Consider the following 56,494-nt stretch of genomic DNA (forward strand, 5'->3'; position numbering starts at 1 on the left):
GCGGCAATCCGGCGTTTGGAGATCGTACACACACGACTAATTTGCCTAGGTACGAGGGAAACGCATCAAGAACTCTTAAAGTGTTAAAAGTTATCTTCAGATCAGGCAAGTTAAACACAGGAAAAGTAATATGAAATGAAGGGTATAGATTGGTTTATAAATTGTTAAAGCTAGCATTAGTTTTACCTATTGCAACTGCCACAGTACAGAGATATTTCTCAGCTACGAAGATTGTTAAAAACATATTTGTGCAATCGTATGGGTGACATGCAAGCACTTATATAAGTGGTAGTCTTATGTGTTATGTGGAGAAAGGTGAAATGAAAAATGGTCACCAATGATATCGTAATCAAGCGCTTCCAATATTACAGAACTCGAACAATTGAAGAATAAAATGTAATATATTTACTTTCATGCACTTAACCATTACTACTATACATGGTATACTCACTAATCATATGCATCGTCATTTTACAGGGTTTGAAGGCTATTATTGTTAGACGATGTGTTTTGTTGCTTCTGGCAATGGCCATCTTTTGTATGAAGTTTGCTACATCCATATGTCAACTCTTCCTACAATATTCATAAGTGAAAAACTGAAATCTAAGAGCAGATATAATAGCAGGCTATAAGCCAGCTATAAATATATTTTAAAAAGACAAGAGAGTAAAAGGAAAAGCAGTGTGCTACAGATTTGTAGTCCGTTGTAGCACGGACTCCAAGACGAAATGTGTGTATGACAGGTTGAACTAGATATTAATAGATAATATATGTTTTGTGGGTAACTATTGAATGAATTGGCTATTAGATTGACTACAGATAAATAGCTAGTAGTTGGATATACTATTAAACTTGCTCTAATATTTTGGTAAGCCTATTACTTCTACAAGTTGCAATTAATTATAAAGTTGACAAGTTAATATTTCGGTGCTTCTCTGATTCTTTGGTGGAAAAAAAAGCCTAAGGTATCAATACTATGAAGTCATTTTCGTGTGCAACGGAGCAACCACCGGCCAGGGTGCTTTGTTGTTCTCGTTATGGTTTGCGGTCAATACAAGTGATGCTGCTAGTCTTTGATTGTGGTTGGATCCATGACAACGTGTTTAGACCTAATCAAGTTGCAATATGGCCTGCATTTAGTTACATGTCTCTATTAACATGTTACCACCTGAGAAACAAAGTCTGCAAAAGTGGCCACCTCCAACCTTTCTCTCCACAACCGGTACATAACATGCATAAGTATGAAAAAAAAAAAGAAATGGTGGAACATGGTGTAAAAAACAGTGATGGGGTTTAACATATTGAAGCTTACATAAACATGTTTTCATTCGTATATGGCACTAATATGAAAATAATAAACAAATGGTATTGAGTGATGGTCATTTCTCTCACACTTTTTGGTGATTATACCGAAGATGTTATACATACACACGTCACTACACAAGCACACCACACTTACACATCTGTGAATACACCTATTGGTGAAGTAAGAAACAAGGGTGACTAAATCAACGACTAAGAACTAAGGGTATTTCACATTGAACATGGATGGCTTTAGGGTGGACAACCCGAGTTGGTTATCTGTTAACGCCAGATTTTGGCAAATAATTGTTATGAATTAATGTGTGATTGGAGACCGAATCAGAAAGGAAAAGGGTAATCGGATGGAAGACCAAGCAGGATACAACTCGAGTTCAGCCAATAGAGTCTGGATCGGATAAGAGCTGGAGTCTGATTGGGCCCAGATGGTTAGAGATATATTCGGAACTAATCACAGTCCGTGTAATTTAGTTTTATCTGTATCTTAGAGTTTGTTTAGGATTTTATCTCTAATTGGAGTCTATGTGTAATAGGTTAGTTGTTAGTACGGATCCGTATCCGGTTAGGTTAGTTAGTTTCTGGGATATAAATAGGGTATCGTGTAACTTTGTGAAAAAACAATTAGTTTAATCAAAATACTTTCGGCCCGTCGCCAACTTTCGACAAGAGCGAGCTCTCAGCGTGAGGTTTGTCAGCTTCGCAATGTATTTCGTATCTGTCAACGCGTCGATCGGCTAAAACATGACTGTCTTGATTTTGTTCGATCTCCTGTCTAGTCGGTCGACGGTCTATATGAGGCTTGTTATTGCTTTGATCTGTTCTTGGTTTGAAGTAGTGATAGGTTCTCGGCCAAGTCATCGCGAGTTCTTTATTCAGCCCGTTGATATGAGTCTATTCAACTTGATTCTGCCTCAGTTTAGTGCGATCAATCTAGTTGGTCGGGTTTGTATCGCTAGATTGGATCGAGTACTCATGAGGGCTTATCGCTGAAGTTCTAGCTAGCATTATCTCAGGTAATTCATTGGCTTATTTATTAAGCTTGTAGATCTTCATGTTTTCGATAGTTATATCAAGCCTGACTACATATTGTCTCAGTTGGGTCCAATGTATGTAAATTTGGTCTGATATGCCTATAGGAGCTTGTTCAATCTACTAAGTTTAGTAGGCAAGTTGATGAATTACGCTGGTTTGGTATTTAACGTAATATCACGTTGATTTTGAGCATGGTTATGTTTAGATCTGAACTGTCTTGGTTTAGTCGATATTCTAGTTCTAGCGTGAGCATGTATGTGTTTAGTTATTATTGTTTGAGTGAAGTGCACCAGCGGTCCCTAAACTTGTGTGCACGTGTCATCTAGGTCCCTGAACTCTCAAAATGTATTTTTAGGTCCCCGAACTTGTTCGGGGATGTCATATAGGTCCAAACGAGCTCCGATCCTCTCCATCCGCTGACGTGGTATGCCACGGTGGCGCCTACGAGAAGGGAGAGAAAATAATAAGGAGGAGAGAGATACTAACATGTGGGACCCACATGGCCCCACCAACACATAGGCGCCACCGTGGCATGCCACGTCAGCGGATGGAGCGAGTCGGAGCCGGTTTGGACCTATATGACACCCCCGGACAAGTTCGGGGGACCTAAAAATGCATTTTGAGAGTTCGGGGACCTAGATGACACATGCACACAAGTTTAGGGACCGTTGATGCACTTCACTCTTATTGTTTTGTACTTGTAATTAGCATAGCAATCAAGTTTTACTTTGAATTACACGCTTAGTGTCCTATCGACTGTTGATTGCAAATGCGATAAGTGCTAGATCGGTCCGATCATCTGATTAATCTTAAAACTATCTTAGTTAAGTCCAATTTTTAAGATAAGTTAGTTGATTAAGCTATTTGGTGATTATCCATAATTCAGCCGACAAAGCATATTTTTACACATTATCGTGAAATTCCTTTAAAGCCAATTATCGGGCGCATCGGCTATGGTTCTGAAGCGGTATCGGTTGTCCAGCCGATAGCGGTTTGGGTTTAACTATTTTCCATGTTTATATCTTGTCAGTTACATGATCAAACTAACTAGCATGCCTGGTTTTTTGAGAATTTAGTTCCTACACTGGAACGTTCTGAGAAGTGATTCTTAGGCCTTCGTGCGTGACACGTCAACATTATCTTAGACTATACATCTCAAGATGTTCGTCATAAACACTTACTCCCGATCATGTTTTCTTCCTCTAGAGATAGGATCTAGATGAGTTTGAGGCTCAAGTTGCCTCAATTTCCACACCACCACATTCGCTATTCGCTATGGTAGGTAGAACGCCTCCCACTATGTAATGTTTATGTGCATAAGCTACAAGGGAGACATGACGGATGGTACTCTTGATTGTCCGAAGAAATGGGACAAGATACGTACCTGTTCCTACGTGTGTGGGTGGATGGGTCATTGTGCCTAATTGTAGCCACTTTCCTTACTTCTTTTGTCATCGAGCTAGCCAACAAAACCTACATCGGAGGTGTCATTGTTGCACACCGTACATTGGTGTACTCTTTGTCTAGATTCGTAGTATTATCATATACCTAATTTATCACCATATTGTTATATTTTGGATACAAAATATTTTATATACGATAGTTATATATTGTGGACAATGTTTATCATTTAGTTCTTTTACATATCCTTGTACACTCAGTTGTCGGAAACAAATGGCACAAACATCCTACCCAATCTAGTTTGAAAATAATTGTCGGTTAGGATAAAGACAAAAGCACCTAAAAAGCAATCTAATGATTACTGTTATTACAATATACCTAAGAATATCAATAAATAAATTATATAAATAAAGTTCTTTCATATTAACTTATGCACATTATCTCCATATTTCTTGATTAAATATTTTAAAAGTTCCTTGTAGTCAAAAGTTTAACTTCACTATTGTCCGGACATAGTCATTTGTACGATAAAATTTCATAAAATACGAGCTCGTCAATAATATTTTTTAGAGCTAGACGTTTGTCAATAATATTTCTTAGATTTTCTCTATTTTTAAACCAGAGAAAATAATTTCCAAGCTAAAAAAGCAATGTACAAAATATGAAACTAAATAATGGGGAAGACAATTTCTCAAACTCTAGAGGCTACAATACAATACAACATCCAGGTTGGAGCCATGCTAGCTGCACCCTATTTTGGACTCATCAGACAAACCACAACTTGACGATGGTTACATACGGGGTGCATTTTCCATAAAACTAGTGGGCAATATGCGCACAGTTGGCCTCGCCAAATCGTAAAAGCACCGTTGAAAAATCCAAGTCAAAAAATAGAAAAGAAAAAAAATATCGCCGAGTTAGAAAACGCAAACCCACCAGCCCGACCCGTCCACTCGCTATTGGCTGGAGAAGATCGCTATCGGCTCGGGCTCCGGCTCGGCTCGGCTCGTGTCTCGCGGACGCGAAACCTTCCCGGTCGCGGACTTGAAGCGCAGCGGATAGCGGACTTAACAATCGAAATTTAAATCGGGAAATTAAATAGAAACTGGAAAAGGGCGACGCGCCCGTGACGGATGGCCCCAGAATCCCGATCTCCACGCTCCTGCCACCTTTTGCGCTTAACCTCCTCCCAAGATTTATTATCCCACGGCTCCCGCGAATAAAAGTATTTGCAAAAGCACCCTCTCTTCTGGTGCATTAATGGGAGGCACATTTACGTTTAACTCCCTAGGAGTTTTGGATTTTAGAGAGTGGTACGGCGGTTGGGGTCACATGCTTTGCGCTCGGCTGGGTTGGGTTGGGAGCGCGGTTTTTGCCCGGATAAAGGTGGTTGGTTGGGTACTTGGGTTGGGTGGTCCATTGCGTACGGTGCAGCCGGGTCTCCTCCGTTTAGGTGTTGTTTAGTTAAAAAAGTTTTTTTAAAAACATCACATTGAATTTTTGAATATCTAAATAAAGTATTAAATATAGATGAACCAAAAAACTAATTGAACAATTATGGAAGAAATCTTGAGACGAATCTTTTGAGCCTAATTAGCCATAAGTGCTACAGTAACCAACATGTGCTACTGATAGATTAATTAGTCTCAAAAGATTCGTCTCGCGGTTTTTAGCCTAGCCGTAAAATTCGTTTTTTCATTCGTGTCTGAAAATCCCTTCCGACATCCAGCCAAATATTTAACGTGACATTTAAAAAAAATTTCTCAATCTAAACACCCCCTATTTGTCTGGCCATCTGGGCAACAAAGAAACCGTGCTTGAATACTGTTTTTTTTCCTTCCTTCTTTTCTGCCAGGACTGCTTTTATGTTTTTGGGTGTTGGTCAGATCCTCGCACTGTTCGCTGATAGCTGCCGGCACTAATATATGATCGATAGTATGCGTGTAGCATCTTTTTGGAACTCTAAATTTGTCATTATCGGTCCAAAATAATTCCTAGTGAAGCTTCTTATTCAAAATATTTTTTAACAAACCAGGTGTAATATAAATACCTATTTTTTTAGGAAAACATAAATACATCCAGATGAGACGGATAGAAGTTGTTTTGGTTTTTAAAAGAAAAGAAACGTCAAGATCTGCATGGGCAAAATATAGCCGGTCCTATTTTCCTCCCACTAAAAAGAGACCCGTTAAAACAGCACCAAATTACCCGCCCACGAGGCAGATGACTTTACAGCGAATCCAAACAAATATCAGCAGGAAGGCGTCGCCGTTCAAACACCCCACGCCACACCACAATGGCTGGCTGGCCGGCCCCTTCCCAAATCCACACATCTAGACGCACGACCATACATGCATGCAGGCACAGCCATAGAAGAAGAGAGGAAGAGATCAAGAAAACCTCACTTGCTGGCCGCTGGTCTCTCCACATGGCACACCACACACGCACACGCACCCCGACCAAAACCAAATAAAGAAATCACACGAGAGAGAGACGAGCCAAGCGCCAACCAAGAGCCAACCCAACCCAACCCAACCCCGGTCGCGCCGCGCCGCACCGCATTTTTGCCGCTCCCACACGCACGAATGAACATGTTTTTTGCGCAAAACCCCCGCGAGAGCGCGCGTATCCGAGCGCACCCGCCCCGCGGCCAACGCTATATATTTCGCGGCCCCCCGACTCGGCGTCGCACAGCAAAGCAACCCCCCATCTCTCTTTTTTTTTTGTACTCTTCCATTTCCGCGCTACGCTTACGCGGCAAACCACCACGCCTCTTCCCTTCCCTCCCGTTGCCGTCCGCCATGGACACCGTCTCTTCCTCCTCTCCTTTGGTGCTCAGTTCGAACAACACTAAGAGGGCGCGTGACGCCGCCGAGGATGAGGCGGAGGCCGCCAAGAGGCTGCGGCCGGAGGACCTGCTCGACATGCTCGACGATGACACCGACGCCCAGGGCGCGGCCGGCGACCTCGCGTCCGTCATGCGGAGCTTCGAGGAGGAGATAGCGGCCGGGGATGTCTCCGATGCTGTCGCCCCCACGCAGCCGGAGCTCGGGTTCCTTCTGGAGGCTTCCGACGACGAGCTCGGCCTGCCGCCCGCCACCGCCTCCTCGTCGGAGGAGGAGGCCGGGGCAGGGGAGCCCGAGGATGCCATCGGGTTCGGCGGACAGATCTGGGGGTTCGAGGACGAGATGGGAGGAGGATACGCCGGTTACACCCTCACCTCGCCGGAGGCGGCGGCCGCCGCCGCCGCCGCGGCAGAGTGGGACGACGACGGCTTCGACGCCGGGCTGTTTGGGTACGCCGACGAGGCATGCGGGCCGTCGGATCTCGCGGCGCTCCGTCACGAGACCATGCCTGCCGTCTGATTAGGCCCCCCAAGTCAAAGTGGATTAGTTTTTTTTTACTTGTTTTTTTACCTTTGGCTAACCTTAGCACTACCCTTGTTTAACCTTGGATGTAAAGTTTCTAGTAGAAGGTTAAAAACAGAGGGGAGGAAACTTGGAAAAAAGTTTCATGGATGGAGAGTAAGAAAAACAGAGAGGCAGGCACGGCTTTAAAAAAAAATCAGATGACATGCCTCCCAAACAAATGAGATGAATGGCTTCATACTAGTACTACGACCTTACATTATTTTATTGCAAGCAAACAAAAGATTTAATTTTCATCAATCTCCACAATAAGTAAGCAAGCTGGAGCGGTTCAAAGGACTGTGTCGATGGAAGAGCAAAAACCATTTCAATTTCATGGTGGCTGAACTGTCGACGTTGACCTGCACACATGACGAACCCAGATGGAAGAAAAGATCCGCAATGAACTGTACAGCGACGGAAATTTGGAAATCCGAAGCTTCCAGGCCTCGTTGGATTGCATGAAAAAGGTGAAGCAGGAAATTTTGAACGTTTAATTGAATACTCTTAAGAGAAGAGATAATTGAGGCCGGCACGGTTGACCTAAAAAACGAAAACTTTATGCAATTTCGTGGAGCGAGATAAAAAGCCCACAGGAAGCCACAGGAAAAGATGGTGAGCCAACGTATTTGCTTTCACGTCGGTTTCCCGTTTGCCGTCGTCTCGAGGTAAATGGCAACACCGGAAAAGAATTCACGGAACTCCCGTGGAATCATTCATTCTTTACTAAACAAAAAGAAAAAGAAATTATCTATCCTGTGGATGCATAAGGACATCTTTAGTGTATATTTTCTTAATAGGTTATTTTCTTAATAGGTTTTAAAGATGGATATGTTATAAGGTGTTAGCTTAAGTATATCCTAATGCTTAGATTTATATAGCTTAGGCTAAGGTGGGACCCACTGAGATAAAAAGATACTATCCTTCTTAGCTTAAGTATTTTTTAATCTAAATACTAGTTGTCTAAATAAACAATTTTTGCTCACCCTTATTTCTCTTCTTCATACATCTTAAAACATACATTGGGGCTGGTGTAAGACGTCAAAGCCTCTGGGTCGTATGTGCAAAACCCAGGCACTAATCTTATTCTGAAAAACAACTGCTCCTTGCTGTGCCTTCATAATTGGACGGCACTTCAGATGACATAACCAAATCGATTATTTATTTAATTTTCTCTGTCTGTGTGTTCCGTCTTTGGTTGACAACGTCCGCTTATTCCCTAATTAGCCGTAACTAAAGTTCAAAACTTAAAACATAATTTTCGAGTCGAATTCGGGTTTTTTGAGCAGTTATTTCTCACCCTTTGTTTTTAAACAGTGAATAATGCATTTTTTATAGAACAATTATATTTAGTTGCTATGTTTCTTTTTTTTGGCTTATCAAATATTGCTGAATCACTCTAGCCCCATACACGCTGGATCTCGAGAAAAAGAAGGGGAGAAAGAAGAATAGAGAGGGCTAGAGCAAGAAAAAGATAACCAATCTCTAAACTTCGGATCTTGTATCTGTCCCTGAGCTGAACGGATACAGCATGCTATCATGGACAGCCATGGTTGAATTAATTACAAAATGCTTATCAGCAATGGTGGATCTTAAAAAATATTAAGAGGGGCTGGATGAAAAATAATTGTTTTTGGCTCTTTCTTCTCTTCAGTAATAACAGATTTTTTTACTGCGGGGGCTAAGAAAGGGCTTCAATAACGTTGAGAGGCTAATGGGCTGAAAGCCCCCTGTTCCCGGATGGTAGATCCGTCCAGGCTTGTCAGGCAAGTATGGCGTTGTTTAGATGGGGCTAAACTTTTTAGCCCCATGTCACATCGGATGTTTGGACACTAATTTAAAATATTAAACATTATCTAATAAAAAAACTAATTTCATAAATGAGTGCTAATCCACGAGACGAATTTTTTAAGTCTAATTAATCCATAATTAGCAAATGTTTACTGTAGCATCACATAGGCTAATCATGGATTAATTAGACTCATTAGATTCGTCTCGCGAATTAGCCCAAGATTATAGATAGGTTTAATTAATAGACTACGTTTACTATTTATAATAAATATCCAAACATCCGATATGAGTAGGGGCTAAACTTTAGCCCCAGAAACAAACACCCCTTATATTTCTGTTCATAGATACAGCTTCGTTATCACGCCCTCTGCAAACTCTTGGGGAAATATTTATTTTGTGAGCATGATAGTTGGGTGGTGTTTAGATTAAAAATTTTTTTTGGGAGAAGTGTCACATTAAATATTTGATCGGACGTCGGAAGGGGTTTTCGGATACGAATGAAAAAATGAATTTCACGGCTAGGCTAGAAACTGCGAGACAAATCTTTTAATCCTAATTAATCTGTCATTAGCACATGTTGGTTACTGTAGCACTTATGGCTAATCATGGACTAATTAGGCTCAAAAGATTCGTCTCAAGATTTCTTACATAACTGTGCAATTAATTTTTTGGTTCATCTATGTTTAATGTTTTATTTAGGTGTCCAAAAATTCGATGTGATATTTTAGAACAAAAAATTTTGGGAAGCCTTGGATTGGGAGATGGGGAAAGCTGACAGGACCATTTACCAGGACAAATTAAATTGCCGTGACCGCATCGCACACGTCGTGTGTTTGGCCCCGGATAGCAAAACTAGTACACAAAAAGGCTGTGTTCAAACCGAGCACGCTAAGCCACGGCCCTGTGCTTGTTTAGGAATAATCGGTGCTTTGATTTCTTCCTCCCGTCCCGAGACGTCGTTTTCTCGTATCAAGAAGCCCGGTTTCAGATGGAGCCGGTGGTGGGTTTCCGTTTCATTTCCAGCGTACGTACGTGATATTACATCTCCGCGCATGTGGTTTGCTCGGCACCAACTACTGCACCCAACCCATCCAAGCTCATCAAGTAGACGAAACGCCGAACCACACACCCCCGCGGTTTGGCTGTTTCCTCGTCATCTCTCCGATGAAACCCACTAAAATTAAAACTCGTCAGTACTATACAACAGTATTATTCAGAAGCATCAAGTTGCACCGCATTTTCTCGGTCAGGCGTGCCAGTTTTTTCGCTGGAGTTTTGCATGGCGTCACGGCGGATGGGGGGAGTCGTACGTACGATCGAGTAATACACGGTCGGTTGGGGAGGTGGGTGGATCGCGCGAGAGGACGGCACTGCAATTTTGGCCTTCAAGTTTCTCCAAAAATATCATATCGAATTTTTAGATATTTAAATAAAGCATTAAATATGGAAGAAACAAAATCTAATTACACAGTTATGGAAGAAATCTTGAGACGGATCTTTTGAGCCTAATTATAACATGATTAGCCATAAGTGCTACAGTAACCAATATGTGCTAATGACGGCTTAATTAGGCTCAAAAAATTCGTCTCGCGATTTTCAGCCAAGCTGTAAAATTCTTTTTTCATTTATGTTCAAAAACTTATTCCGACATTCGATCAAACGTTTGACGTGATATTTCCTCCTAAACATGCCTTTGCAGCTGCATCTGCATATGCACGCGGCGATCGGTTACGTACGCGGGGGGCACATGGTGGTGCAGTGGCGGTGGCGACCGACCGGCGGTTTGCAACGGAAGCAACAGTGGGGGAGCTGAGAGGGGGCGGCAATAATGGCGGAGGAGAGGCGGAATTGAAAAGGTGGGGGTGGAGTGGGACGATCCGTCGTCGGGCACAGGCCGGCATCTGCATCTGCGAGCGAATGTGGATGATGATATCTTTATTGCCGGTACAGCGTTGTAAACTCGGCCCATGCAGGCAGCAGCGTGCAATGAGCATGCCTGCCGCTGCAGATCGCGCACATGGACTGGTGCCGGTGGTTGGATCCGGATCTAAACCGACTTTGTGCTGCTCAACTAATTGCACCCGCTGCTGCCCTCTCCTCAGGTGCTGGCTGGTCTGATCTTGATGTGAGTTCTCCCAAGGTAGCTCTCTCTTTCTTTCTTTCTTTCTTTCTTTTCTTTCTTTCTTTCTTTCTTTCTTTTTTTCTTTCTTTCTTTACTGGTTGAAAGGTGGGTGGTTCATCAGCAAAACAGCCTGAACCGGATCATGATGGTGACAGAACGATATGTGCAGTGGGTAATTCTGTGGCTGATGCGATGCTGCCCATGTAATAGTATCGAGCAGTAAGTGCAAACGGTGCGACCTGTTGCAATGCAGTCACCGAACTACCACCACTCTAGCACTACTCACACATGCACACGCAGATACGCCCTTGAAAGAAGAGACACGCTTTCTGGGCTGAAGGCCCAATCTTGCCATGAGTCCATGACCAAGGAAAATCGGTTCTCGTCCAACTCTGTGATGTGCTGGAATCTTGACGTAGATGTCGTACGGCCCGTTAGCCCACCTCCCCGGATCTTGATTCCTATGGGCCAAAACAACAATACGACCAAGCCTCTCTCTATGATACCTGTTCATACCATTCATTCGACGAAATTTCAGTAGCCACCTAAGATAATGAGATTTACCGTTACTGTAAAGTCGAGCTGCGAAGGTAAAACAACACATGGACCTTTTGGCGACGGTAAATCTGCACCGGCGCATGCGCGCTACCTCCGCGCCTCCGGTTACCCTTTGGCACGCACCGTCCACTGGCTTTTTTTACTCGTATCCCCAGCCTTTCTACGCCTACTCCGCGTGCAACGGTGCAACTGCCGCACGCTGATGACCGGTCCGTCCGTCCAGCCGTGGCGAGTTCAGTGTTCGCTTTGTGCTGCAATGGAACGGATCGGATCGGTCACACGCCGCAGCCCGCACGGCTCCGCGACAAAGCGGGGAATCCACCGCTGCATAAAAATATTTCGGCCAGTATGAAGAGGCAATACGACTACGTCCAAGTGGGTGGCGACCGAACCGCGCGTCACGTGGCGCGCATGCCGGCCGCCGGCCGCCGGCCCCACCCAACCGTACCTGCGTAGCATACGTGTGACTCATCGGATCCGCTCGTGGCACACACGCATGACCAGCATATGGTCTACTCGACCATGCGAGCTGATAGTGTAGTAGTGTATGTTATCTTGTCTGGAAAGAGGAAAAAATTGGAGCACGCAGCTCGCACGTGCTGGGGCATGAGGAAGGCAGCTGCACGCACAGTCACAGCACAGCTTGCACGTCTCGAAAAGTGAGAAAAGAAAAGAGGAGAAGAAAGGAAAAGGATGCAGCAGTAGCGAGAAAGAATAGTCAAGCTGCGCGCGCACACCAACCGACAAGGGCTTCCATCTGGGACCCACGCCGGGCCGGACCCGTCCGGCTCGCTTCGGGTCTTCGGGCCGGGCCCCGTGAGCGCCTGGGTCGGTCTCCGCGTGGCCGGGCGTGCCAGCTGCAAAAGCGAGCCGAGGCCCATCGCCTACAAAATTGTTCACGTTGATCTCGCCCGCCACGATGAGAAATTCCTTTCGCTTTTTCTGGCGACGCACCGATTCCTTCCCGAATATATATCTCCCCCTTTTCCGTCCCGTCTAAATATATTCGTCGTATTCCGGATATATAGCATATTCAGGTTTAAATGCTTGTACTGGGTTCGTTCTCGTAAACGTGAATATTTTGGTCGAGTGAATCCATTTGACTGAAAGAAAAAACATTCTTGCCCCCATTATGTTTATTGAGTAAATACAATTTTCGACAAAATTTTTTGGTAGTTTCACTATTGTAGCACTGCCCATAACCATATTTAAAAATTACTAACCGATCATATTTGAGATTATAGGCTGCTTCAACATTTTGAATTCTATAGCTTGAAATTTTAGCTAATTTGGGCTTTTTTTTTCCTAATCTTTGTTTTCTAATACTAGCTTTTAAACTGCTAAGAGCGTGTACGTCAAAAAATATTGATAAGATATTACACCCTCTGTTCTAACATGTTGTAAGGGGGATTAGGCATATTTGTCCCTCTAATCTCTTACCGCATTATCAATTGGCTTTTCCGTAAAAAGAAGAAACAACATATTTGCAAATGAAAAGTAATTTGAGAATAAAACATATATGCTTGTGTTTTTAGTAATATAAAATCATAGAATACCAAAATCAACTTCAATTTTAAAGTTAAAAATCAAAATTTAGTCTATAAGCATAAATAGAAGAAAAAATACAAAGATATTAAATATAGGGAGGTACTGCATCTTTACCATCAGCTACTACATGCCAAGTACGCAAAGTACGCTAAAGGAGGAATTGTCATATATTGGACTTTGTCTGTAACATCGTCTATTTCAATATATGTCCAAAATTAGAGTCTAAAAATTAATGTATTATAAATACTACAAAGCTAGCTAAATACCCATATTTTACAACGGATAGGTATGAATTGTATGCATATTATTATTGTTTGACACAAATCACTTGTGAGGTTTACAAAACAATTTGACACTATAGATGTGTAATGTGTTTACATAATAAACTTGTATTTTGTTGATGAAATAGAGACAATATTGAGGACTATTTTGTAATATTAAAGTATATGAAGTAGTTGTTAAAAAAATATTCAACTGAGCTTGGTGGGTGATAGATTCATTGTCGCCACCATTGTCTACTTTTAGAATAGTATAGATATATTAGGCTAAAAAATCTCCCATGTATCCAAGAGTTGCCTAAAAATAAATTAAAAAACTTAAAAAACGGTTACATAAACAATGTGGACCCTTCTCAACTAATTTTTAAGGGAAACCGATTGAGACCTTTCTGTTTAGTCCCTACTTATTAGTCCCTTTTAGTCTCTAAAATAGGAAGGACTAGTAAGTCTCTATTTGAAGTGCTAAAACAAGTCCCTAAAGGAAGTCCTAATTTGGGACTAAAGGGACTAATCGTGGGGTCCACCAGAGCAAATCCACCTTTAGTACCTATTTTAACAGCTCATTAGTCAACCTTTTAGTCCATTGAACCAAACACCATAGACTAAAGTAGGGACTAAACTTTAGTACTGTGACTAAAATTTAGTCATAGGACTAAAGGAACCAAACAGGTTTGAGTCTACAATTTTTTCATACCATAAACTCTGGAACCAGGCACGAATTACCAGATTTCGGGCAAAACTTCAGCATGAGCACTACGCCATGTTCGGTAGTATTGCTAATATAGATTTCTCTTTTTTTTACACGCTTACCAAAATGCTAATGTTTTTATAAGATTTTTCTACTTTAAGCTGTTTTCAAAAATTATATTAATATATTTTTATAACAGATAATTAATTATTCAGATATTAATCCGTCATCACGTTTTCTACGCGGTAGTCTAACCATATGCCAAACACAGGCTAAGACTAGGGGTGGACAGAAAAGCTCGTGGCTCGGTAGCTCGCTCGACTCGTGACAAACTCGACTCTGCTCGGCTCGTTTCATTTTTCTAACGAGCCAAGCTAGTGTTTTAGCTCGTTAGAGATGACGAGCCAGCTCGAGCTGGCTCGTGAGCTGCTCGCGAGCCTAACGAGCTAGACCAAAGACACACGATTCGTCGGCGTTCATTGATTCCACCCCGAAATGCATGTGTTCAGTACTTTATAGGTTCACTATGTGATTTATTGGTTCAAACTTTAATATTTAGATATAATTTTATATGATTTGCATGTTTAAAATAAAAATTTGTTTATATAATCTATTGAAAAATTATATAGATTAACTTTTCATACATAGCTCACGAGCCTAACGAGCCAGTTCGAGCTTTATAACAAGCCGAGCCGAACTGGGTTTTTAGCTCGTTAAAATAAAAAGCCGAGCCGAGCCAGCTCGTTATCTTAACGAGCTAGACCGAGCCGAGTCGACCTGACTCGTTATCCAGCCCTAGCTAAGACCAAGAACATTTCCAATGGTTCAAAGAGGAAATTGTTTGGTTCAAGCTCAAATTTTTTACGAATATTATGAAAGGTTTCAACCAAATTCATCAAAAATGTCAAAAGTACGAATGTGAGATTAGGAACCCTTACGAAGGACAAAATTTAGCGCAAAGAATACTGTTCTTTCGGAATGCTAAAGAAATATACTACCTCCGTTTCATAGTATAAGATGTTTGACTTTTTTATCGTAACGTTTGACCATTCGTCTTATTTAAAAATTTAGTACAAATATAAAAATAAAGATTAAAATTCTTTCTGATAATAAAATAAGTCACAAGCAAAATAAATGATATTTTCATAATTTTTGAATAAGACAAATGGTCAAACATTACAAGTAAAAAAATACCAAATATCTTTACATTATAAAATAGAGGGAACAGTTGTTCGGGGCAACTCATGTTGTACTGGATCCAACGAATCATATTTTGACGTTTACAAGCAGATACAGTGGTGTTTTCAAACAGCATCAAATCTGTGTGATTAATGGAGTGCCTCTTATCTAGCCGTATGAAACAGTCACCACGCCTAAAAATAGAATCACCGTATAGCGAAACAAATCTTCGGATTGTCAGCGAGTGCCAAGTCCACGTAGAAGAAGATCTTCCAAAATATTTATGTGGGTCATCAGATGAGAGATTCTCGCACAAAACATGCCTACGTGTCAAACGAGGCGCGCTACGAAAAAGGAGCAAAAACTGACCAATCCACGGCCCTCCGTCTCCCGTGGCCACACACTTTTGCTGCCCAACTTTCCACCAAATTTTCCGTTCCGTTTTACGGATTACCCGTTTACCTTGGCCCCCAAGGTTAGGCGTAAACAAAATTTCTTTCGATTCAGTTTGGTGGGGCGTGATAATCTTTTATTTTCAGTATATCCAAAAAACACTTTTTGTTTCCACGTGTCCGAAATCAAGTCAGGTTTGTTACTAATATAATCTGGATTATTGAAAAAAATTAAACAAACAATTAGATTATTACGATAGGTTTATTATAATTAAAACACAAATTACTTAAGTTCTTCTTTATACTACAGCAATTCCAGGCGAAACAAACTGGACCTTTAGTTCTGCTTAATTAACGTGGCGTTTTATTGGGGGATTAGGCTGGGAGCGTGGAAGGACAACCATAGAATCCCCATCCCGTCTCTTTTGCGCAGCCCATCAGTAGATCTGGTCACTATGCACTGTGCAGTGAGTGTGCCGGAAAGCGTAGAGGGCCCACACGTCATAGGGATAGTGATGTACAGGCCGGCGTGTAGGTGAAGCATTTATCATTTGGGTAGCCGCCTCGTCTCGCCCATTCGCTCCCCGTCATAAAGCCCCCCCTAAAACCCTCCCCACCTCTGCCGTTTGGTGCTTATCCCCATGAGTGGTGGGGACACGCGGCCCGGGCCCACATGTCAGCTGAAACCCCAGCATGCTTCCGGACGGTTGCACGGTATTGTATTTTTACTCCGCGACGTGACCGCTTCGTCACTGCGGGTGGGCCCCCGACGTACCGGCGGGCCCACGTGTCACTGTGTCCGTCGCAGGCTGCTGTGAGGAAATCTGGTGCGTGAAGCGGCGGAATATCACGCGTCCCACTCCTCTCGCGGGGAGGAGGCCATTTCGGCGTGACATGTGGGCCATGGTGACCGTCAGGTCCCGCGCGTCAGTGTGTTGGGGTTGGAACGGAACGCGTGAGGAGAGGATAAAGCGAGCATTCCTCGCGCGGGTGGGAGGGGATTAAATATCAACGGAGGGGAGGAGGCCAACCCCTTTGCTCCTCTCGCCGCTTTGGGTCGGGGTTTTAGCGAGCGCGTGGGAGGCCGGAGGCGACGACGACGACCACCACGCCGCCGTCGGAGAAGGAGGGGTCGAGAGCACCAAGCTCCCGTATATGTCTTCTAGCCCCTTCTCCGATCTGGTGGTAGTCGTGCTCCTTGTCTGTTGCGCCGTCGTCGCCGCCGTCCCCCTCCTGCGCGTACTCGTCTGCGCCCGCCGATCTATGCACCAGAGGCTCCACGGCTGGAACAAATCCTCGTCGATGCTCAGGTCCGAGCGGCTTTCCCTTCCCCATAAATTTTTTCTTTCAATCTTTGCCGAGGTTTTCGCCGATCTGGAGAGGATTTGACCGGGTTTTGCGGTCTGTTCGTCCAGATCTGGAGGGTTCTTGGTGGGTTTTTATGGGGTTTTTGATGGATTGTTTCGTCTGTGTTGTTTGCAGGGACGGGTTCGGGGTCAAGTATTCCGGGTTCCTCCACATAAGGCCGTGTGGTTTCTGTCGAGGAGATTGACGGATTCGTGCTCGTCTCCGTCAAATTTTTGCACAAGAGAAAAAAGTTTCCCCTTTTAGAGTTTTTCTCCCTTCAGTTTTGTCAGTTTTGGTGAGGAATTTTTAGAGTAATTTCCGGCGTTAGAAGAGAGAAATGGCCCCTTCCAAGCAGCAGCAGATGCTACTCAAGAAGGTGATGGCGAAGAAGCCCAAGACCAAGAGGCTGTCCGGGTTTGGCCTTAAACCCTCCTCTGCTGCTTTCTCCCGGCCTTCTCAGCCGCCGCCGCCGCCGCTGGCCGCCTCTTTGCAGCCAAGGCGTCGCGTCCGCGTCGTGTTCGAGGACCCTGACGCGACGGACTCTGACTCTGACGGCGAGGACGACGCCGGCGCCTCAAAGAAGCGCTACTTTGAGCTCTTCATTGGCAAGCCGGCGTCGACGAAGCAGGCCTCTCCAGCTTCTACCGTCGCTGCCTACGCCAACGTCGGCAAGGTGGGAAGCACCAGCTACCGTGGCGTGCGCCTCCGGAAGTGGGGCAAGTGGGCGGCGGAGATCCGTAACCCCTTCACCGGCCATAGGGAGTGGCTTGGCACCTTCGAGACAGCTGATGCGGCCTCTGCTGCTTACCAGTCTGCCTCCCGCAGCTTCGCTGAAGAGAAGCGGCGCCGTGGCCAGCGTGCGGCGTCGTCTGCCTCACCTGACCATTCGGCGACCCCTACCCCGACCGCCTCGTCGTCGTCCTCCACTTCTGCAGCGCCATTCGCCCACCCTTCGCCGTCGTCTGTGCTTGAAGCCACCACCAAGCCAGCTCCGAAGCCAGAGTCGCCGCTGCCGGAGCAAGCCGCAACTCCCAACCTGGTGGAGGCCTCCAACGAGACCGCCGAGCTGCCGGATGACCCGGAGTTCTACAAGGATATACTGCGCGGTCTACAGCTTCCGGACATTGACCCGATGGATTTCCGTGCTGGGCTCGATGCTCTGGATATCTCCGAGGCGCCGGCTTACATGGATGGCGAGCAAGACATACTTTTCAGTGAGGACATGCTGCTTGGAGACTTCGGGGAAGAAGACGACCTCGACCTCGACGACATTGGTGATGATTTCTGCGAGGATTTCCCAGAGATACCGAGTGGCTATGACTTCAGCCGTGGTGATATGTTCCGGCAGGTGGATTTCTGCGTGTGAATTATAAGAGCTTGCTAAAGTTATTCATGTTGGTGTGATGGGCCTGTTAGTGTGGGTGCTTGGGAGGAGGAGATTTCTTGGGTTTTTTCCCCGAGCGAATTAATCTGCTCGTGCCCTTGAGATTTCTGTTTCCCTCATAAGAACTCCAAAGCACATTAGCAGTCGGAGAGGTAATTTTGTTAGGTTAAAAGTATCGTAAGTTATAGGGTGCTATCTTATGTTTTTTCTTTTCTCAGTGTTATTCGGTACCGAAGTTTGTTAAGAAATCATAGTGGACAAGTCAAGTATTTGGGGCTATCGTCTCTGTTATGGAAAGAAAAATAAATTTTGATTACATTACATATATTTGCTCTCGAGATCTGGTCGTCTCGTCGCCATGCAACTCGTCCCGTCTGCTACTCTGCGGGTTGAATGTGTATAGTGTAGTTAATGAGCTTTGTGACTCTTGAGATTCCAGCATTGAGGAGGTGCGGCTAATTTTGTCAGTTTGACTAATCCGGCTAGATATTATCCATGCTTGTGTGCTGTGATCGTGCAGCTGGTTGTTTTGGACGCTGGTGGCCAGATCGTGCAGTTTTTTTACAGGTGCTTGCATGCAAGATGCAGCTAGATCCGATACGCATGAGCTGCTAGACAAGGTCCGGGTTCGGTGTTACTAGCTGCGTAGGAGTGGTGTGTTTGTTTATGTGTTCGAGCTGGTCGTTGCACGGGTGTGCGTACTAAAAATACGCAGTATTTTCATAGGGTGTGACCTGTTGGAGTGGGACTGACCGTGCTGTAGTGCTGGGGAGCTTAGTAGTACACTACTAGTACGAGACTACTACGAGTGTAGTAGTGAGCTGAGATTTTTACTCCTATGATCGGAAAAAAAAACCAATTTTTCGATTTCCGTGTTGATCATCCGTCTTATTTTGAAAAATTTTAGAAAATTAAAAAAAAAATTAGTCACACGTAGAGTACTACTCATGATTTATCATCTAAGAAAAATAAAAATATTAATAAAAAAATTAAATAAGGCGAAGAGTAAAAAATTATAGGTAAAAAACTAAAAAATTAGTTTATTTTAAGACGCAGTAAGTACTGTGGAAGTTGAGCATATGGGAGAGTATCGTGCAAGTTGGCAATAGGCATCGACCAAGTGAGTGAGGTGAGGTGAGGTGAGTGAGTGCTCCACTCCTTTCCTGGTATTCTTGGTTCATAGGTGCACTTTTTCTGGAGGCGGCGTGGCGGGAGAGGCCGTGTAGGGCCGCGACAGGTGGTTCGCTCGCGTAGTGCCAAACAAAACTGAGCCCCACGTGACAAGGTACAGCAAATGTACCAGCTCACGGCTGGGAGGAGCAGCACTCCTTGGCTCGCTTGTGTGAGTCACGGAGGTGTGGGTGTGAGTCGCTCATCAGTCATCACCGCCTCGATCGGCCGACGGACGCAGACGCAGCCGCGGCCCCGCGCGCTTCGGTGTGGCGTGGCGCTGCTTGTCTCGTTTCGGCGCCGCGCGAGGCGGCTTTCCCGTGGCGCGGCGCGCGCGTGTGTGGTGGTGTGGCGCCGCGACTACTTGATAAGGTTGCCGATGAGGCCACCACGGCTGCTCGATCCGCGCCCGGTCGGGCCCCGCCCCCGCGTCCGAAACGGCAGCATCCAGCAGTGTAGCGCGTCCGCGGGGGCGAAACTACGGATGGCGTGGCTATCCTATTCTAGGACCGGCCGCGCGCTGGTACGCCACGACGTCGACGCTTTTGCTCCCGCTGCTTGCTCGCTCGCTCACATGCCGTGCATGCCGTTTCTGTTGTGATTTCCCAGCGCTTGGCTTGTTTTTTTGCAATAACCGGGCCGGTCACGCTCACGCTTTCTCTCTACACGCACCGGCACAGCTGGAAGCCGCCCGCTGCAAAGGTGGAAATGTGGGATGAGAGATTGGAGCCGAGTGAATGCGTTTTAGCGGGTGGAGGACGTGGACGTTGGCTGGGTTGGGTGGTGGATGAATCGCGGTCGGACGTCAGCGTGGCCGTGCAACGGTGCAAGGTCGAGATCGCTCGCTAGCTGTGCGCAACAGTTGGTGACATGTGTGCGCGGACGCCGATCGAGTTGCCGGCTCGCGCACGGCTTTGGGGCTGCTTCTTCCTTTTTAACCTTTTTTTTGTTGCGCGCGTCATATCCGACTCCATGTCTTGTTCGGCGTCAGCGTGCAGCGGCTTGCTCACCTCTTGCCGCCGGTGCACGCATCGAATCATTGTGGCTGAGTAGGTTTAGGCTACTCGTAGGAGTGGCTAATAAGTAATAATCCACGTGTGCAGGTAGGTTAGTTACGGTTTACTGTGTGATGAAACTGCGGTCAGTCACAGTTTATGATTTGATCGCTAACTCTCCTTTCGGGGAAAGAAAAAGGTTCATGTAGGTTGTTCCGTTTCGGCACCCTGGCCAACATGAGCCACGACCACAATGGGAAGGAAGTAATGATGATTATTAAGACTGCGCCTAATAGTACTAGGATATGTGGCACCTAACAGTACGAGGATTAGGAACAGTCCTAAACCCAAAAGGCCAAAATAATTGGAGCTCCCGACTTCGCTTGAATGTTGAGAAATCCTCACGCTTAACTTCCAAAGCAGTGGCCTAACAGAAAGTCATTTTTTTGGGAACCTTCGGTGTGGAATCATCCTATCTCAAGAACGGCGAATGTTCCTATTTCGTCTGTGCGGAGGGATCCATGTGAATTTTGCTGAATCTTGGTACCCCTCCTTTTCTCGTCTGTACGCTACCTGGCTGGCCGTCGAGTTACTCGCCACCACTCGACGGATGTGTGGATGCCGAAACAGTTGGTGGCGGCATGCACGCAGCGTCACCACACGCCTATCAAATCGATCGATCCGTCCGTCCATCGCAAAGTTGCGTGTTGGAAGAGCGAGTTAATTGCCGGCGCCATCGCCGGTATCGTTCGTTGAGTCTTTTCATCAATCCCCCCCCCCCCCCCGCCCTCCCCGAACGCGGCGCTGCTATTTGCCCGCTGGATCGTTTCACAGTTGCAATCGTTTACAAGCTAAAATTTAAAATTTAGAACTTTAACTTTGAACTTGATTTTATGTTTTTTCATCAAGTTTTCTTTTACATATTTCGCTTTTAAGTTGCTATAAACACGTATATAAAAATTTTATCTATAAACTATTTTTTATTTAAAAAACATGTTTTCGCTTATTCCTCAAACAAGCCAAACGATGGGAGCCCACAACGCGGACGCGCCGCACGGCTCGTACCAGCAACGCACACACGCGCTGCTACTTGGCGCTCGACGAAGCAGCGGGGGTAACGAAATCACAGGCAATTCGCACGGCTCGCCGTGAACAGGGTGGACAAGAGTTAAATGCGGCCTTGAATTGGCCATGCCCTGCTTGGTCTGCGTCAGATCGGATCCACTACTACTAATCCTGTTCGAGTTTGACAGAATCCACGCTTCGTGTTGCCGATCAGGTAGACAGTCCCCATCGCGAGCGACATCCCGAGTCCAATCGGTGATGGAACCGGGGGAAGATAATTGCACAAAAGTCGTGGCATAGTCCAACTTCTCCCAGCTCACTTCTCTGTTATTATCCACTCTTTTCCTGGAACATTTCGCTAGCGTCCATTGGAAAATAAAAAATCCGTTGATTAGTCGGCCGAAACCTGTGATATGTATCATATACCCCCGCTAATTGCCACATACGTCGAAGACAAAACATCAAAATCACAAACGTGTCCTATACTGCTGGTGACAAAGTCCTCATGCGAGAAGATCCGAGGCTGCCGGTAAAAGGAATCCCGGTACATCGCACGGTTGGATTAGCACACTAACTGCTACAGTACCACAGCTCCAGCGAGTTGAGACAAGATTCAGTTTTTTTTTCCTCCCCTCAATCCTTCACGACAGCGTCTGACCGACCACCAGCTGCCGGTCGACATGGTGAACTCCGCCCGATTTCTCAACGTTTTCCTGACGAGATTGCCGCGTGGTACTACTGCTAGTGTGGTGGTGTCCGCAAGCAGCGCATCGCGGGGGCCAGCGTGGTGGTCGCTGTCACGTGGTGAGATGAGGCGAGGGAGTCGAGGGAGACAGAGAGCACCAAGCTCTGACCCTGGCGATCGATCGTCTGGGGTCAAAAACGACTCTGGAGATTGCTGCTGCGGCAGCCAAGTTGGACGAACTGAGACCCGGAAGCGTGTATTATTGGCGTATTTTACTGTCGTGGAATCAATCATTCGTGTCATGGGCTCATTCATGTTGGTGACCTGGTGTGGATGGAGCACTCAAAATCGACTCGATCCCTTGGTTGGCTCGCTCACCTGGCGCGTTCTTGCCGTTGATATTTTTGGCCTGCAACTCGTTGCTTGTCAGGCGTAGTAGGTAGAGGCGGTCGCTTTGCTTTCACTCCAGAGATCAGTGCGTGGATCACTGTACTGAAGGCGCTTTTAGAAGATCCAGCAGTAATGCTGCACTAATGCGTTTAGTATTCATATTTCTTGCGGCTTCGAGAGCAGCTATCCGGCGAAGATCTGCTACTTCGGAAAATCACTGGGAGAAATGTTCATCCTTCTGCCCCTGGAATTAGACAGTGGTGTGGACTTAACTTTAACTCCTCTGTTATACTACTTTTGTTGTTATAGAGTTATTCAGCCTATTTTTTTTCACTTGTGCTTATGTTTATAAGTCAATAATAAATTTCAACCTTAAATTTAGAATTTATTTTAGAGTTTTTTCATCATATTTTATTTTTTATACTGTCTTTTAATTCGTTAAGAACAGTTCTATTTATAAATTATTTTTTGTTTGTAAATATATCGTTTGATATAGAAAAAGTAGAATCCATATGTTATTCAGCACACAATATCTTGTTCCTTATGTGGAGTATCTATTGATGCTAAAAATGGATGTTTCGACATAAATTACATATACTCAGATAGTGAGAAAATGTTATACTAAAGTGAAAAACTGTAAAAAGGGGAAAGAGTAAAGCAAGTGTCGACTGTTTTTTTTTGGTATTTTGTTTTTATGTAGAACAAAATTTGACAATTTTTGGTTCATGGTGGAACAATCTTGTCTCAACGCTAGACTTTTATTTCTGAGTTTTAACGACCATTTTCGTCGTGTTTTCAAGAAGATACACTAGGTTTACCTATGGTAGGATGGACTGGAAATACGATATTTCGTGTAAAACAGACGGACGTCATTTTCCAATGAGTTACATTAGGAAAACACCTTCCTAACTGCCCCATTACGTGCTACATCCATCATTTGTTTGATATAATTACCTGTTAAACATACATTTAACCATTTATATGATTTATATGATTTATTTGCCTTTTACAAATACAAATACAAATACACATACACATACAAATACAAATACAATATAAGTTAATCTTAGAACATCTTTAATAATAAAATAAATCATAACAAAATAAATAACAATTACATTTATTTTGCAGTAAGACATACGAAAAGATGAAAAGCAGATGGAGTACTATCGCTAGCACAACCATGGCTGTTGAACCGAACGGGCTCAACCCTCTTTGCTAGTATCTTCAGTGCTTTCATTCATCGTCGTCTTCTAACCACTTATTTACTTTGTGTTATCACACAGTTCATTTTTTAACTGTACAACCTAAAAATTTGCAAGTTTGCATAGCATTTCGTTTTTCCCCATCCTATACGATTTTTAGATCAGAGCCACGATGTTTTCTAGTAGTAAGTAGCAAATGCGCATGATGCAATGCCAATCAGCCCAAATGTCAATTTTGCTTCGCCTTTTCGGCTAACGGCAACCAATTCCGAGATTCAAAACCAGTTTTGCCCAAAAATTAGCCTAAAAGAAGAACACAAGCCCGGCCCAAGCTGTCGTCCAATCCACGACCACCCTAGACTCAGTCTGAACATTCTGATCGGACGGCCCACAAGTTCATGCGTACGTGGAAGTTGCACCGATCACCGTCCACATACAGGAGACGCGAAGAAAAGCCCGAGAAAAAAAAAGCCCGAAAAAAAAAAAAAGAAACTCGAAAGCGATGCATTCTTGGGTGCAGCGGCTGTTGGCCACGGCGACGACGGCGGCGTTGCTCCTCCTCGCCGCCTGCGCCGCCGCCTCCGCGCTCGACGCCTTCCACGCCCCCTCCGTCCAGGCGCAAGCCCATGTATGAATCCGCCTGTTCTTCTTGCTATTGCTCCCTTAGATCTTCCAGACCTGGGGCTGGAGCAATCTGCGATTGGGAGCACTGAATATTGGGAATCTTCTCTGCGTTTCACATAAATGCTGATATGCCTAAATTGGTCCTGTAATCTGTGGTGATTTGATCTTGCCCGTTCTGGTATCTTATCTAGCAACGCGGAATTGTGCAGTTCACTGAAATGCCTGGATAGGGTTTAGGGTTTTGTGCTGTTTGTTGATGTGGCAATATCGGGGGTATTTCAGCGGTTCTAGGATCTTCGATGATATTTTTAAGCAATGGAGACGCCATTACTAATAGGTTGTTATTATGGTAGGCTTGATTATCTAGAATTTTGGACGGTTGTCTATTTAACTTTTTAGTCATGGTATAATTGTGAATCTACAAGAGTATTAGATATAATGAATGTTCTTGCCTATTGAACACTATTGGTTATATGCTAAATTATTCTTGTCCGCTCTAGTAGTCTATTTAGCAACACAAAAGTTGTGCAGTTCACATAAGAAGTGTCGATAGGGTTTAGGGTTCTAAGCTGTTTGGCTGCCATTGGTGAGGCAAAATTAGTGAGATCTGGTCGGTTTTAGGATATTTGATGTTCTTTTTACCAATGGAGATGCTATTATTTTTTGTTGTTGTTATTGTTAGCTAGATCACGTATCTGTTGACACCGATTTTCTGGCCTATATTTAGAATTTTGGAAGGTTGGCTGTCGATCTTTGATGCTTTCAGTGATGGTAAAATTGTGAATTTACAAGACTACATAGGAGTGCTCGCCTACCATCTCTTTGCTGTTTCTGATTTTGCATCTCAAACTTACAAAAACTTGTTATGAAGAATGTCCTTGCCTATTGAATGTTATAATCAATGTGCTTATGTATGTTTCCCTGTAGGTTACAAAGATAAACCGATTCCACAAGCAGCTCAATGGGAATGACAAGGTTTGTGCCATAACCCTATGTGTGCACGTGTGTTGTCAGAGGCCTAAAGATATTTGGTTTCATTATGGGATAACATAAAATTTTCCAAATCTCTTGTTCAGAGTAGTCTCTTCTAAATTGAGAAAGATTTTGATATGTGCTATTCTGTTATAATCTTCTATGATGTATGATTATGTGTATGTTGTACTACATTCCTTGTCTTTTCTCAGCAAGAACTCTGGTTCTGCCATTTTTTATTATTTTGATAGGTTCAGTTATATAAGCAAGATTGCATTTCATTATGTGCCATGCCAAAGTTTGCTCTGTCGACAATAAAGTTTCCATGTTATTATTTCACAATCAAAAGCTTGCTTTCCCTTTTTTACACAAATCTGCTTTGAGCTCTGCAACCAAGAAATATTTTGCACTAGTTAGAAAACTTTATGTGGCAAAGGCTTCAAATGTCACTGTCTTATACTGAATGCAAACAGAGTACACATGTTCCAGCCACCCGCCAAACAAAGTCCGCTAATTTCCAAAAGCAGGATATGGATGTACATATACAGCAATGATTTTCCAAGTATTATTATTTCCCTTTCTCTTGACGGAGTCTTGGAAATCTGCCTGTGATATTATTTTTTTTTCTTTTCACAATTACTAATGCATATCTGCTCGAATAACTCGATGATTTTCCACTGCAATATTTCCTTCATAAAATTATGCAAACACATGTACCTCAAAAATTTATCCCGTTACTCCCTATGCAACTAGAATGAAAACTTTATAAATTTGCATGGCAGGTGACACTGACGTTCAACTTGTCCGCAAATTTGGAGTCACTATTCACATGGAACACAAAACAGGTGATATTTTTATTTTACATGAATATGCAGTACCATGTTTTCAATGCATAGCAGATCAGAAAATCGAGTACATATTGATTTCTGCCAGTCTGGCAAATAATATTCAAATATTTTCACAAGTAATCTGCTCTGACAAAGATTGGGCATTTCACATGACAAGCGACTGAGAAACTGGAATCCTCAATTTAGAAGCACTGAGAAACTTGACCAATGAGCATTGTGACCATCATTCGATATGTTAATGTTGCTATGATTTATGACTTCTTACTCTCTGAAAGATGGTCACTCTGCTACCAACATATTTAATTTGACAGTCCATACTTCAGATGTAGGACTTCACATTTTTTTTTACCCCACATGACTTATAAGGTTTTGGTCTGCTTCGATCTCTTGGTAGCCAATTATTAAGTTGTTCCTTTGAAACAGGTTTTTATCTTTCTGGCTGGTGAGTATGAAAACTCAAAGAATTCGCTCAACCAGGTAATGTACTATTCACATTTTTACCATGTCAGCAGATTCTTTCTGGTCACCCCTATCTTTTGGCTTTTGCTTATGTTTATAAGCCAAAATTTAAATTTTCAACCTTAAATTTGGAGTTGATTTTGAGATTTGTTCATTGTAGTTTATTTTCCAGCTTTGGCTTTTAGATCGTTAAGTATGCGCATATAAAAGTTTTATGCAAAAATCATTTTTTGTTTGCAAATATGCCGTTTGACTTTTTCCATGAAAAGCCAAACAATCACCCCCCGAATCAGCCAAACAATCACCCCCGAATCTGGCTGAAATCTGTAGTAAATGTTCCATTACATGTATTTAATTATTGTGGTGCTATAGTACAGTCTTTTCCCTTTATACTTAAGTTAGACTTCCCTTCAAGTTGTTCCAACAAGTTGCTGAGGCTATGACGCTATGTAGTCTAGTCAGATATACGATTAATTTGGTCAATTTATATTCTAATGGCTGTGTTGATCGATCCATGCTTATGCTGAAATCCTGACGTTTGAGGTTTGACAGGTTTCGTTATGGGACCACATAATACCTGACAAGGATCATGCAAACCTGCAACTGGAGGTGAAGAGCAAGTACCCTCTTATTGACCAGGTAAAGCGTCAGTATTGCTTCAAAATCGAACGTTAATTTATCCTGGAAGTTCTATTGATTATATCCATTTGCTCTCATCAGGGAAGTAGTTTGCGTGGGAAGAAAGTTCAGCTTGTTCTACAGTGGCATATCATGCCCAAGGCCGGTGTAATGATCCGGGATCGGATGGCTCTGTCAGAGTTCGATCTGCCAGACGCCTATATTTCTTGAACAGCTCTGCTCTATCTAATGAGCTTTTGCAGTAGACTCACAATTGTACATCTGAGAACAATCCTCTAATGAACATGACGATAAAGCATCTCTGCATTCTAGGCAATGCTCTTACTAATTTGGCATCTATCATACATTACTACAAGTGGCTGGACGCCGAAGCAGCATATAAACAATACAGAAACAACAACTGCTTTTATTCCTTGCCCAGCTCGATTGAGCGGGGATATGAACATACATGTGTTGGTCACTCGGTTGTTCGTGAAGTATACAAACAACGACCAACTACATCTCACTTATTGCATAGATATCCAAGCAACAATGGTTTTTGTTGTTGGCGTGGTAGCTTGCACCTTGGCCGTGCTCATCAACGCCTTGCATTAGTGCTTCTTGCAGGGAGGGCCGCACGTGCCGAGGAAGGTGTCGGTGCACTGGAACTTCTTGACGGGGTGCGTCTTGACGACGGCGCAGCTCTTGCAGACGGGGTCGCACTTGACGATGTCGTCGCAGGTGTAGAGCCCCGAGAAGGAGAAGTTGCAGCTGCTGCAGCACTTGAGCTTGCCACCGTTGGTCTCCCTGTTGCCCTTGTTCTCCCCCACAGCTGCACACACACACACACGAGGTGATTCAGGCATTTGTTTTTTTTACTTATTTTGATAGTTAAAACGGTGACAGTTACGTAGCATCAACTTGGGTTATAATTTTGGGTTATTTCCGGTTTGAGGCTATCCATTTATGGGCATGTTTGTCCAGATACCGATGTACAGGTTGGCATGGTGGAGAGATGGAGCCCAGCCATTGGGTGCTTGATGCTTGGATGTTTCTGTGCAGATTGAGCAAGTGGAGTGGCTGTGACAGTGAAGTGAGTGAGTGGCCGACCCCAACATGGCAAGATCTACCACCCTATCATCTCGAAGGTGACCTCGCAATTTCATCATTCAGTGGGCCTTGCTACGATCTCCAACGTACAATGCATAATCGCATCAAATCTGGATCCTTAGGTATTCACCGTGCATGAGCCTTATCGAGTGGTCTTAGTATGCCACGTAGGATGAGATCACGTGTCCTCAAGCAGTGGCATGAAATATGCATGTCAGCTCTTTATGTTTTGCATTTCAAATTTTCAATCCCTTTAGTTTTTAAATTTGCATATAAATTCCAACAATAGCGTTAAGGACCCTAGGAATCATAAACTTGTTACAAAACCCTTCCATCTCGACCCTCCTCCATCTGCCGCCGCCCATCCCGACCCTCCCCCATCCGCCGCTGCCAGACCTCCTCCTATCCCACCGTCGCGTCGCTCCTTCCCATCCCTCACCACTGCGCCGCTTGCTCCTGTCTCCCTCTGCCGGCGCTGCTCCCTCTCGTCTCCCTTTGCAAGTGCCTCTCTTTCTCCTACCATCGGCGCCGCTCTTTCCTGCCTCCCACTGCTGGCGCAGTTCCACCCCCTTATGACGTCCCCCTCTCCTCGGTAGCGGCGGATATCATAGGCTTTTCGGCGACGTGGATCTGAGCTCGGTGGCATTGGGGGGATGAGTTCGGCAAACAGCGGCGTACGAAGCTTGGGCCAGACACTGACGGAGATCTACCTGGTGGCCTCCACCGCTTGGCGAGGTAAGTTAACCCGTTCCCCTCACTCCGGTTACCGCCATTCTCACTCCATTCTCTGCTCGTACATAGTGGGACCCACGTCGGGGCCAGGGGAGGCAGGGACATGACCTCCACAGTGATGTTCCCTGGCATCCCCCTGCTGCAACCTCTGCCGAGGCGCTCACATCTTGTAGAGCACGCGAGTAGCTTGGTGAGGCTATGCCCTCCTCCCATTTTCTCCACCACGATGACCGGCAAGGGACGTGGCATGGTGACACCACTTGCCACGTACATCGCACCGTAAATAGTGTTATCGAAAGAGCAAAGTACTGAAACGAAAACGCTCAATGCGTGGTTGTTATTTCTGAAATGGTATAAAAGTTATTTGGCTTTGCTGGATCCACTTTTTAGAAATCTTGTGAGTGTGATTGGCGTGAAGCGGGTACACATTAAAAGTAAAATTTAACTAGCGTTTGGCCGAGGGTCAAATTTAATCCGAGCATGAAGAAACACACGTACCATTCTCCTTTGCCACGGCAGCAAAAATTCACATGACCAGGACGGCCTGGAGTACCAGGATCACCATGAGCATGCTGCTCTTCTTCATGGTCACTTGTAAATTGTAATAGTGCTAGCTATGCAAAGCTTTCCCCTTGATCGGTCTACTTGCAGAGTGCTATCTGCTGTTGTGTTTGCTGCTGGCCAAATGCAACTGAGCATATCTATTTATAGGTGTCCAGAGGGAATATTTTTTCATGGAAATTAATTCGTCAGGTGCGTCTTTGGCCGATCTGGAACGCACATTTCCTGGTGTTTGTACCAAGCTTAGGGGGTGTTTAGTTGCCAAAATTTTTTGGCAAAAACATCGCATCGGACGTTTGAACGGATGTTGAAAGGGGTTTTCGGATACGAATGAAAAAACGAATTTCACGGTTAGCCTAGAAACCGCGAGATGAATCTTTTAAGCCTAATTAATCCATCATTAGCTTATGTTGGTTATTGTAGCACTTATAGCTAATCATGGACTAATTAGGCTCAAAAGATTCGTCTCAAGATTTTTTCCATAACTGTGTAATTAGTTTTTTGGTTCATCTATGTTTAATGCTTTATTTAGGTGTCTAAAAATTTGATGTGATGTTTTTGGAAAAAAATTTGGAAACTAAACAAGGCCTTAACTTTCTCAAAGAAAATAAGTGTAGCTAGGAGCTAGGGCATCACCGCTAGGGGTGGCACCACTGTACGCGTGGGGCATCTTGGGCTCGAGCCCTGACCAAAAGATTACTATGTTCTAGTTAAATTGTTGAGCCATGTGCTTAGTAAATTTCTATTTTCGTCCCTGATCACCGCTTCAGTGTTTAATTAACCAGCGTTTGGCTAGAATTATACGATGTCACATATCAATATTAGTAACAATTAACAAGGAGAAGAACACGAATAGGGGTGATTGGGTATATTTACAAATAAAAAATAATTTGTAAATAAAATTTTTTTATATATATTTTTAATAATTTAAACGCCAAAGTTAAAAAATCATCTACGATGAAATACCTCTAAATAAACACTAAATTAAAGGTTAAAAATTTAAATGTTGGCTTATAAGCATAACCAGAAATGAATAAAAATAAAACGCACCGTCGAGCGTTTGATTTACTCCAGCTAATTAAGCAACCACTGTATCATCACGTGGAAGGTGCTCGTCGTTTGCAACTTGCAACCTGACGGTCGGCGACCGCTCAGCACAAAGGCGACAAATATACGATAGCATCAAATCGATCACGAGGACGAGGAATATCAGGGCATGTTTAGATGGCAAAATTTTTTAGAGAAAAGATCATATTGAATGTTTGATCGAATATCGAAAAAAGTTGAAATATTAGGTCATGTTTAGATGGCAAAATTTTTTAGAGAAAGGATCATATCGAATGTTTGATAGAATGTCGAAAAAAGTTTTAGGACACGAATGAAAAAATGAATTTCACAGCTCGACTGAAAACCGTAAGACGAATTGTTTGAGCCTAATTAAGTCATCATTAGCACATGTTGATTTAACACTTATGGTTAATCATGGACTAATTAGGTTCAAAAATTCGTCTCAAGATTTCTCCCATAACTGTGCAATTAGTTTTTATTTTATCTAGGTTTAATGCTCTATTTAAATATCTAAAAATTCGATATAATATTTTTGATAAATCTTTTTGAACTACACAAGGCGTAAATCACACGTTTCGTTAGCTGCCTCCTCAAAGAAAGCGCAAGCCTTTTTGATTTTGGCCTACCCCTCCTGCACTGCATTCTGCCAAACCTAGTGCATATATACGTACGAACCCTTAGCCATCCGCCATTGGAGCCAAACCTTGCTCGGCTGTACGCACGTTTACGTTGCCGCTATGCCGTGCAGTGTGAACAATCAAGCTGCCGGAATGGTGGTACGCGTGCAGGCAGCAGCGCGGCGGCCGGTGGGAATGCGCCGCGTTGTTGGAGTGACGGCGATGGCCCAACGCGGCGATGCGTTACTCTCGTGGTGGCTCGGCGAGTCGACGGTGCGGGTGCAGTTGCAAGATTGGGTGCACATTTTACCACAAGCTTACTGAAGATACCGGTCACAAATCAAAATCATTGGCCTTACTAAAATTCTTATTGAAAATACATTCTCACGTGCTTAATATTCGTGTAATCAGGATTTGAATCTAATCTATTAGGTGTCTAGATTAATTCATGGATGAATGTATATAATTTATATACGTGTCTAGATTCATTACCATACATATGAATCTAAGTAATGCTAGAAAATCTTACATTATGAAATAGATGGAGTAGTTATTTTTAACGTTTAAATTTTGTTCTAAAATATAATTACTTCTTCATCTACTCCATCATCTCAACCAAAATCATAATCATCTTCAATTTAATTCCTCCACCTACTTTAATTTATCTCAACTAATTATAATATTCCTTATTTAATTTTACGTCTTTCTCTAAACTCATGAAAAACTCTTTTAAGTGTTCATATTTTGGACAGATGGAGTAATATATTGTATAAATAAAAGATATTTTTATATTTGATGGCTATTAAGAAGCTATGACAGAATAATTTTCTGATTGACAAATAATATTGACCACATTCGTACCATCACAAGATAATACTTAACTCATGTCCCTCTCCAGTCTTCAGTGCAAACACAAGTCTGACAAGTAACATGTAACACCTGCCAGTTCCATTAATTATTTCTATTGAGTCGTCGACGCAAACAACGGCTTATTGTTCGTGTATACAGATAGCATGCGCACTATCTATATATACCAGAGATCACACAGTTCGTATATTTGTATATGGAAGGCAGCAATGGCGCATTATATATTCAGGCGAGTCGATGACTGATCAGTGCTTGCAGGGCGGGCCGCACATGCCGAGGAAGGTGTCGGCGCACTTGAACATCTTCGCAGGGTACGTCTTGACGACGGCGCAGCTCTTGCAGACGGGGTCGCATTTCTTGACGACGTCGTCGCAGGTGTAGAGCCCCGAGAAGGAGAAGTTGCAGCTGCTGCAGCACTTGAGCTGCCCCGGGTTGATGTCGATCGCCTTGCTCTCACCGACGGCTGCATACACATTCCATCATTCAGATCAATCAGCTACTTTCATTGCACTAGTTTACAGAAGAAGGTGATGCTATGCATGGCATAATAATTATCATCACTAAGTAAGAGATTAGCGTACGCACCGTTTTCTTTTGCCACAGCAGCAAAGATTCCCATGACAAGAACGGCCTGGATAGCCAGGATTACCAACAGCGTGCTGCTCTTCATGATTAGTCCTGATGTTCTACTTGCTACCGTCCCAAAGCCTTGAACCTCTAGTCCTCTGCTTGGTTACTTTGATAGATGGGCTTGATGCTTTGTGGTTATAGCCAAAGCGCAAGAGAGCGTATGTATATATAGGCATCGAGTCTGAACATACTATCATGTGCTGTCGATCGCCATGGCTGCAAATATGCATTTCTTTTGGGATGCTTGTTAGGCGTGTCTTTGACTGACGCGGCTGCTAGAGTGTGAGGCGTTGAACACATTTTGTATTCTTCCATATCAGACACTCCTCACACTCCTATCATCCTCGTCAGCGGTCCAAAATGGACGGAACATCACCATCACCACACCAGCACAAGCCGTTCAGTTGTACAGTGCCAAGCTTTATTTGCAATTATTTAGGGGCATTAATAATGGTTTCCTGTTCTTATCAAACAAACAAATCAGGGGTGAAAAAGCCAAACGACGATATATCTATAAACTAAAAATAATTTATAAATCGTATTCTTAATTATCTAAACGCTAATGCTTGAAAATAAATTTTATTGAAAAAACCTTAAAATTAACTTTAAATTTAAAGTTAAAAATTCAAATATTAGGCTATAAGCATAATCGGAAGCGAATTAACGGGTGTGCATCATGGAGATTATGGGTCAAAACACTATCTTATCAACTAGCCTTGCTTTAATTTTTTTTTTCTGGACTGATGTAGTAGTACATGTACAGAAACAGTAGTGTTGCTTAACCGTAATACTTTCTCCGATCTAGTATAAATGCATTTTATTACGGTAGAGATAAATTAGTTGCAAGAAAAATGATTAACATGCCCCATTAAATAAGAAGATTGTATGGAGTGTGAAGTATTTAGGAGCAAAATAAATAAAGATTTCAATATGAGGCAATGGATGGAACAAGGGTTACTTTACAAATACTCTCTTTGTACGACATATCTGAGTTTTAGAAATGCACTATCATAGAGATAGTAGTAGATTAGTATTACTGATTACTAGAGTTCCAGTGTGTCACTATCTCTGCTTATCTTGATTAATAGTGCTGTGTATCAAAAAGGACATATATTTCTATTATAGGGCATGGTTTTTTCACCACACTATGATTGCAAGACGATTGTAGTACAAACTTGGATAACCGGGCAAGCTGAGCTGTCCATCGGGGATTAATCATGAGATCATCGTCGAACTATGAATTTATCATTCCCATCTTTTCACTCTTGCTCACGCTTATAAGCTAAAATTTGAATTTTTAATATTAAATTAGATTTAATTTTAGAGTTTTTTAAGTTTATTTTTCAGTCTTTACTTCTAAGAACACATATATATAAAGTTTTATTCACAAATTAACTTTTATTTCAAAATCAATGTTCTGCACTGTAGCTTCACACTTATTTTTACTGTACAACCCTGCCTTTAGTGTCCAGAAACAGAGGATCCAGATCCAATTCTATGACCATGTTTCCGGCATGGCAAGATGGGACCGACTGCCGGTCTGCCTGGGAAGGCTGGGAGGGTGTTGGCTATTCTCCTCTCACCACACTATTTGACCTTAGTCGGCTTGATCTTTATAGTTATGATTTTGGCTGGAGATAAAAATAGAGTGGATATCTATAGAACACATCACACATTTCTTTTTCTTAAATATATAATTCTCTAACCAACTTTTTTAAGTTTTTGATTGTTCCTTAGTACACAAGACTAATGCTTGCTATTAACATTATTTAAAGCTAAATTAGGCATTAACCATATATAAATAATTTTTTTAATCTCTAAGAGCAATTTGAGGGTTATCATGTTCTAAGAAATATTGGTGACAGAAATTCAAACCTTATTTGTATTTGAAATAGTCCATATTTATTTTCGTGTCCAAGTTATTCGTATCCATTTTGTATCCGAATATGGAAAATGAATACTCCAGCATTATGTGTTCATATCCACTCTATTTTCATCCCTAGTTTTGACCGTGCACTTTCACATCCCTTTGACACCTTAATCTTAGCATGAATCACTGGGCACTACCGAAGCTGATGTATTTTATAGGCTCACTTTGCGCGCGCGCGCACACACACCTCAGCCTCTCAAAATCATGCCAACAGCGTGGGATACCTATGAGCATAGACAAACTCGTTAACCTTGTTTTGTTGGACTTTTCCGGTCGCTTTTCATCTATGACAACACTAGTATCTTTTACAATGAGAATAAAGAGATGAGATGAGATAAGATGAGATGAGACGGCATCTACAGTATAATGATTCAACGTTCTTCATGGTGACAAAATTTTACGGAGAACAGGAGCCGAAGAAGAAAGGCGGCTGGGCCTGTGCACCGGAGGCCATATCATGCAGGCAGCAGAACCACGGAGGCCCAAGTCCCTTTGCCCCTCGCCGTCCTTACCGCCGGCTGCAGGGCACCGGCAGCCGCCATTCGCCCATTCCTGAATCCCCCATGGCGAGCTCTTCCGCTTCCGTGCTGAGCCGACAGGGCTTCAAGGATATCTACTCTTACTGTATAAGCTCATCCATAAAGCTTGGCTTTTTAGGAGACCACATCATCGTTGATTAGGAGACCACATCATCGTTAAATCACAGTCGTCCAACAATCCGGTGAGCTCTAAATTTTCACCACGTGTCCATAGATTTCATCTCTTCACATATCTATTAAAGTTCATCTCCAATAAGTACGATTAGTGATATCCATCCGGATGATGATTCGGCTGCTTTGGGCCAACAGCTCATAGTTGCTCCCCTTGATGTTTGCAGCCCTCTCCCCATCCCTCTTTATTGCCCTTGCATAAAACTGTCGTTGTCTAATCTCTTTTTAATTGATACGTTTTCTGTAACACTTCTCATTCTCTTCCCCATCCAAACAATGCTCCCTTCTTCCCTACCTACTCGTGCTTCTTTTTTTATTAATGTTCTCACTGTAGCAATATTGTTGGCACTAGGCCATTATTATAGGGGATGGTAATAGGTGCAATTTGTTGGACTATAAAATTTAAACGAAGTGTTTAAAAAGATGTGTTCTAAAATTTTATAAACATTTGAGCTAAAAATATATTATGAATGAATTGAATTGTGAAAGGATCCATTGGTCTTGGTCTTACCACTCCTAGACATGATTCTATATGAGTTTGTCAGAAATTAAAAAACAATTTGATGTAGAGCCAATGCATAATTACCTAATATTCAGAACACAAGAAATAAAGAACATGTGCAACGATTGCATGACTACATAATTTAATGCATTGTACAATTTATTACGGTTTTGCTCTAAATGTTCTATGATAAAAATATTTAAGTGTAATCACCTTTTGTTGTTGTTCAGCTATATATATGTAACACATTTATTTCTACCAATTCCCGCCGCAACGCGCGGGATATCAACTAGTTCGTAGTATGTATGGAGGTATTAAGATAAAACAAAATTGTTTGGATGAAAAGTCAATTTTGATGGATCATTCACGTGCATGTCTCGTACTTGCATCACGTCATGTGAGGCAAGCACGCACGGGTTCACTTCACCACACATCTTAAATGGATAGAACACAATTCCTTCTTATAAGAATGTCTTCCTCTCCTAAAATAAACAAGATATTACTATCCCGTTACCTCCGTTCCGTTTCATAATGTAAGATGTTTGACTCTTTTGGTTGTAATATTTAACCATTTGACTCTTTTGGTTGTAATATTTAACCATTTGTCTTATTCAAAAATTTAGTATAAATATAAAAAATTAAAGTTGTGCTTAAAGTTTTTTATAATAAATTAAGTCACAAGCAAAATAAATAATATTTATATAATTTTTTGAACGAGACCAATCGTCAAATATTAAAAAAAATCAAACATCTTACATTATAAAAAGGAGGGAGTGCTAAACTTTCTCGCATGTTATCATATTTCTCGAACGCTATATTAGTCTGAAAAGAATTTAAAACAAGATGTAATAAACCAGACAGAACTAAACGGGGACCAAAAAGAAAGAACTGGCCGAGGTCGGCGAGAGCCTAAACTAGCGACTAAGAGATAAAAAACGCTCCGGGATAGGACAGCATGTTATGTTATGAGATAGACTTTAATGACTTTTCAAAGAATCAATCTTTATATGGGCTCCCATATATTAATTCAACATGAAAGAGGTAAGTTGATTGCGCCGGCGGCAGCAGTTGGCCATGGTGCGTGCCTCCGAGGGCAGGCGCCGGCGGAGGCTCGCTCAATGGCTGGCTTCAGCATGGAGGTGCTGCACGGCCAGACCGTGCTCAAGCTAGCGACGCAATGACGCATCCGCCGTCGTCGGCGCAGCGAAGATGCTGCTGCTGCGCATGGTAATCTTCCGGGAATCGATCTGCGGGTTGCCGGGTTCCCGAGCAGAAGCCCCGCCGCCGTGGGGGTGCTCACTGCTCAGCCGGCGGCGGCGGCGTGGTCTGAGCACGACGACGGCCGTGACTCCATCGAAGCCCATCAAGCTCACCCCAAGTGGGCCTGGTATCGCACCACCTGGGCCGTAAATATGGACCTAGCCATACTATTTCCGAATAGTACATGGGCTTTATTTGGGGACGTGCGCCACTGGAGACTACAATTCCCCTACTGTCTAGTAAGGCCCACGGAGACCAAGTATCAGGCCGTGGAGGCATGTATGTGGGTCTCAGAAAGGCCTTGTTTGATCGCTTCCCGTCCGGATACGGCACTCCACGAGATCATAGTTATTGCTGCAATTTTTTGGACTTTTAATTTTATTTATTAAACACAAAATTCTAAGCTCACGTCGTCCTCTAGGAGGGTGGAAAGTGGCACACGATGAGACGGATGACAGTGAAGATGATGACGGAGGATCGGCAATTTTTTGCGTTTGGCCCATTGTCGCCCATACAGTGGGCGGCAAGGGATTTTATGCAAAACTACCGCTCGTATCTGCAAACTTTTCGATTAAACCATGATTTGATACATATATGTATAATGTATGTAATTGTTTAATCACAAGTACTACCTTGGCTTAGTTCTCAATCATTCCTCTTTTCTATCCAAGAGAACAAAGATTGAAGAATCATGTCTGGCCGTGCCACGTGCGACGTAGGCTTTCCGCTCTCTAGTGGCGGGAGGTTAAATCTATGATTTTTTGAAATGAAAATCAATTTTATGAATTATTTAATAATAAAATTAAAAATTCAAAAAATTCGTTATTGCTACGCATTATCAGTTTGTTGTTAGTGGTACTGCCAGAATTGGTTATAGTTTACCTAAACAATGTAAACTCAACAGATAGAGCACTGATGAAAAAAGGGTTGAAAATGACGAAATGGGATTAAGTGACATTGTACCGTGACATTCTGTCACTGACGTGTGGGTCCAGGCATATGCGGGTCCCACATATCAAATGTCACGGTACTATGTCATTGAATCCGGATCCGAAAAGGACATCATTTATAAGGAAACAGTTTTCGGTCGATGGGAAACAATTTAACTTTGATTTTAATACAATGCTGATAGAATTATAAAAACTAGATTTGTTCTATAAGGCCAGATTCAAAAAAAAAAAGAAGAAACGTTCCCACTTTTACGTAAACAATACTCGGTCACCGAGGAATTTCCACCACCGAGCATTTAGTGCGACCAAACACCTTTAAGGTAAGAAAGGAATGGCCAAGAAGCAAGGGTCATGAAGAAAATGGGTACAAATCTTTCAACATCACAGGGAATTGCGGCGAATCAACGTGAAAATTTTACAAAATCAACTAAGAATATAACGTGGTAAATGGAAGTACATGTGTACGTCGATCTGGGGGCGATTTTGGTGTAGAAGAAGATGCTGCGATGCCAAGCAAGGCCAGCCGGAAAGACGGGGACCCCTACTCGCCCCATGCACCCCATCAACCCCGCAAAATCATCCACTCCAATCGCACGTCCCCCACAAACACATCACACATGCATGCACTTCAATTCCTCTCCTCGCCTCTCACCACGCCTTCCCAGACACAACCAAGCATCATCTACAAATAGCTAACTAGCTCTCACCTCACCCTCTGCGCATGCCAAGCCAGCAAATTGTTTGCTTTGAGAAGATCCAGCCAGCCAAATTAAAGGGGTCTTTTCGAGAAATTAAGATCACTTCATTAATTGATTGATCTTCCCCTCAGCTTACACACAAGAGGGTGACATGAAAAAAAAATCAAATAATATATTTGTAAATAAAAAAATATTTTGTTCATAAAAATTTTGTATACATGATCTTAACGATCTAAATGTCAATGCTGGAAAATAAATTTTCGTGAAAAAACTAAAAATTAACTCTAAATTTATAATTAAAAATTTAAATTTTGGTTTATAAGTATAAACAGAAACGAAAAGATATCGGTGAAGAGAAGAATCATCATCAACGTCAAACTAGCGAAATCGATCACAGTATAGCCCAATTGACTAGTACGTAGTACTCCAATCTTTTAGAATCTAGCAACCATGAGTACAATTGTTTGATTGTTTACAGCTTCTATCTAGCTACCCACTAGCTATTAGCAATTAACTCCGAAGCCCCTGTTCTTGGTGGTCTTGTTGCCACAGTCGCAGAGCAAGTAGCTCAGCATGTTCACCATGCTGGTGCCAATGGATGGCACGTTGATCACCGGACTAACCCTAACGCCATGGCCGGAGCTACCGTTTCTACTGCCCCCGTAGTAGTAAGCTGCTCTTGTACTACCGCCGTTACTTGCTGCTGCTGTAGCGCCGGCTTTCTTGTGCTGCGGCCGGTGGCCGCCGCCGCCCGAGACGACGCTGCCGAAGCCACTCTGTGCCGAGCCGGCCGACCGGCTCCGCATGAGCGGGAATGACGGGCAGCTGAAGCTCCCCGGCGCCGACCTCGGCGCCGTCGTTGCGCTAGCCGTTGCCGTCGTGGCGGAATTCACGCTGCAGCTGCGGGTGAACGGGGACGTCCAAGAACACGGCCGCCTCGCCGGCTGCTGCGGAGCCTTCACGCTGCCTCTCGCCTGCTGCTTGCACGGGCTTGGCTTGGGATGAACCGGTGGCAACGGCGGCACGGGCAGCAGCTTCCCGCCGGCGAAGAGACGACCAGCCGGGGCGACATCCGCCGCGGCCGCGTTGGCGAAGTCGAACTCCGGCTCGGGAAGCCGCCTCGACGATGTGTCCAACTCCAACCTCACAGCCTGCCCCGGTGTCGCCGCTCCCGCAGTCGCCACGACGCCGTCGTGAGAGAAGGAGATCCTCGGGCCGGTCAGCTCCGGCGCTTCCTCCATGGACGCCATGCACTGCCACTGCCACTGCCACTGCCACTAGCTAGTGTGAGATCAGAAGCGAGTGAGAGCGAGAGTACGAGATCGAGGCGAGTGGAGTTGGAAAGAAACGGATAAATAGAGGTCCCGATCGGGTGTGCAAATTTCGCAGCGGAATTGCGCGCGGCTGATTCGATCGATCGGTGTTGCGCGCAGCCGGGACGCCGGGTCCCCTGGTCGGTCACCTACCTACGTGAATGACATATGCCTTTGCCCGTTTCTCGCTCTCGTTTATTGGATGTGAAATTTTTGGCGAATCCAGCTTGGCATTTTTGGTGGCGTGCAGCCTTCATCTATATATCCTGCTTAGCCTAGCTAAGTAGCTAGCCATATGCATGGTTTGCTTTCTACCAAAACCGTTCATTGCTTCTACCCAAAATCATTTCGTGCTGTACTGGTGCTAGTACTACAAGGGGTTTCCAGCATTGTCCATTACTACTCTGAATTCTATGAAAAGTCCCCCGTGCATTATTGCATATACATCCATCTACATTGGATCATATGTGTCCTACAAACATCACATCGGCATACTGTGTTTAATTTAATTTAGGATCGGTACGATATATATTTGCAGTTAATTAGTTGAATTGGATGTGAGGCTTTGGGAAAAAAAAATAACGAAAGCTGAAATGCATGATCGCTACCATCACTGTTCATGCTGTAATGCACGGCGAGACATCGACAGCAAGACATTGTTAAGCTCTCGCTGGAACAGAATATGATGGGGGTGGCCTAACTAGTCCCTATCTCTCAATCAGTGAAACCAGCGCAAACACTGGGGGATGGGCACCCCATGTTGGCTCCATTTCATGCATATTTCGATCAAATTTTTCCAAATTATGATCTCGAGACAGCAACACAGAAACCAGATCAGAAAAGGGAGCTTCGCCGCTTTCTCTTTTCTTTTCTCTTTCCCTGGCCATTGAGACGATGCACTGAAGAAGAAACAAGAAAGTCAAAAGACACTTTGAAATCATCTCCATTTTGACCACACAGGTGAATCTCATTCGGGACTCTGGTAAAAAGCCAAGAACACTTCTCCAACCAGCCGTGTGCACGTCTGCATTGATCGATCAGGAAACACAGCGTGTTGGACAGTACATCATATAGTTGCAATAAAAGTATTAAAGCAACTGAACGGTCGTCTTCTGAACACACGCCCAATTATTCTTTCGTGTGTTGCCTTCGCTTTTGAGAGATGCTGGACCAGAGTTAGATCAGAAAATCATTGTGCAGTGCCATGCATGCAAACAATTTATTATACCATAATTTCGAAGGGTTTTTAATTTAGGAGGCAAATTATGAACATGTCTCATTGACAGGTCCAATTCAAGTGACATGTTTGTTAATCAGTCACATTATGCACAAATTACACTCCTAGTACATCTTTGATGCAGCATCTCTTCACTGGCTACATACAAGTGCCAGCTCCAATAGCTGATGCAGTAAACAAAAAGCTGAGCTCGAGCTCATGGCGAAGACAAACTGCATGCAGCCTAGGGCGGAGGCTTGTAATGGTCAAAGTATAGGGAGCATCTGGAACAGGGTCGTCCTTGTATTCAGGGAGGCCATATGAACGAATGTTTGGCTGTGGCATGTATAGAACACAGTTCTGTTCGTCCTCAGTGATGTTCACTGTGCACTTGGCTGTCATCTTCTACTGGCTTCTGGCTGGTGTTACAGTTGCCCTCGTGTTTGCTTGCTCTCTGATTAGGGCTCCAGCTCCTGGATCTATGGTGCTTATTGACGTTTTATAGCCCGTTCCACTGTTCTTACGGCGATCATGCAATAGTTCAGCCACGTGTATGTACGTGTTGGTCTTTCCTCTCGATATCACTCTGTTGATATGTTCTGCTACAAGATGAATGTTAGAATTTTGAGGAAAATGGAAGCAACGATCGGTGCTGGGGTTTAGTGCTTGGGCCAGCTTTGTTTGATACTGACCTCAGTGGATCCATTCAGTCCGGCCTCTACGGGAACACTGCATTTTCTGAAAGTTTACTTTTGGGCCATCTGCAGTCGATGGATTCAGGGCTTAAGCCTTCAACTGTGGATTCAAGTGAAGGTTCCAATCAACATTGACAAATACAAGAATCGACTGCTATGATATGATTTATTTATAGTTCTGCTTGCTGATTTGATTAAGGTAGGTAAAACTTTTAGTGTTTCAAATCAACAGTTGCTTTCGTAGCTCAGTTGGTTAGAGCACCCGTTTAGTAAGCGGGAGGTCTTGAGTTCGACTCTCAACGAAAGCATTTTATTTTCATTTCCTTACTTTTCAAACAAACAACTCGTATTTTTTTCATTTTCAGGACAAGAACATAATCGTGTGGTTTTTGGCTCCTTACTTTTCAACCAAACAACTCATAAATTCAAATGAGCATACTCTTTCGTTTTCATATTTTTCTTTTTTATGACAAGAACATAATCAGAGTGTTTTCCTGTTTTTTCATAAAAATGTCAAACGACATATTTCCTTATTTTGCAGGCCGAGAACATAATCGGAAATTCAAATGAGCATACTCTTTCATTTTCTTACTATTTTATTTTTATTTCCTTATTTTTCAATCAAACTACTCATAAATTCAAATGAGCATACTCTTTCATTTCCTTATTTTTCAGGACGAGAACATAATCGGAGTGATTTTCATTTCCTTATTTTTCAGGACGAGAACATAATCGGAGTGTAATCGGGTGGTTTTTGGCTTTTTTTTTCATATTTTTCATGACAAGAACATAATCGGGTGTTTTTTTTAAAAAAATATCAACCAACATATTTCCTTATTTTGCAGGCCGGGAACATAATTGGGGTGATTTTTTGTTTTTTTATGGGAAAAACCAACTGACTTATTTTTAAACGAAAAATAATTGATATAATTTTTATATATGTGTTTATAGTGATATTAAAGCCAAGGCTAAAAAATAAACTATAATAAAAAATCTAAAATTAACTTCAAATTTAAGATTAAAAATTTAAACGACAGTTTACAACGATGAGCATTCAATTCACGGACTCGATTGCAGCTTTTACTGCCTCTTTGATCTGGAAAGCCAAAACTAAGACTAGTGCAAATATTTTGCATGGTTGTTGAAACGATCCTAACAACAGCGGGCAAATTAGCGATCCGTGAACGGCACGATAATGCACGGTATCTGTTATGTGACCAACAGCCAGAAACACTAGGGCTGCTGCCAAAACACTATGGGAGGTAGAAAATTGCAAACTTGGAATGGGAGGTGCCAAAACACTAGGGGAGGTAGAAAACATTGCAGAGTGGTGATGGAGCATCTCCAATATATCTTTGGAGAGTTTTTTTAATATCCTTGAAAAAATAGCTTAAGTTACAGTGCAATTTAAGATATCATAATTTTGCACTAAAGTTTTTGGTATTTCAAATTACTGATGGTAAAAAAAATTATCTTTGAAACATGACCGCCAACAACCAACATATAATAAGAGATGAGTAGCATTATATTTATATGTGAATTAATAATGTTTATAAGAGTGATGTCTAATATTAGTATCTTTATGATATAGAGGATATACAAATTATGATTAGTGTCTTGCATTACGATTGCTTTGATTTAAACGAGCATAGCCAGAACGTCAGGACGCTTCAGACTAAGGTTCAGAGGAGCTTTCCATTCACTTTTCATGCTGACCTGCTGGCTAATCTGGAAAGAACGGAATGTAAGAATCTTCAATCTGCAGCTCAGATCGACGGCAAGGGTGTGCTGTGAGCTAAGGGAAGGGGTCGCTGTCTGGAAGATGGCAGGTTTCTTTGTAGCGTTTGATGATCATGGATAGTTGGGTTTATCTACCGTCGGCTCTTCTACCAGGAGCTGTAATGTTCCTCGACACCCTGTTTGCCGTGTAAACACTCGCATGTATAGAGGTATATCCTTTCTTCATTTCAAGCCTAATAAAAAGGAATAAGTCTACTTAAGGTCACTCAACTTATCGTCTAGTCTGTTTTTTGTCCTTGGACCATAAGACCGGATACAACTGGTCCCTAAACTATCAAAACCGGTGTAAAAGAGGTCTCTCGGTGGTTTTGAAAGCTGTTTTGGCTGACTTGGCGTCTATATAACTAGTTTGACTAGCCTCCATCCCACATAGCATTAACATGACGCTTATGTGGTTATTATATGTCAGAAAAACAGTGAACCCACCTGTGGCTACACACAAAAAATGATTTAATGTGAACCGCCCCACCATATTTATTTCTTTTGGGTAACTGACTGTGGGCCCACGTGGGTCTGTCATTTTTAAATTATTTTTTATGTGCAGTTGACAGGTGGACCCACTGTTTTTTTATATATAATTGACACATAAGCGCCATGTCAATGCCACGTGGGACATAGACCTAATTAAACTAGCCATTTGGCCCCAAGTTAGCCAAAACCGCCTTCAAAACCGCCGAGGGATCTCTTTTGCGCCGGTTTTGATAGTTCAGGGACCGGTTGTATTTGGTTTTGCAGACCAAAGACGAAAAACAAACTGGACCATAAGTTGAGACACCTTAATTGGACTTATTCCTAATGAAAATCAGGCAGATCTGACTTGGGCCAGCCCATCCAAAAAGAAGGTCCAGAACAGAGTACAGATGTCCACTGGAATTCAGTGGAACTTTCTTTTTGAATGGAAAAAATAGCAGCTTCATATCGCTGTAAAAAAAAAAGAATTGCATATTGCTTAACACTCTGAACACGGAAACCTTAAGCTCATACTTTCATCCAGTGGAACTGAAGAATTGCATATTGCTTAACATTCACAAAACCTTATGCGATCTTGCAGCCATTCTGTCTTTCTAATAAACCATACAAGCACCAGTGTAGCTGTGCACCGACATAAGAATGAACCTATAGAACACAAACAGTAACAAGTAATTCTGCTACATTTACAACCAGCTAATAGCAATGTGTTAATGTGTCAGAACAGAACTCAGAAATTCCGCTCCGTTACAAGCAGTGAAGCAGATAAAACCAACGCGTCACTGAAGAAGAAAAACTATGTGCAGACGGGGGACTCTCTTTCAGTCAGCTATCCTTTCCTGAATTTTGAACCATTCAGATCGCTCGCTGTCACTGAAGAACACACACAAGACTCAAGAGCAGCACACTTGACATCAGAATCCACAAACCAACAGGCTAACAGTGCATCAGAATTATTGACGATTACCTCCTGGTTCTGGTCGGAGGACGGACGCTGGGATCCAACGACGTAGAACAGCACGCAGGCGACCACACTGAGAACCAGTGAAGCGCCAAGAACAGCAAGAACGCCGTAGATGCTTGCCCTGTCGTCAGCCGGTTCTTGAGTCCCCTGTGGCTCTGCCGATTCAGGGATTCTTCGCCTATCTTCAGCCAGTTCTTGAGGCCCCTGTGGCTCTGCCGATTCAGGGATCTGTATCGAGCAAGAATGCTGATCGGTCGTGGTGCCTTGCTCTCGCTGTTCGCCGACGTCGGCCGCCGTGATTTCACTCTCCCACTCCGACCTGGGCCCCGACGGGTTGTTCAGCTGAGAGGTGATGAACCTGTCGAGAGCAATGGCACTCCGGCGAGCCTTGGCATGGACGGCAGCCTCGCCTTCCTCCGGGATGAAGTGTTCAGGGCGGGGCTGCTTCCTGCTCCGAGAAGGTTCACGGTGCGAGGAGGACGACGCCGACGCGCCCGGAGCTGGAGAGGTTGATTGATCAGACGATCGACGAATCGAAATGAAACCAAATCGAGAACAGAATTCCATCGGAATTGACAACTTACCAGGGCTAATCACAGCAAGGAGGCCTGGTGGAGGTGGAGCGGCTTCCCTGGCGATGCAGCGCGTCGGGCTGGATTGCTTCCTGCTCCGAGTCGGGCGGATGCGGAAGGTGGAAGGGGGAATCGCATTCGCCGCCATGTGTCCGGACACTGACAATTTCATTTCCAGAAGAATCAAGAACATAACCGACAAAGTAGACAAGAGCAGAAATCCTCGGGTTAGTGATCATACCGATGCGATCCTCTCGCTGCTCCTCGACAACCTCAAGATCCTTCTTCTTCTCTCCGGCCGGCGAGGCGCCATGGTCAGCATCAGGCACTGCCGAGTCGTCCTCCGGTGAACCTGTCACGAGCTCTGGCGAAGATGTGCTCGGAGCAGGATTGCTGGAGCCGCCCGACACGGAATCTCCCGCGGCAATGAAGCGCGTCGGGCCGGCATGCCTCCTTCTCCCTGACAGCATGCGGCGATAGGTGGAGACCAGCGTCGTGTTCGCATCCGTGGCTCGGAACGCTGACAAAAAATCATCGTCATACTCAGGTGAATCAAGAAGATGGCCCAAGAACAGCGGAGCCCTTGGGCAAGACGATGACCAACAACATGGGAGCAGTTCAGGATATCCGAAAACCCACCGAAGCGAGTCGCCAACGGGTTCTTGGGCTCCTCATGGTGTTCGTCCTTGTCGCCATCCGACGCGGCCCCATCACCGCCGCCCCCCGCCGCCGTTACTCCCTCCCACTCGAGCGACGGTTCCTGCCTCGACGAACCGCCAAGCAACAGAGGATTTAGGGTGTGTCGACTAAACATCACCCACCAACCCAATGCGGTTCATCCCCACAGCCGCTCACCTCGAGGCCGTCGTCCTCCACAATCTCCTCCGCGACTACTCCATGACCGGCATTGTCCACCGCCGTCGATCCCGATCCCTCCGGCTCCGTCGAAGCGTCCCCTCGCACCAGCCGCCCCCCGGTACCCCCCACCTCGTCGTCGGAGGGGCCCTCCACGGGATCCCCACCTCCTCCGTGCTCCTCCCCCTCCAAAGCATCAACAGCCGCGTGCTTGTCTTCCTCCATGGTGATCGATCGAGTTCTTGGCGCGGGGGATGATCGGATGAAGCGGAAGCGAGGAGAGGAAGAGGAGGGAAGAGACGAGGGGTTTGAACTCGCGGAGAAGGGGGGGCGGAGTGGCGTTGGTGGACATGGCCGCCACGCGAGCGGTTATAAAAGCGGTGGAGAGTTGGAGACCAGTAGACGGTTGCTTCCGACTGCCGCAGAATCTGCGTGGACCGAGCCCACATCATCCATCAGTTCGGAAAGCCCAGAGAGTCATAGACCCAGGCCAGCATGGACGGCTACTCGGTATGCATGATCGTGTTGCCAAAATAGTTGCAACGGGTTGGTCTAATTGGTTAATGCTCGTCTGTCCGTTTAAACCATGCAAACTGTTCTTCGTACCAATAAAGTTTATATGTACCAACCTTTTATACTTTGTATTTGTGTTTGTATATAAAAAAATTGTGTTTATACATTCATGCATACACTTACGTGTATATATACACACACATCGAAACAAACCTATTATATATAAAATAATAGAAAGTCTATTAGAATAAAGGTATAAATACAAACTGAGAACAAAAATAAAGAGAAGTAAACTGGAGTTTTACGTAGAAATACAATTTAGAAAAATCTAAAAGTTAAAAATTAAAATAGTTAATATCCAGATGAGAGGCATGTACAAATATAATTAAGAATATGTGTGAGTTACTATATTAGTTTAACATATAAATATATAGTTGAAAAATATCTATATTAAAAATATCATTTCATCAAGATATTTATAAAGTTTTAAAACTAAAGTTATGTATATACAATTTCATATATAGAAAATTTGTATATATAAAGTTGTGTTTGCACTGGTATTTGCCCGTTAGACTTTTCATGCTTAACTCACACACTATGGGAAAGGTATACCGTATACGCACTGGGCAGGGCCCATCTGACAGTGAAACAACAGTACAACAATATGTTAGTCGTGTTATACATAATATGAAGGCCCACCTGTCAGTGAGACAGAGGTAAAGTTTATGTTGGTCGTGCCGGTCACGAACGAACGAGTGACCGAGCAAGCCAAGTAGAAGAAGAACCAACCGTCCCGTCATGCAAGGAGCTCTCATTTTCCATTCCCTTTTGTATGGCGTAAGAATGTCACTAGGGTTTCGGTGGGTTCCACATGGGCCACATGGCAGACGTACTACCCCTACCACTGACAACCATATGCAGCAGTAGTATAGTCGCGATGCTACGATCGCTAAAAAAGACGACTCGTCCGCCGGAACACGTGACAGCCGTACGCCCCAGAGAAATCCAAGAGAAGAGGCGTTTTCCAGCTGACATGTGGGACCCACTTGCCAGTAGTTGGATAGAGGGCTTTGTCTTTTTGCAAACTAAAAAATAATTTGTTAATAAAATTTTTACATATATTCGTAGCGATTTAAAAGCTAAGACCGTAAAATAAACTACGATGAAAAAACTTAAATTAACTCCAAATTTAAAATTAAAAATTCAAATTTTGGCTTATAGGTATAAGCATAAGCAAAAGGATAGAGAGTGACGGATGTCGGAATGAGTAGTGGTATCTAGAAAAACCGAGTTAGATATGGTCAGACTCATTTAGCTTATGCTTATAAGTTAGAATTTAAATTTTTAATCTTAAATTTGAAATTTATTTAAGGGTTGTTATCGTTATTTGTTTCGTGGTATTTGCTTTTTAGGTCACTTAGAACATATATAAAATTTTAATTTATAAGTTACTTATCTTTTGTAAATATGCCAAATGATAACCCCGTATCTTAATCAATACTTCCTCCTCCAAAAATAATATCATCTTTGCACCATCTTGTTTGTCTAAAATAAGTTTATTTTTAAGCAAGCATTGATTGATAGTTTATGAAAGAAAAGACCAAATGAATTAAAAGTAGATAGAGTAGAGTACTATACCATTAAGAATTGATAAAATGAAGGGTAGTATTTATGATGTTCTAAGATACATGTAATATTGAAAAATAAAATGATTTTACATAAAGGAAGGAAGTACGTAGTATCATTAGAGACCGAGAACATGAGCTGTATAGGTCTCTTAATCAATACATCAAAATATTTTTTCATTAGTCTTTTCTTTATTCGTCCTACACTAAAATTTTCCTTAAACTGTGGTGATGCATAATAATACAGGAGTCTACTCTAAACTGTGGTGATGCATAATACAATACAGGAAGTATGTAATATTACATGAGTCTACTCTAAACTGTGGTGATGCATAATCATAATAGAGTTAATTAGATACATGCCATTATAATTTTACCAGTTTTAAAATATGACATTTCAATTCAACTAATTGTGAAGATGTCATTATAATTTTAGAACTATTTTAGATATGTCATTTTTAAACCAAATTATCCTTTACATGTGCCAAGGGCACATATGACAATATGGTCTAAAAAATACACCGAAAAGTTATGATGTGACATAATTTTAATAGTTTTGAAATTATGATGGCATCCTTATAGGTAGTCGAATTGTAATGATATATTTTAAAACTAATAAATTTATAATAACATGCATCTAATTAACTCATAATAATACTAATGCTTCCGTATTCTTTCGGAGGGAGAGAGTTGGTTAATACTAGTGCAAGCCGCACTTTTCGTTCCCCGATCCGTGCTGCTCTCCCCGGAAAGAAAGGCTAGGAGTACGCGGACGCGAGTCATGCGACTCGTGAACGGACACACTGGAGTGTGGGGCTCAACCTCTGCGGTGGGTTTCGCTGGCCCACCTGTCGGTTGATCAGCTGGTAGGTGGTTCGGCTGTAATGGCGTCGACGGCGTACAGGTGGGCTGTGCTAGCTTGCGCTACGCCGGCTCGGAGATGGAGATGGATGCGCTTGGGCTGGAGTACGCACGCCAGTTCAGTGTTGGTTTTTACCTTTTTGCCCCTCCCCATCTCGGCCTCTTTTGCGTACATGATATAGGTACTTTGCAACAGTCATCAAGAATCCATTACCTTTTCGTAATCATATCATAGTCTGATAATTATTTTTTTTATGAGAGCACAGTATAACGCACGACGGCAAATCTAGAGAAACCCCGAAATCGCCACGAGCGCCTCGTTGTCGAGGAGCATGTCGTCGTCTCTCACTAAAAGCACAAAGCCGTTAGTCGAACCCAGGACCTCAAGTGCTACTAAGACTTTATGTAACCACCAGACTAAGGCTCTTTCGTTCATAGTCTGATAATTATATTGTGCTTGTTGTCCAGCAGCGTGGTTTCTTATACACGTATTGCTCCGAGAGATGTTGCAAATTGAGGCATTTATGAATTATAGGATTTGTGTAGGAATTTGGAGCTTTGTACGGCATATAAAATTGCTAAGAAATGGCGTGATACATATAGGTTTTAGAAGAAAAAAAACTTAGCAAGAACTTCAATCTCTAAATAAATTTTGTTTGAATATTATCTCTTATTAGATTTATGTGTTTTTCTATGGTTTATTCAACTGACTATTACTATATTTTTTTCGTATTTTACAACCATATATTTTATACTTACATCTCTCTTAAAATCATATGCCTTTTATCCTCCGTTTTTATCGATTTGCCCTTTAAAGGAGCCCTAAGATGGTACATAGTACACACCTTCCGGATGATTGATCTTCTTTTCCCCCTCAAACACATGAGCTAAAATTCAGCCGTTGTGAAATTTGATTAAAATAAAATGATCACTTTTTTCCTACCAAGCTCGCATTGAATATACTGGAAGATATGTTCAACAGTTCAAGTACACATAACACATCTAAACAAGTGCGCATGAGCTAAACCTGTGCACATAGTGCAAATGCGTGATTTTACCACCACACTCACATACATGTGTTTACTTGTATATGCAACGACTGTTTTATGATCAAAATTAAGTTTTCTGGAGATAAAAGCATCATTCAACCCCACCGATATTCATCCTATAAGCGCGTACAACGAGTAACCTAAACGGGCTAAAAATATGACCGTATCATATTTATGTTCACCTAGAATAGAGAATAAATAGGAAAGAAAAACAAGTTCTATATTTAAAAGCTAGTTACAACACAAAATATTGTGTACAAGTTATATATTAATGATAGTACAATTATATGCTTACGTATATTTATTATAAGTTAACTCTATATTAAATCAAGTGATATGAAAATATTTTAGAGTTAGCAGCTCATTGGACATTCTTCCCCTCTTCTCAAAGTTGCTTGGTCTTGTGACTATAGTTAACAGTAAATAAATGGTCAACCGTTAGCCATTAATCTAGAAACGAACAGGAAGGTGTTGCATGCAAATAGAATAATAGAAATATCATACCACCATGCAGTTGCATGATTATGCAATTTTACCACCCATCCACATCAAGGGAAAACACACACCTTTCCTTAAAAAAAAAAAAAAAATCTCCAAGAACCAAAAAAAAAAAAAAAAAGAGCTTGGCCTCAACGCACACGCCCCCAATATTTATTCACAAGTAACACCTACTATTCCATCTAATTTTCCTTTCCCCCACACCTCCGTCGCCCAAGCCAAAGCCGTCTCGTCTCCACGTCCCACGCGCTCCCCCTCGCTGTCGCCCTCACCTCACGCCGCCGCCGCCACCGCCGCCGCCGCGCCCTCGGAGGTCTAGGTGACGGACGCCTCCACGCGCGCGTTCGTCGTCGCGGCTTTGCCCGCGGCCATGGTGATATCGGCGGAGCCACCGCCGCCTCCTCCTCCGGATCCCGTCGCGGATGGCGCGGCGGTGGAGGCCGCGTCGAGCGCTCGCCACCAGGCCGCGGTCCTCTCGTCGTTCCCGTCGCTCAAGACGTGGGGGAGCCACCGCGTCCTGCGGTGCGGCCACGTCAGCCGCGCCGGCGACGCCATCGCGGCCGCCGCCAGGCGTTCCCCCGAGCATCTCGACGGGGTCAGGGAGCGGCTCCTGCTCCGTCTCCGCGAGGTGGATGGGAGCGGCGACGTGGCTGCCGACGCGGCGGCGGTAGCCCCGGCACCTGCATCGGAGGTTGCCGCTGCCTCGCGCCCGTGGAAGCTGCGCAGTCGACGTCGCCCGGCGGTCACGCCGGCGTCCAGCGTGTCTCCGCCGCCCGAGAGGAGGGCCGCGAGGGCCCGCGCGGACGCCCTCGACCGGCCGCGGTTCTCGGTGACTCTGACGAGCGAGGAGATCGAGGAGGACGTCTACGCGGTCACCGGCGCGCGGCCTCGCCGCCGGCCTCGGCGGCGACCTCGCCCCGTGCAGAAGCAACTCGATGTGAGTTCCTTCTCCATCTCTCCTTTCCTTCCCTTGCACTTCGGCCCCCGCCGTTCCTTGTCCAGGGACTCATCCGTAATTTCGTAAACTTTACGTCCCCAGCTGCTATTTCCCGGTGCATGGCTGTCGGAGATCACCGTCGAGTCCTACCGGGTGCCCGACGATCGGTGAGCTCATCCCTGATTCCGACGACCACAGCGACAACTCGCAGGCTAGAAAACCCAAAAGGCCAATCCATCGAGCACCGCAACAATCTCCTATTATTAATCAATCATTAACTCATGTTGATTTCTCCCTTGTTCTGGTATTGTTCTTGCGAGATAGCAGTAGTAAATCGATTGGTTGATTGAACAGTGTGGGAGTAGCAGTAATACTTATTAGTGGTAACTAATTAAGGTTTAAGTGATTACTAGTAGTTAGTAGGTGTTCTTGTTAGCAAAAGGGCCTAATGAAGTAGTAGCAGTGGTGGTATTGTCCTCGATAATAGTACATTTGTTATTAACATCTCAATAGCAATGGTAATGCTACCTTTCGTTCCTTCGATCCATCGTTTGGCTCCTTGTGCATTTGCACTGATTCATCCTGAGGGTGGCAACGATATTATGCAAGTGATACTTATGAAATTAGTGAGGTATTTAGTGCATAATTACCAGTGCTATCCCTAATCTCGGTCGCATACCGGGAACGGCTGGGCCAACAGCATCCACTCCAGCAGGCTGCGGGGTGAGGCTGACAGGTGGGCCCGACCCGCACTGGAGCCGAACAGTTTTTGCAAACCCTGGCGCTCTGCTTCGCCACAGTGAGCAGAGGAGAGCCTTTTCGTTGCCTGGTTTTAGTGCTACGTGGGGCCAACCTGTCAGAGAAACTGAGTACGGTTGGCACGTATCTGGAGTGAACCCGGGGTGGTCCCGGTCGTTGGACCGGGCCAGTTTTGCTCGGCGGTCGGACCACCGTGGGCTCGGTCCATGCACGTTGCTGGAGTTTTTCCGCCGGTTGTTTTCATGTGTTAAAACTTAAACGAGAGCTATTGATAAGGATTAATAGTGGTAATAGTATAGTAGTAGTTTTAAATTTCTGGACTGCTACCTTCCTTTTTAGGTCAAATACTGATAATTACAGTGATGAGACCGTGAACAAGTAGAGACTCTAGTTTGATGAGCCTGATCCTCTGTAGGTTGAGTTGTATAGACTTGTAGAGGCCATCTGATTGGTAGCGGATGATCCACAGATCATACGTGCGATGGCGCGCTTGACGTTGCACCTAACATTCGTATGGGATAACATGACACCAAACATGGCAACATGCATGCAAACAATTGTTGCTCAAAACATGTTAGGCTAGCCACCATGCACCTCACAGTGTAGTACTCCAGTAGTTCCTTCTTTCTGGGTGATCATCCCCACCATTGCGCACCTTTCAACTCTCACAAGGTAAGGTGTGATCGTTCTACTGATGATGAACTGATGGATCATCAAGTCTCCATGGCTATGTTTTTTTGACAGATAAAGGATAGAACTTGGAAGATAAAAGATTATCTTTTTTATAGCTATTTAATAGTATAAATAATTAAAATAGTTAATATAAAGTTAAAAATCTACTTTAGAAAAGTGAGATTTTGAAATTCTATTTTTATTAAAAAACATATCATTTAGCAGTTCGGAAAACATACTTGTAAAAGCCAAGAAATAATCTGAAAAGGAATCTATACATAAGAAATGCAGTCCATGTCGTAAACCCTTGCTCGAGCTGTTTTGCTGTTTTTTTTACTGCATTTGAGAGATGTTGCTGTTCCGTTCAACAAAAGGGGGAAGTTAAGTACTACCTCTGTTCCATAATAATATCATTTTTTATTTTTCCGTTCCAAACGTTTGACCATTCATCTTATTTAAAAAAATTTGTAAAATACTTAAAAAATTAGTCACGCATAAAATACTATTCATGTTTTATCATCTATCAAGAATAAAAATATTAATCGTAAAAAAATTTCAAATAATACGGAGAGTCCAAACATTATATAAAAAACTAAAAAACGATATTATTTCGGGACGGAGGTAGTATCTCTGCTCTGGAGTTGTGCATTTGTGCTTGGCAAGCTTCAGGAACTTTCCGAAACGTGCCAAACGCAGGGCATTCTAAGGTGGTGTTTAGATTGGGAAAAATTTTGGGAGAAGTATCACGTCAAATGTTTGACCGGATATCGGAAGGGGTTTTCGGACACGAATGAAAATATTCGTCTCAAGATTTCTTTCATAACTGTGTAATTAGTTTTTTGGTTCATCTATATTTAGTGCTTTATTTAGGTATTCAAAAATTCAATGTGATGTTTTAAAAAAAATTTAGGAACTAAACAAGGCCTAAATTTCTGATTCGGGATAAGCAGTTGCTGACTTGCTGGGCCAACTGCAGCCGTACGACGGCAGAAGTCTACCCTAAAATCCCTGGCTGCGGCACAATGGGGTCAGGACAAAGATGAACTAATATACTACTGGTGTTGAACAGTGCTAAGGTTGTCAAAAGGGGCATTTGAGATAGTTGAGATTGAACTATTATCTGCTATTTGATTGCGAGTATAGTTAACTATATTGACTATCATAAAGTAAGTCTAGCTTTAGAAAAGTCAGATGATAAAAATGTGCATATATTTTTTTTGCACGAAATATGTCGTTTAGGAGTTTGAAAAATGTAGCGCAAAACTAAATATTCATAGGTTTTACTATAACAAATTAATGTGTTCATCGTTTAGCCTTTAGCTTATATAAGCATAAGTGGAATTTTAAAATTTTCTAACTTTATTTTAGGTTGATTTTAGGGGTATCACATTTTACCTTTTTAAGTATAAGGACACTATAAAAGTTTTATCGGTAAGTTATTAGTTATTTTTAAATCGTTAATAAGAAGTTTTGGTAATAATAAGTACTCTATCAATAAATGTTTGACGACATTGACTTTTTTATATATATTTGATTATTTATTTTATTTAAAAAATTACATAATTATTAATTATTTTTATATTATTTTATTTATTGTTAAATATAATTTTATACATATATATATAGCTTTACATATTTGAAAAAAATGAATAAGACGAATAATCAAACGTGTATAAAAAATCAATGGCGTTAAATATTTAAGGATGGACGTAGTATTAGTTAAAATTTTGAAATGTCAAAGCTGGGCTGTGCATGAGAACGTTCCCGTAATGTTTGCGCTTTGGCGGCATCACGTTTTGTAAAATTTTACCAAGAGACCTAGCAGCACGTACGTGTTTCGTGCTACCCTGTCGAATTCCTTTTTTTTGTGTGTGTTCATGGTGCCATGTCAACGCGTTGACACGAGAACTAAATTAGCCGGGTCGTATTTGATTCCAGCGAGGAGAAATAGACAAGGTCAACGCGGTAGATCATAGTCCTATCATACATACTTTACTCGCTAAGCTTTCTCTCGCCTTTGGAACCATACGTAGGTATGCACGTATGATGGCACAGAACAAGTCAGCTAATCGTATGTTCCTGGTGCTTATGGCTTTTCTATGGTCTCATAGGTGGTGTTTGGGACAAATGGATTTATTTTTAGTCTCTTGTCCCATCGAATATTTGAACACTTATTATAAATAATTATAAATAGTAAATATAGACTATTAATAAAACTCATCTATAATCTTGGACTAATTCGCGAGACGAATTTATTGAACCTAATTAATCAATGATTAGCATATGTGATGCCATAGTAAACATGCTCTAATTATAGATTAATTAGGCTTAAAAAATTCGTATCGCGGATTACCACTTATTTATGAAATTAGTTTTTTTATTAGTCTATGTTTAATATTTCAAATTAGTATCTAAACATCCGATGTGATATGGAGTTAAAAAGTTTAGCCTCGTCTAAACAACCTAGTATCCTACTACACAACACAAACGTACTATTCAAAGCATACCTTGTCTGACATGAAACTTAAGATCCTCTCTATATCCACGTGTTAGTGTATATAATAATGCTAATATTATTGCAGAG

The 56,494-nt window shown here is 43.1% G+C and overlaps 7 protein-coding genes, 1 non-coding gene and 1 pseudogene across 9 annotated transcripts; 5 read left to right on the top strand and 4 right to left on the bottom strand.

Moving 5' to 3' along the window:
- Positions 1-6,427: 6,427 nt before the first annotated feature.
- On the top strand, positions 6,428-7,417 carry LOC102705209. The gene has a single exon (XM_040520142.1). The coding sequence runs from the start codon at positions 6,555-6,557 to the stop codon at positions 7,116-7,118; it is 564 nt and encodes a 187-aa protein (XP_040376076.1). The 5' UTR covers positions 6,428-6,554; the 3' UTR covers positions 7,119-7,417.
- Positions 7,418-16,741: 9,324 nt separating this feature from the next.
- Positions 16,742-18,770, top strand: LOC102721203 (ethylene-responsive transcription factor ERF036-like). Its single transcript, XM_006643630.2, has 2 exons — positions 16,742-17,026; positions 17,199-18,770. The coding sequence occupies exon 2, from the start codon at positions 17,401-17,403 to the stop codon at positions 18,427-18,429; it is 1,029 nt and encodes a 342-aa protein (XP_006643693.1). The 5' UTR covers positions 16,742-17,026; positions 17,199-17,400; the 3' UTR covers positions 18,430-18,770.
- Positions 18,771-24,407: 5,637 nt separating this feature from the next.
- Positions 24,408-27,857, top strand: LOC102720917 (probable signal peptidase complex subunit 3). The gene is made up of 6 exons (XM_006643629.3): positions 24,408-24,585; positions 25,509-25,556; positions 26,336-26,398; positions 26,825-26,878; positions 27,413-27,499; positions 27,581-27,857. Exons 1-6 carry the CDS (start codon positions 24,460-24,462, stop codon positions 27,707-27,709), a joined length of 507 nt encoding a protein of 168 aa, XP_006643692.1. The 5' UTR covers positions 24,408-24,459; the 3' UTR covers positions 27,710-27,857.
- A 46-nt stretch (positions 27,858-27,903) lies between these two features.
- LOC102720639 lies at positions 27,904-29,984 on the bottom strand (annotated as a pseudogene).
- A 2,533-nt stretch (positions 29,985-32,517) lies between these two features.
- On the bottom strand, positions 32,518-33,217 carry LOC102720365 (Bowman-Birk type wound-induced proteinase inhibitor WIP1-like). The gene is made up of 2 exons (XM_006643628.3): positions 33,019-33,217; positions 32,518-32,896 (listed from the first exon to the last, which is right to left on the bottom strand). The coding sequence occupies exons 1-2, from the start codon at positions 33,101-33,103 to the stop codon at positions 32,679-32,681; spliced, it is 303 nt and encodes a 100-aa protein (XP_006643691.1). The 5' UTR covers positions 33,104-33,217; the 3' UTR covers positions 32,518-32,678.
- A 6,256-nt stretch (positions 33,218-39,473) lies between these two features.
- LOC102720083 lies at positions 39,474-40,354 on the bottom strand. The gene has a single exon (XM_040520108.1). The coding sequence runs from the start codon at positions 40,352-40,354 to the stop codon at positions 39,617-39,619; it is 738 nt and encodes a 245-aa protein (XP_040376042.1). The 3' UTR covers positions 39,474-39,616.
- A 2,217-nt stretch (positions 40,355-42,571) lies between these two features.
- On the top strand, positions 42,572-42,645 carry TRNAT-AGU. The gene has a single exon. It is a non-coding gene; the product is annotated as a tRNA-Thr (tRNA).
- A 2,444-nt stretch (positions 42,646-45,089) lies between these two features.
- Positions 45,090-47,317, bottom strand: LOC102705485. Of its 2 annotated transcripts, XM_015840569.1 has the most exons (6): positions 46,997-47,317; positions 46,781-46,901; positions 46,383-46,661; positions 46,154-46,300; positions 45,573-46,069; positions 45,090-45,478 (listed from the first exon to the last, which is right to left on the bottom strand). In XM_015840569.1, exons 1-6 carry the CDS (start codon positions 47,219-47,221, stop codon positions 45,476-45,478), a joined length of 1,272 nt encoding a protein of 423 aa, XP_015696055.1. In that variant the 5' UTR covers positions 47,222-47,317; the 3' UTR covers positions 45,090-45,475. The 2 variants fall into 2 exon arrangements, with proteins under 2 accessions (XP_015696055.1, XP_015696050.1); XM_015840564.1 differs by having other exon boundaries at positions 45,090-46,069.
- Positions 47,318-51,717: 4,400 nt separating this feature from the next.
- On the top strand, positions 51,718-53,020 carry LOC121053254. The gene is made up of 2 exons (XM_040519885.1): positions 51,718-52,479; positions 52,582-53,020. The coding sequence occupies exons 1-2, from the start codon at positions 51,913-51,915 to the stop codon at positions 52,648-52,650; spliced, it is 636 nt and encodes a 211-aa protein (XP_040375819.1). The 5' UTR covers positions 51,718-51,912; the 3' UTR covers positions 52,651-53,020.
- The last annotated feature ends 3,474 nt before the right edge of the window (positions 53,021-56,494 follow it).

Source organism: Oryza brachyantha, chromosome 1, assembly GCF_000231095.2.
Source record: "Oryza brachyantha chromosome 1, ObraRS2, whole genome shotgun sequence".
NCBI classification, from domain to species: domain Eukaryota; kingdom Viridiplantae; phylum Streptophyta; class Magnoliopsida; order Poales; family Poaceae; genus Oryza; species Oryza brachyantha.

Excerpts from the sequence above, each read along its gene's own strand:
- LOC121053254 (XM_040519885.1), top strand. The coding sequence starts at position 51,913 with ATGGTGATATCGGCGGAGCCACCGCCGCCTCCTCCTCCGGATCCCGTC. Across the intron at positions 52,480-52,581 it reads CCGTGCAGAAGCAACTCGAT|CTGCTATTTCCCGGTGCATG; the intron begins GTGAGTTCCTTC and ends TTACGTCCCCAG.
- LOC102720365 (XM_006643628.3), bottom strand. The coding sequence starts at position 33,103 with ATGAAGAGCAGCACGCTGTTGGTAATCCTGGCTATCCAGGCCGTTCTT. Across the intron at positions 32,897-33,018 it reads TGCTGTGGCAAAAGAAAACG|CCGTCGGTGAGAGCAAGGCG; the intron begins GTGCGTACGCTA and ends ATGTGTATGCAG.
- LOC102720917 (XM_006643629.3), top strand. The coding sequence starts at position 24,460 with ATGCATTCTTGGGTGCAGCGGCTGTTGGCCACGGCGACGACGGCGGCG. Across the intron at positions 26,399-26,824 it reads TCACATGGAACACAAAACAG|GTTTTTATCTTTCTGGCTGG; the intron begins GTGATATTTTTA and ends CCTTTGAAACAG. Across the intron at positions 27,500-27,580 it reads AGTACCCTCTTATTGACCAG|GGAAGTAGTTTGCGTGGGAA; the intron begins GTAAAGCGTCAG and ends TGCTCTCATCAG.
- LOC102721203 (XM_006643630.2), top strand. The coding sequence starts at position 17,401 with ATGGCCCCTTCCAAGCAGCAGCAGATGCTACTCAAGAAGGTGATGGCG.
- LOC102705209 (XM_040520142.1), top strand. The coding sequence starts at position 6,555 with ATGGACACCGTCTCTTCCTCCTCTCCTTTGGTGCTCAGTTCGAACAAC.
- LOC102720083 (XM_040520108.1), bottom strand. The coding sequence starts at position 40,354 with ATGGAGGAAGCGCCGGAGCTGACCGGCCCGAGGATCTCCTTCTCTCAC.
- LOC102705485 (XM_015840564.1), bottom strand. The coding sequence starts at position 47,221 with ATGGAGGAAGACAAGCACGCGGCTGTTGATGCTTTGGAGGGGGAGGAG. Across the intron at positions 46,902-46,996 it reads TGGAGGACGACGGCCTCGAG|GAACCGTCGCTCGAGTGGGA; the intron begins GTGAGCGGCTGT and ends TCGTCGAGGCAG. Across the intron at positions 46,070-46,153 it reads CCTTGCTGTGATTAGCCCTG|CTCCGGGCGCGTCGGCGTCG; the intron begins GTAAGTTGTCAA and ends CAACCTCTCCAG.